The sequence below is a fragment of the Euphorbia lathyris genome, chromosome 1 (genome assembly GCF_963576675.1).
Source record: "Euphorbia lathyris chromosome 1, ddEupLath1.1, whole genome shotgun sequence".
NCBI classification, from domain to species: Eukaryota; Viridiplantae; Streptophyta; class Magnoliopsida; order Malpighiales; family Euphorbiaceae; genus Euphorbia; species Euphorbia lathyris.
Window position 1 is genome coordinate 92041939 of NC_088910.1, and position 72089 is coordinate 92114027.

The 72089-nt window shown below is 36.3% G+C and overlaps 2 protein-coding genes, 1 long non-coding RNA gene and 1 other non-coding gene across 7 annotated transcripts; 3 read left to right on the forward strand and 1 right to left on the reverse strand.

The window, feature by feature from the left end:
• Positions 1-14577: 14577 nt before the first annotated feature.
• LOC136211422 (uncharacterized) lies at positions 14578-22287 on the reverse strand. 2 transcript variants are annotated; one of them, XR_010678635.1, is made up of 3 exons: positions 22064-22287; positions 21578-21768; positions 14578-14840 (listed from the first exon to the last, which is right to left on the reverse strand). It is a non-coding gene; the product is annotated as an uncharacterized lncRNA (long non-coding RNA). The 2 variants fall into 2 exon arrangements; XR_010678629.1 differs by lacking the exon at positions 14578-14840 and adding an exon at positions 19572-20550.
• Positions 22288-34784: 12497 nt separating this feature from the next.
• Positions 34785-38321, forward strand: LOC136206742 (pentatricopeptide repeat-containing protein At4g20770). 2 transcript variants are annotated; one of them, XM_065997893.1, is made up of 3 exons: positions 34785-35049; positions 35142-35184; positions 35261-38321. In XM_065997893.1, the coding sequence occupies exon 3, from the start codon at positions 35267-35269 to the stop codon at positions 37646-37648; it is 2382 nt and encodes a 793-aa protein (XP_065853965.1). In that variant the 5' UTR covers positions 34785-35049; positions 35142-35184; positions 35261-35266; the 3' UTR covers positions 37649-38321. The 2 variants fall into 2 exon arrangements, with proteins under 2 accessions (XP_065853965.1, XP_065853972.1); XM_065997900.1 differs by lacking the exon at positions 35142-35184.
• Positions 38322-49084: 10763 nt separating this feature from the next.
• Positions 49085-53741, forward strand: LOC136206753 (vacuolar-sorting receptor 6-like). Of its 2 annotated transcripts, none has more exons than XM_065997910.1 (13): positions 49085-49597; positions 50531-51223; positions 51309-51397; positions 51480-51549; positions 51984-52067; positions 52150-52226; positions 52319-52400; positions 52481-52563; positions 52657-52723; positions 52809-52937; positions 53039-53142; positions 53232-53349; positions 53435-53741. In XM_065997910.1, the coding sequence occupies exons 1-12, from the start codon at positions 49303-49305 to the stop codon at positions 53346-53348; spliced, it is 1890 nt and encodes a 629-aa protein (XP_065853982.1). In that variant the 5' UTR covers positions 49085-49302; the 3' UTR covers position 53349; positions 53435-53741. The 2 variants fall into 2 exon arrangements, with proteins under 2 accessions (XP_065853982.1, XP_065853989.1); XM_065997917.1 differs by having other exon boundaries at positions 53461-53741.
• A 14477-nt stretch (positions 53742-68218) lies between these two features.
• On the forward strand, positions 68219-68325 carry LOC136215880 (small nucleolar RNA R71). Its single transcript, XR_010682883.1, has one exon. It is a non-coding gene; the product is annotated as a small nucleolar RNA R71 (small nucleolar RNA).
• The last annotated feature ends 3764 nt before the right edge of the window (positions 68326-72089 follow it).

Sequence of the window (72089 nt, forward strand, 5' to 3'; positions counted from 1 at the left end):
TTTGTTTTTGTTAGTGCAAAACAAACGGTAAGTGCGGGGTTGCACGGCCCTCCGCGTTATTAAAATGACGCCTATTCCAAGGGCGTCGCAAAAGAAAAGAAAAACAAAAACAAAAATAAAGATTGAATTTAAAGTAAAAATAGGACCCTTGAAGGTCAGGTCCTACGCGAGGCGTGCCCAGGGGGGTGCCCCGCGTAGGAGGTGCATTTTTAACCATTTGTGGCCAGAGACTCAAATACGCGAGGCGTACGACTAGGGGCGCCCTGCGTGTTTGAGTTTCTGAGATTTTTATGTAAAAAGAATGACGAGCACGCGGGGCGTAAAAGGGAGTACGCTTCGCATGATTGGCCAAAATGGTGCCAGAGACTCAACTGCGCGGGGCGTCCTGGTGTGTACGCCCCGCATAAGAAACTTGGATCAAAATGGGATTTGTTTTTGTGATTTTTAATTGAAGAAGAAAGGAAAGGAAACAAACGGATATGATACATATATACAAAGGTGTTTGAGGGACGCAAACCGAGGCTACGTTTAGAGTCGGAGTAGCTCGACTTTCTCCGGATGTGTGCATGCTTACGGTGTTTGGAGGAATGTGGCTTCGCCGTGTTGTGGAAGAGTGCCTCCGCAGTATATTTTCAGACGGTGGCCGTTCACCCGGTGGGTTGCGTTGTCGGAACCTTGGATGTCTACCGCTCCGGACGAGTGGGCCTCAATAACGATGTACGGTCCCGACCACCGACTTTTTAATTTTCCTGGGAACAGGCGGAGGCGATAATTATATAGGAGGACTTGGTCTCCTTTGTTGAATTCCCTGATTTGCACGTGCTTGTCCTGCCATTTCTTCGTACGTTTCTTGTAAATCTTGGCATTTTTGTACGAACCGAGACGAAGTTCATCAAGGATATTGAGTTGGAGGAGACGTTGGTCCCCCGTGGCCTGCACATCAAAATTTAAAAATTTCAGAGCCCAATAGGCCTTGTGTTCCAATTCCACCGGTAAATGACACGATTTCCCGAAGACTAAACGATAAGGAGACATCCCGATAGGCGTTTTAAACGCCGTGCGGTAGGCCCAAAGAGCGTCATCGAGCTTTAGGCTCCAGTCTTTCCTAGAGGAACTAACCGTTTTTTTCTAAGATACGTTTTAGTTCGCGGTTAGAAACCTCGACTTACCCACTAGTTTGCGGATGGTAGGGTGTGGAGACTCGGTGTGCAACCCCGTATTTTTGTAAGAGTTGGTCGAATTGGCGATTGCAAAAGTGGGAACCCCCGTCACTAATGATAGCTCGAGGGGTTCCAAACCGAGTAAAAATGTTTTTCTTTATAAATTTCCCTACCACCTTAGAGTCGTTTGAGGGTAAGGCAACGACCTCCACCCATTTGGAGACATAGTCAACCGCCACAAGAATGTAGGAGTTGTTATGCGACTTAGGGAAAGGCCCCATAAAGTCTATCCCCCAAACATCAAAAAGTTCGCAAACTAGGATCCCTTGTTGGAGCATTTCATGTTTACGGGAGATGTTCCCGCTCCGTTGACAAGCGTCACATGATTTGACGAAGTTTTGGGAATCCTTGGACAAGGTAGGCCAATAAAAACCACATTGTAGAACCTTTGCCATGGTCCGACTAGGGCCAAAGTGCCCCCCCCCCGGCTCTTGGGTGTGACACATATGCAATACATGATTTACCTCTTCTTCCGGTATGCACTTACGAATGATATTATTAGCACAAGATTTAAACAAGTAAGGTTCTTCCCAACAATAGTTCTTAGCGTCGTGAAAGAACTTCCTACGCTGCTCGTAAGTAAGGTGCGGGGGAAGAATATTACCGGCTTTGAAGTTCGCCATATCGGCGTACCAAGGTAAAGGTGTTACCGCATAGAGAGTTTCGTCGGGAAAGGTCTCCTTGATCTCCACAACTTCCGGAGATGCGGCTTGCTCGCTTTGTAATCGGGAAAGATGGTCGGCTACGACATTCTCCACTCCTTTTTATCCCTAATTTCTATGTCAAATTCTTGTAGGAGTAGAATCCACCGTATCAATCATGGTTTGGCATCCTGCTTAGTCATTAGGTACTTGAGAGCTGCGTGGTCAGTGTATACGATAATTTTGGATAACACGAGATATGATCTAAATTTATCGAAAGCAAAAACTACAGCAAGCATCTCTTTTTCCGTAATGGAATAGTTTTGTTGGGCTTCATTGAGCGTTTTGCTCGCATAAAAAATGGGGCGGAAAATTTTATCCACCCGTTGGCCCAAACAAGCACCTACAGCCAAATCACTCGCATCACACATAAGTTCAAAGGGGAGACTCCAATCGGGTTTCACCATGATGGGTGCATTAATTAGTTTTTCCTTTAGCGTGTTAAATGCAAGCAAACATTCGAAGGAAAAACTAAATTCCGCATCCTTTAAGAAGAGTTGGGTCAAGGGGGTTGCTATTTTAGAAAAATCTTTAATGAATCGCCTATAAAACCCCGCATGACCTAAGAAACTCCGAATCCCTTTAACATTGATTGGAGGAGGCAATTTCTCAATCACCTCAATCTTGGCCGGATCGACTGCGATTCCCTCCCCGGACACTTTGTGTCCTAAAACAATACAATCTTGAACCATAAATTGACACTTTTCCCAACTAAGAGCTAGGTTAGTGTCCTCGCAATGTTGAAGGACTTTATCAAGATTGCTCAAACAAATTTCGAAGGACGACCCAAAAATAGAAAAATCGTCCATGAAGACTTCCATGAAATCCTCAATCATCTCAGAGAATATAGCCGTCATGCACCGTTGAAAGGTGGCGGGAGCGTTACAAAGCCTAAACGGCATCCGCCTATATGCAAATGTCCCATATGGAAAAGTAAATGTCGTCTTTTCTTGATCCGAAGGATCAACGGGGATTTGCATATAGCCGGATAGGCCATCGAGGGTACAAAAGAATTTATGTCCCGCCATTCTTTCCAACATTTGGTCAATGAACAGTAAGAGAAAATGATCTTTTCGAGTGGCTTTATTAAGTTTCCTATAATCAATGCATACTCGCCACCCCGTTATCTTTCGTGTGGGAATTAATTCCCCTTGATCATTTTCCATCACCGTAGTGCCCCCCTTTTTGGGAACACATTGGACCGGACTAACCCACGGACTATCGGAGATAGGAAAGATTATACCTGCGTCGAGGAGTTTGATTACCTCGGCCTTCACTACCTCTTTCATGTTGGGGTTAAGTCATCGTTGCGGCTGCACGGAGGGTTTGACTTTGTCCTCCATAAAGATGCGGTGTGTGCAAATGGTGGGGCTAATTCCTTTAATGTTGTGAATGGTCCAACCAAATGCGCCCTTGTGTTTTTGTAACACCGCAACCAATGCTTCCTCTATTTCTACTATCAAAAGTGAAGATATAACAACATGTAAGATTTTAGGAGGTTGCAAAAACACATATTTTAAATTAGGAGGCAAGGGTTTAAGTTCCAAAGTCGGAGGCTCTTCGAGAGATGACTTTGATTTTGCTTTGCTATCCCGGTCCAAACCCTCGAACCGGCTCCTTGCCAGCAGACATTGTTCAATCTCGGAGGAGTACTCAAATGGCTTGTTCAATGGCTCCTCATCCAAATGCTCATTACCATCTATTTCTGAAGAGGTTCCCGTTGAAGACCTATCACAAAAATCCTTAACAAAAAGATCAATAGAGTCTACGGAATTTAAAAAGTTGCAATCCTCCATGGTGTGAGACGGGAATTTCATGGAGTTATACACGTTAAATTCTACCTCTTCATCTTGCAACTGTAGGATGAGCTTACCTTCGTGGACGTCAATGAGAGTCCTACCCGTTGCAAGAAATGGTCGTCCTAGGAGGATTGGTACCGAATCGTCTTCCGCCATGTCGAGCACCACAAAATCGACGGGAAAATGAACTTGTCCACTTTCACTAAGACATCCTCCATAACTCCCTTTGGCCGGGCAATGGATCTATCGGCCAATTGAAGCGTTATATTGGTAGGCTTTGGCTCTCCCAAGCCAAGCTTCCTAAACACAGACAAAGGCATTAGATTGATACTAGCACCTAAATCACATAAAGCTTTGCTAAACTCAACATTTCCAATTGTGCATGGGATAGAAAAACTTCCTAAATCCTTGAGTTTAGGTGGGAGTTTATTTGTTATAATCGCGGAGCATTCCTCCGTAAGCGCTATCGTTTCATTATATTCTAACTTCCTCTTTTTGGCGAGGATTTCCTTAAGAAACTTTGCATAGGTGGGCATTTGTTCTAATGCCTCCGCAAGCGGAATGTTAATGTGAAGTTTCTTAAAGATTTCCAAAAACTTGCCATATTGATGATCCAATTTTTCCTTTTTCAGTCGTTGTGGAAAAGGGAGCTTCGGTACATAAGCCCCAATTGGATCACACACATTCTTATTCTTATCCGAGGAAGTCGTGGGTTTCGGATCCGAACCGGGGTTGCTTACCACTTCCGGTTCATCACTTACCGTTGGAGCGGTTGTAGTCGCCTTTGGAACCGGTGGTTCCAAACCCTTACCACTACGGAGAGTTATTGCTTGTGCGGTCTCCCGGTTCTTTGGTCTCGGGTTTTGTTTGGTGTTAATCGGGAGAAACACATGTTGTTCCTCTTGTCGTTGGCGACTTAATTGGGCCACTTGATGTCCCAAATCCCTGCAAAAAGCTTCATTGTCAGCAAGACGGGAAGATATTTCTCGTAGGAGATTAATTACCATAGAGTCTTGCGCGTTGCTAGGAGGTTTAAAACTTTGTCCTCCTTGGTCATTGGGGGATTGGCCCAAACCTTGCTCCCTGAACACATTATGGAATCTGGATGGGGGCTTCAACACCTTTTGATTGTTGCCATAAGACAAACTCGGGTGTTGGTGTTGAGGCCTCCATCCCCTGTTATTATTATCACGGTGGTGATAAGTATTCGAGTTATGATAGGAGTTGTAATTAGAATTATACCTCGTTTTTCCCCTACATAACTTACGCTCTCGCCATCACCGGCGAAAGGGCTTCCGGCTTGACAATCCTTACCATGGTGGTCACCATCGCAATGTGAGCACAATAGGGCTTGTGCTGTATTCTGGAGGCTCAATTGCGCCATTAAGGCGTCTAGCTTTTTACTCATCTCGCTCATGGAGATCTTAGGAGCCTCATCTCCTACGGCAAAAGTTTGATGTCGCGAGGGCCTGACAAGCCGATCTTCTTGCCATTGGACACTTTTCCTAGCTAATTCGTGGATGATCTCGTAGGCCTCGCTTGCCGATTTTCGAAACAAATCCCCACCTGCGGCAGAATCAACAGTTGCACGATTAGTGGGAGTTAAACCATGGTAGAAGGTACTTACCAAATCATGCTTAGAAATGTCATGGTGGGGGCAATTTCGGAGCAACTTCCGGAACCTAGCCCAAGCTGAATGGAGGGCCTCGTATTCAAATTGCCTAAAGGACGTGATATCGTTTCTCAATTTAACCGTTTTGGAAGGCGGGAAGTAGTACGAAAGGAACTCCTTCTCGAGCTCCTCCCACGATGTGATCGATCCCGCCTCCAACGAGTGCAACCACTCCAATGCTTGTTCTGTCAAAGAGAAAGGGAATAACTTTAGTTGGATGGCCTCAACCGGAACACCATTTTGCCGAGAAGTTTCGGCACACATAAGAAATTTATCAAGGTGTTCGTTAGGGTTTTCATGGGGTTCCCCTCCGAATTGACCAAGTTGTTGGATTAGTTGAATCATGCTAGTCTTTATTTCGTATGTGTCGACCGGAATGGTGGGGGCAATGATTCCGTTGTGGTTTTGAGGTCGGTGCGGAGCAAAGATTGTTGGAAATTAGGCTAAGGTATAGCAGCGGAAATATAAAATTTTTAGCCTACTTCCTTTTAACCATAGGATCCGTTAATCGTTATTTCATATAAAGAGGGATAAGAAGAAATACCTTATGATGAACAATCTACCGTTGTTAATGAAGTGCCCACAACTCTTCTCCGAGTTCCCAAGCACAAAGTAAAACACAGTGAGATTAAGTTAGAATCAACCGTATGAGATGCAAACAAATTAGATTGCCTCTAATTAATCAACACAAGATCAAAGAGAAAAGAAGATGAATGTAATTAATCAAACGATGAAAGCCGTATTAATTCTCGTCCACGAACTAGGGGAGTCAAATTCTCTTTCTCTCTCTAGATGTAGGTTTCGAAAATCATATAGAGGGGAGGGTAAGAGCTTAGTCGAAATTCATGTAGTAAGGGGGTATATATAATCTCTTGTATCTAAACCCTAGTTAGATAGGAATAGGTTACTTAATAGGAATTCAATTCGGAATAGAATTCCTAATTATTATCTCACTATATATCTAATATATCTAGGATAATAATAAATAACCTTATTGGATAATAATAGGAGTATATTAATCTAATTAAAACTCCTAACTTAATTATCTCTTAATTAATTTAATTCATATTCCTAATCAAATTAGGATTAATGGAATTAAAATAATTCCTTACCAATTACATATAAATTCCGGCCCCCCCTTAAATAAATGGGCCTTACTGGGCTCATTTGGGCTTCCATCAATTAACAACATCCATCTCTCTTTTGGTTCCAAGTCTTATGTGTGATCCATTAGGTTCTTACTACTTCTGGCCGTATGCAACTATTAAATTAATTTCTTCAAGAATTATATTTAATCTTTGCATAACGGAATGATGTACTAAGTATGTTATTGGCAAGTCTGTAATCATTCCCCCAGAGTCCGTTAAGAAGACAGGTTGATTCCGTCGTTAACCTTTCTGTATTAGTTACAGTATAATTCGATCCTTTATCAACTACATCCTTGAACTGAATCTTATGACTATGGATGATGTCAAGTCACATATAGCGAGACGTTCGTTTTACTTGTACAGGCCGAGTCAACTCAAATAGATAGGTTAAGTGAAATCCGCATTTCAAGTCTTAAGCTATCGCCTTGCAAGGATTTAGAGTCGAGTCTTCCACAAGTGATCCATGGACGTATCTCCCATTAATCGGGAGTGATAAATGCTCAATCCAATGTATAACTACCCTGACATTACCTCCTGTGACACCCAACCTTTGCAGTTCACACCCCAGAGTCATCTCTGTTAAGGATCGTGGGACCGCAGGATCAAAGTCTCACATTCAGTAATTCAGGATGACCAATTAACATTCCTTTGAGTCTGAGGATTAGTTATACCTATTAATACCAATGAGATGAACAGGTGACAAGGATGAATCTACCCATCCTGTTATCTCAAATCGGATCCCCAATCCTAATGAACAACGTTTCATCGGATCTGTGTAACTGTCCAGATATCTATATATATGAAGCTTGTGAGATCAGCTTTCTGTCGGACAGAAGACATTGTTACATACAAGTCTCAACAGTGATATATCAATCCTAAACATATCACTTCACTTGGGGTGGTTTTAAGTTTATTAGTTTATTATAAAGTTTTGTCTCACTTCATGCTTGTATGAACACTTTATAATCACTTTAAACAAACTTACAGATTTCCTTTTATTAGACTTTATTTAGTGCTTAAAAGGGATTGCCTTTATATAGTTATAAAACATATATCTCATTAAAACAAATGATATAAAGAACAATTCATTTACATTAAGTTTGTATCCTAGAACAATTGTCTATAGGACACCAAACCCCAACATACTCCCACTTGGACTAAAGCCAATTGTTTCTAAAACTTATCCCAGTAGAAGTTAGATGACGATCATGTACTTTCTGGGTTAAAGGCTTTGTCAACGGATCTGCAACGTTGTCCTCTGTAGGTACTCTTTCTATTCTCACATCTCCTCTAGCCACAATCTCTCTAATGATGTGGTATCACTTTAGGTAGTGCTTGGATGCATTATGAGACCGTGGTTCCTTTGCTTGCGCAATGGCTCCAATGTTATCACAGTACAGAGTAATGGGATTGACAATGTCAGGCACCACACCTAGTTCTGTAATGAACTTTCTAATCCAAACTGCTTCCTTTGCTGCTTCCGCAGCAGCGATGTACTCTAACTCAGTCGTAGAGAAAGCTACGCTTCCCTGCTTGGAACTCTTCCAACTGACCGCGCCCCCATTCAAGATAAATAGGTATCCTGATTGGGATTTAAAATCATTCTCATCTGTGAGATGACTTGCATCTGAGAATCCTTCTATTTTCAGATCACCTTCTCCGTACACTAGGAACATATCTTTAGTTCTTCTCAAGTACTTAAGAATGTTCTTGACAGCAATCCAATGCTCGTCTCCCGGATTACCTTGGTAACGACTCGTTACTGATAACGTGAACGCTACGTCCGGTCTAGTGCATAGCATAGCATACATAATCGAACCGATTGCGCTGGCGTACGGGACTACAGCCATGCGTCTTTTATCATCATCGGTTTTAGAACATTGATGATTGTTTAACTTTACTCCATGTAGCATGGGTAAATTACCTCGTTTCGATTCAAGCATGCTAAATCGATTTAGCACCTTTTCAATGTATATAGCCTGTGAAAGACCAAGCAGTCTACGTGATCTATCTCTGTAGATCTTTATACCAAGTATATAGGCTGCTTCACCAAGGTCTTTCATTGAGAAGTTACCAGATAACCATACTTTCACTGACTGTAGTAGAGCAATGTCATTTCCCATTAATAATATATCGTCCACATATAGTATGAGAAATGCTATAGAGCTCCCACTTGCTTTCTTGTAAATGCAAGCTTCTTCGCAATTTTGTTCGAAACCAAATTGTTTTATGGTTTCGTCAAAACGCTTATTCCAGCTTCTAGACGCTTGCTTGAGTCCATAAATGGATCTCTGAAGTTTGCAAACTTTATTTGCATCCTTCGATATGAAACCTTCAGGCTGCATCATATATACATCCTCAAGTAGGTTTCCGTTCAGGAAAGCTGTTTTCACATCCATTTGCCAAATCTCATAATCAAAATGAGCGGCAATCGCAAGCATGATTCTGATTGATTTGGACATAGCCACATGAGAGAAAGTTTCGTCATAATCAATTCCTTGCTTCTGACGATATCCTTTCGCTACTAACCTAGCTTTGTAAGTGCTAACCTTTCCATCCATGTCTGTCTTCTTTTTGAAGATCCACCTGCACCCAATGGGAATTATCCCTTCGGGTGGATCAACCAAAGTCCACACTTGGTTAGTATACATGGAATCCATTTCAGAATCCATGGCCTCAAGCCATGCTATAGAATCTGGACTAGTAAGAGCCTCTTCGTAGTTTTCGGGTTCGTCGTCTAACACGGGAACCTCGTTATCATCTCCCCTAGAAAACCATATCTAACTGGGAGTTCACGAACTCTTTGTGATCTACGAATAGGTGGCACTGGAGTCTCATCTAATGGGACTCCTTCGGGTACCTCAACCGCCTCTGTCGTTTCAGTTGGTGTCTCTTCTTCTTGAACTTCGTCAAGTTCAATCATGCTTCCCTTTTGTGTTTCTTCGAGAAACTCTTTCTCTAAGAAGGTTGCATGCTTGGATACGATTACTTTCTGATCATCTGGATGATAGAAGTAATATCCCATAGTTTCCTTAGGGTATCCAATGAAGAAACATTTATCAGATTTAGAATCTAGTTTGTCGGACGCAATGCATTTGACAAACGCTGAACAACCCCATACTCTCATGAATGAGAACACGGGTTTCCTACCAACGAACAATTCATATGGTGTGGAACTAGCGGATTTAGTTGGTACTCGATTTAGGGTGAAGAGGGCAGTTTCTAAGGCATAGCCCCAGAACGTCTTTGGAAGTAAGGCCATGCTCATCATGGATCGTACCATATCTAGTAGGGTACGGTTTCTCCTCTCGGATACACCATTGTGTTGTGGTGTATAGGGAGGTGTCCATTGTGAGCATATCCCACATTCAGTTAGATAATTCAGGAAATCATCTGAAAGATATTCGCCACCTCGATCAGATCGAAGCGTTTTTATTTTCCTTTCTAATTGATTTTCCACTTCATTCTTGAAGCATTTGAATTTCTCAAAAGCTTCTGATTTGTGCTTGATCAAGTAGACGTAACCATATCGGGTATGGTCATCTATGAAGCTTATGAAGTATCTGAATCCTCCTCTTGCTTGGACTGACATAGGACCACATACATCTGAATGAATAAGTCCTAGAGTGTCTGATACACGCTCACCTTTATTGCTAAAGGGTGTCTTTGTCATTTTACCTTTTAAACATGATTCGCATGTTTCCAATGATTCATGATCGATTGGATCTATAAGCCCATCTGAATGTAGCTTTATCATGCGTCTCTTGTTTATATGGCCTAAACGACAATGCCACAAATAAGTTGAATTATCTATCTTATGTCTTTTGGTATCAATTGCAAAAACAGGAGTTTTGTCATCCAACACATAAATCCCATTTTGTGATATTCCTGAAAAATAAAAGATCGAATCTTTATAAAAATTGCAACTATTGTTCTTTATTGAAATATGAAAACCGTCGTCAACAAGACGGCTAATAGAAATAATGTTACGAGACATTTCAGGAACGTATAAACAATTCCTTAATTCTATTACAAGCCCAGAGGGCAAAGATAAAACATAATCTCCAATTGCGATGGCGGCAACTCTTGCTCCATTTCCCACTCGCAAGTTTATGCTTCCTTTCTTTAGTTCCTTAGTCTGTTTTAGCTCCTGCATATTTGTACAAATATGAGATCCACATCCGGTATCTAGTACCCAAAATTCAGACAGTGAAACTGTATTTATTTCAATATAAAACATACCAGATGTTGAAGCACCGCCGTTTCCCTTCTTGAGGGAGGCTAGGTACTCCTTGCAGTTCCTCTTCCAATGCCCGTCTTTACCACAAAAGTGGCACTCTCCTTTGGGCTTCTTCACTTCCTTTCCCTTTGCTTTGTTGGGCACGACTTTCTTACCTTTCTTGGGATATTTAGGATTGGGATAATTCCCTTTCCTCTTCTTTGATCCCTCAATGACAAGAGCCGGTATGGCTTTGTCTTTCTTTATATTGGGCTCAACCGACTTGAGCATATTTGCAAGCTCTTCAAGAGAGGTTTGCAAGTCATTCATCTGATAGTTCATAATGAACTGTGAATAACTTTCTGGGAGGGATTGAAGAATTAAGTCTACACTTAATTCGTTATCCATCGCAAATCCAATACTAGAAAGTTTGGTAATGTAGCCAATCATCTTGACACATGTGTCATGACAGATGTGCCCTCTTGCATCCTACTATGATACAGCAACTTGGATATCTCGTAGCGTTCGCACCTGGTTTGTTTCCCAAACAATTCCTTTAGGTGTACGATGATGGAATAGGCATCCATTTCCTCATGTTGCCTTTGTAATTCCGGTGTCATCGATGCAAGTATGATGCATCCGGCATGATCATCATCAGCCTTATGCTTCTGGTAAGCATCAATTTCCTCAATGGGAGCATCATCAGCAGGGATAGGGGGTATCGATGTATCAAGTACATACCCTATCTTATCGAACTTCAAAACAATTTTGAGGTTACGAAACCAGTCGGTGAAGTTTGAACCATTCAACTTGTTATCGGTAAGAATGTTTTGCAGATTGGTTTTAGTCATGATTTTTAAGAGTGTACGTTTAATTAAACCTGAGAGTGAGAAAGAGTAAACGTATGTCATTCATTTGCTTAAAGTATATCAATCTAAAATTATAGGACTTTTAGTTTATTTTAGATTGTTCCCACTATTTTGCCAAATTAATAGCCCTCCATATTAATTCGAAGAATTTCACAAATCCTTTAGTGAGCTAGGATCCTAACTCCTGAGATTTCGCCTTGAGTTTACTCAACAAGTTAGTCTCATTCATTAGGTAGATTCATATGATCAATCACATCTCTAATGTGATTCCTAGGTTATTGGGTTACTAACCACATTAGTAACTAATATGCTATTCATATTAATCCCAACCATCTTGCCCATTAGTTTATGACAACATGAGTTTACTCATCCAATTATCATAATCTAATTTAAGTATTACCCCATATTCATGAAAGAACGATTTTCGATAATTCAGGTGTTACCATAAGACCCCGAGCTTGAGTTTACTCAACAACCTAAAGGCCCCCAGTACTGCCGGCTGAATTATAATATTAGGGAGGGGCAACCGATTTTAATAACTTGGTTATTTACTTAACTTTTTAATGAGGGATTTTATTTTAGGTCTCATAATCTAACTTAGTATTGATTTGCTTTAGCATACATCAGACACATACATTCACATACATTGGCGTTATGGACATATCATCTAAATTATTCCGTCGAGCCAGAGACGGAATAAAAGGGCAAACCTAAGGAAATACTAACTATTACATATTTCTCTTTAGGTCCTCCGTCTTCTCCATGGCGCCTTGAAATTACATATTAATTTCTATACTACTAAAGAAAACTTCAACTGAATTGAAGGGAATTAGATGAGAGGAGAAATTACAATAGATAGTAGATAGGCAGGACTCGCAGGCCCTATTTCAAAAATACCAAAAGACTAAAGAGATGGTCCAAATATGTCCATAACTCCAAACATGCATAGACTCAATTAAATAAATTCAATTGGTTGATTACATAACTATCTTATGTAATATTTATGTTAATCACATTAACTTATCAAATTAACTTTCATCCAATTTTACTTCTAATAGTTTCGTATCCTTTTATATTAAACTTTTAGGTTAATATAACTATACAAAACTTTAATTATGCATGTTCCAATTATTTAGATTTTAATTCATTTAACATTTTGATTTACAAATTGGTAAAACAAACTTTTAAACAAATTTTCATTCGATAATCAAAAACAGAAAAACTATCAATTTCTGAAATATATATATATTCAAATATAAAACGATTTTAAACCATTTAAAATCAAGTGGATATCGGGCTGGGCCCGAGAGTGGGCCGCTGCCGATTGGCATCGGCCCTTAGGGCGCGCGGGACGCCGCTGCGTTGCGACAGCGGCGCCCCAGCGCCGCACGCAGCTGCTGTCGCGAGGCAGCAGCCGCGCGCGACAGCGGCCAGTCGCGCCGCGAGGCGCGACTCGGCCCGCTGTCGCGTTATATATATATATTTTTATATATATATATATATATATATATATCAGATTTTAAAACGATTTTAAAAACGATTTTCAGAAATAGGAAAAACTACAATAGGTTTCCGTTTTATCTTTAGATTTAATAAAACTGATTTTATTAACCTAACTATAAAACTAATAGATTCTGTTGTAATGATTATCAATCGAAATAATTAGGAACATATGTATAATCAATTTTAATTAACAATTAATTAAAACTTATTTATCCTTAGGATTAATTAATCAAAACTTATTTATCAATTAACCTAACCATAATAATAAATAACCTTATTGGATAATAATAGGAGTATATTAATCTAATTAAAACTCCTAACTTAATTATCTCTTAATTAATTTAATTCATATTCCTAATCAAATTAGGATTAATGGAGTTAAAATAATTCCTTACCAATTACATATAAATTTCGGCCCCCCCTTAAATAAATGGGCCTTACTGGGCTCATTTGGGCTCCCATCAATTAACAACATCTATCTCTCTTTTGGTTCCAAGTCTTATGTGTGATCCATTAGGTTCTTACTACTTCTGGCCGTATGCAACTATTAAATTAATTTCTTTAAGAATTATATTTAATCTTTGCATAACGGAATGATGCACTGAGTATGTTATTGGCAAGTCTGTAATCATTCCCCCAGAGTCCGTTAAGAAGACAGGTTGATTCCATCGTTAACCTTTATGTATTAGTTACAGTATAATTCGATCCTTTATCAACTACATCCTTGAACTGAATCTTATGACTATGGATGATGTCAATTCACATATAGCGAGACGTTCGTTTTACTTGTACAGGCAGAGTCAACTCAAATAGATAGGTTAAGTGAAATCCGCATTTCAAGTCTTAAGCTATCACCTTGCAAGGATTTAGAGTCGAGTCTTCCACAAGTGATCCATGGACGTATCTCCCATTAATCGGGAGTGATAAATGCTCAATCCAATGTATAACTACCCTGACATTACCTCCTGTGACACCCAACCTTTGCAGTTCACACCCCAGAGTCATCTCTGTTAAGGATCGTGGGACCGCAGGATCAAAGTCTCACATTCAGTAATTCAGGATGACCAATTAACATTCCTTTGAGTCTGAGGATTAGTTATACCTATTAATACCAATGAGATGAACAGGTGACAAGGATGAATCTACCCATCCTGTTATCTCAAATCGGATCCCCAATCCTAATGAACAACGTTTCATCGGATCTGTGTAACTGTCCAGATATCTATATATATGAAGCTTGTGAGATCAGCTTTCTGTCGGACAGAAGACATTGTTACATACAAGTCTCAACAGTGATATATCAATCCTAAACATATCACTTCACTTGGGGTGGTTTTAAGTTTATTAGTTTATTATAAAGTTTTGTCTCACTTCATGCTTGTATGAACACTTTATAATCACTTTAAACAAACTTACGGATTTCCTTTTATTAGACTTTATTTAGTGCTTAAAAGGGATTGCCTTTATATAGTTATAAAACATATATCTCATTAAAACAAATGATATAAAGAACAATTCATTTACATTAAGTTTGTATCCTAGAACAATTGTCTATAGGACACCAAACCCCAACAAGGATCTCCATCATCGAGCGCATGTCATTGCCTCCACCATTGCGGTTGTTATTCACGGGTTCCTCTGGCGGCCTTTGGTTGACCTCGGGCTGGTTAGCTTCACTATTGAGGTTTGCCATTTTCTCTCTCCGAATCCTACAAAGAGTACGTTCAATTTCGAGATCAATAGGAACGAGAGTATCACTACGAGATCGGGTATGCATAAAATAAATAAATGAAATAATTATAAACAAGAAAGAATATTGTTAGTACAAAGTATATATATAAAAAGTGTATATAGACAATTTATACAAAAATAATGCTTAGACTAACAACAAAATGTTTTTGTCTAATATTGCACGAAATTATAAATCCCCGGTAACGGCGCCAAAAACTTGATGGGCGCACGGACTAGATAGAGCTCTTCTACGACAAAATGTATATTACGATAAGTGCGTTACGACTATGGATGTGATCTTTCTAAATGCTCTAACTCTACTAGACGCCACTACTTAGGGGCAAGTGTACCCCGTCGTATCAAGTAATAATCCGGTTAAGACCGGGTATCGAATCCACGGGATTTATAACTACAAGTATTAGACGACTCGGTTTTATACGTTATCTAAGCGATGAATACTTTGAGTTGATGCGGGGAACAACTACAAACTACTCCTAACTATGGGTGAGACAAGTTTATATAGCAAAACTCTACGGAATGATATGGACGGCGATAAGTTATAAATATGATAAATAATGGCTCTCAATATATAAACGGTTAATGTTTTACTCTTGCAATGACGACTACGTGTAGTGTGACCGATCCGTAAAACGTGGTTCCTAGTCAAGGCGTGTATAATTCTTGGGACCAAAAATTAGGGCCCTTAAGTTCCGTGGTTTGTCAATCCCTACGGTTTCTGGAGCGTCAATTCCGGTAAGGCAACACCTATATGAATCCCTAAAGATAGCCCGAATGGCATCGGAAATCACGTTCTCCTACACAATAATCAATTACGAGTATCAAAACAAGTAGCAAACATCAACACAAATATAGAGAAAGAGATTATGAATCATGAATTATAAATATGGAGAATGTAAATATGAAATACAACCAAGCCTAGTACATAGGAAGAGTACAAGCTAATTAGCAAGTGAAAAGGGAAGAATCCACCCTCGGAACTAGCTAACCAGACTCAAGGCTGTGTCTTAGGACTTGGAGGTGGAGCTTTCGAGCTTGGTGGACGGAGATGGAACGGAACTTTGATGGAATGCTGGGATCAACAAACAAGCTCTCAAGGTGGAAGAGAATTGCTTATATAAACTACAATCTCACACTATCTAACAAGAAATGTACTAAGAATCAAAAAGTCTAGGATACAAGATTACAAGAGTAAGAGCTCAAGAGGTGTCTAAATGAGTGCTAGTCACTCTTATCTATACACATCAAGCTAGGGTAAAGTTGTAATTTCATAAGATACAAGCATGGAGGAACATGATTTTATGCAGATTTCCCATGACACGCCTCGCGTATGGTGGAGTACGCCCCGCGTAATTGCCCATTCCGTCAGAAATCTCCTACATGTGGACCAAATCTAGATCTTATTGTCTCAATCACGCCGCACGTAGACTGGGGTGCGCCTCGCGTGTTTGAGTCTTTGAGATTTTATTGCTTGAATTGGGCCTTTTACGCACCGCGTAGCTGAAGCACGCCTCGCGTAAATAAGTTTCTGAGCTTTTTGGATTGAAGAACTTCCTTACACTCCCCGCGTGTAAGGTGGTACGTCTCGCGTAGGGTAGTTGACTCAGGGAGACCATGCAATCTGACTTTCAGGATTAGGCTTATCATTTCTGACACATGTTCCACGCCCCGCGTGGTGGTTGATACGCTCCGCGTATTGGTGACTAGATTCCACGTGGTGCCTGTGGATTGCACAATTATTTCTGACCAAATGTTCCACGCCCCGCGTGGTGGTTGATACGCCCCATGTATGTCGGTGGAATTTCACTCCTTGCTCGTACCTGAAATATAATTCTCGAGAGCCGAGTTAGCTTGATGTTTTTATTTTCTAAATTAATCAAAAATAAGAAAAATTAACCGAAAGTACGGAATTTATTTTTATTTCGTTATTTTATTAAAACACTCTATTTTTGCATTTAAACTTATTTATTTCATCTAAAACTAAACCGTAAATCACGCTAAAAGATAGGGATGAAACGCCCCTATCAAACATCCTTACTTTTGCTTAGAAATGAGATGATAAACGCCCTGAGTGATTTATATGTGCTAACTAAAAAGTGCAATAAGAAAGTAAAGGCACTCAGCAGGCGGTGTGATGAGATTGAAGAGGTCAAGCTGAGTGACCTCCGATATCTTCTCCAAGACAACTCAACTTTGCATAGCAACATGGAAATTATGCACAAGTTTGTCTCGGAGGTCCAATCAGATTCAAAGAAACTGAAAAAGGATGTCACTACCTTACAGAGCCAAATAAGAGGCTCAAATAAAAATAAACCTCATGCGGAGTACTCAAGTACTAGTCAGCATAAACAGTTCACACAGTGTGACTGTTGCGGGAAAAAAGGACACACAAGAGAAGTGTGTTGGTACAATAAGCGGACTGTCCAATGTGACTTATATGGAAAGAAAGGACATACCACAAAGGTATGTTGGCATGCTCAACACAATAATGCTGACCACCCTCAAAGGGTAATTCATTGTGACTTTTGTGGTAAAAGTGGCCACACTATCAAAGTATGCCGTCACAAATTAAAATACGACTTTGCACCTGTTTATGCTAACAAACGAGGACCCAAAAAGAATTGGGTACCTAAAGATGAATAGTCTAAAATGCAGGTGAGCTTGAGATGCGTGGAGAAATCAAAACTGTGGTATATAGACAGCGCATGCTCGAGGCACATGACCGGTGATGAAACTCAGTTCATCACACTAGAGCTTAAACCAGGTGGAAGTGTAAGCTTTGGAGACAATAAGAAGGGTAAGATAGTCGGCTCATGTACTATCGGAGGTAACCCAACTATTGAGTCAATCTCCTTAGTTAAAGGTCTCAAATACAATCTGCTGAGTGTAGCTCAGCTTTGCAAGAGCGATAGAAAGGTTATATTTGATGATACTAAGTGTCAAATACTCGAGGGAAAAACAAACGAATTGATTTTAACTACCCCTCGTGTAGACAATGTATACATGCTGAGTTTAGAAAAATAGTTTTCTAAAAATATATGCTTAGTGTCTAAAGAGGATAACTTCTGGCTATGGCATAGAAGACTTGGTCATGTAAGCATGGATCTTCTTACCAAATTAGCTAGAAAGCAACTAGTTGAGGGATTACCCAAACTTAAATTTGAAAAAGATCAATTGTGTAACGCTTGTCAGCAAGGCAAACAAACTAAGAAGTCATTTCAAAGTAAAAATATTGTCTCAACCAAGAGACCATTGGAATTACTACACTTGGATCTTTTCGGACCTATCCAGCCACTCAGCTTGGGAGGTAAGAAATTTTCCTTGGTCATTGTAGACGATTTCTCTCGGTACACTTGGATCATCTTACTGAGTAGCAAGGATGAAACATTTGAGATGTTCACCACATTGATCAAAAAGCTTGAAAATGAAAAAGACCTAAGAGTAGATCATATTAGAAGTGACAATGGTGGAGAATTCAAAAACCAACAGTTTGATGAATTTTGTGAAACCAGTGGTATTGACCACAATTTCTATGCTCCTAGAACACCTCAACAAAATGGGGTTGTTGAAAGGAAGAACAGAACAATTGTCGAAATAGCTAGGACAATGCTGAGTGAAAATAGACTTCCAAAGTATTTCTAGGGTGAAGCTGTCCACACAACATGCTACATTCTAAATAGGTCTTTAGTTAGACCTATTCTTAAGAAAACCCCATATGAACTTTGAAAAGGAAGAAAGCCCAACATTGGCTACTTTCGTGCCTTTGGGTGTAAATGTTTTATACTCAACACAAAAGATAATCTTGCAAAATTTGATGCCAAATCTGACGAAGCGATCTTTTTAGGGTACTCAACTAACAGCAAAGCATATAGGGTATATAATAAACGAACTCAGGTCGTAGAAGAATCTGTCCATGTTGAGTTCGATGAAGCTGACCCTGCAGGAAAGTCAACTCAGCTCACTGAAGATGAACCAAGCTCAACTTCCGCTGATCAAAATGGAGCCTCTGAGTCATCAATACAAGGGCTGACCAAAGGTAAGCAAGAGATTGAAATAACCTTTGCTGACTAATCTATTCCTGCAGAGATTGTAGAAACACCTGTTCCAAACAACTCAACATTACCCAAAGAAATAAAAATTCCAAGAGGACATTCGGAGAAGTCCATTCTTGATGCTGCTGACAACAAGCTGATGATGAGAGATCAGCTTAGGAAGTATCTCAGCAATGTTGCCTTCGTCTCAGTGCATGAGCCAAAGAATTTTGCCGATGCTGAGCACGATGAATATTGGATCAACGCTATGCAAGAAGAGCTTGATCAATTCACAAGAAATGAGGTATGGGATTTAGTACCTAAACCTAGGAATCAAAAGACCATAGGAACTAAGTGGGTCTTTAGAAATAAACTAGATGAGCAAGGCAATGTAGTCAGAAATAAAGCCCGACTTGTAGCCCAAGGCTATAGTGAGCAAGAGGGCATTGACTACGGTGAAACCTTTGCACCCGTTGCTAGGTTAGAAGCCATAGGAATACTGTGTGCCTATGCTAGTTTTATGAACTTTAAATTATATCAAATGGATATTAAGAGTGCATTTCTTAATGGCTTTATAAACGAAGAGGTATATGTTAGTCAGCCTCCAGGGTTTGAAGATCCAAAATTTTCAAACCACGTTTATAAACTCAAAAAGGCCCTATACGGCCTAAAGCAAGCTCCAAGAGATTGGTATGAGAGGTTGGCCAACTTCCTGCTGACCAGGAATTATGTCAGAGGCAAAGGTGACACAACCTTGTTCATTAAGAAAAAGGGTAAAAATACCCTACTTGCACAAATTTACGTAGATGACATAATTTTTGGTGCTACTGACGATTCTATGTGCAAAGAGTTTAGCAAACAGATGCAAACTGAGTTCGAACTGTCTATGATGGGCGAACTCAACTTCTTCCTTGGACTTCAAATCAAGCAAAGTAAGAATGGAATCTTCATAAGTCAGTCTAAGTACGCCAAAGAAATGTTAAAGAAGTTTGATATGGAAGAATGTAAACCCATATCAACCCCAATGGGTACTGACACGGTCCTTTGTGCTGACGAAAAGGGTAAGTCTGTAGACAGTAGGTTATATCGAGGTATGATAGGCTCTCTACTTTATCTTACTGCCAGTAGACCTGATATTCAGTACTCAGTATGTTATTGCGCAAGATATCAAGCTGACCCCAGGGAATCTCACTTAATAGCTGTAAAAAGAATTTTCAGATATTTGCAGAGCCCAGTTAATGCAGGTTTATGGTATCCAAATACAAGTGACTTCACACTGATTGGATATACTGATGCTGACTATGGACGAGATAAGCTAGAACGAAAAAACACTTCAGGAGGATGTCAATTCCTAGGAAGCTGTCTGGTTTTGTGGTTTAGTAAAAAGCAGTCATCAGTAGCCTTGTCTACAACTGAAGCTGAGTATGTTGCTGCTGGAAGCTGTGTGGCCCAAGTCCTATGGATTAAGCAACAGCTTGAGGATTATGGCGTCAAAACAGAAACAATAGAACAAAACCGATACTTTCTTCAAGTTACGTAACCTATGAGAAGAATGCACTTCATTAACATCCACATAAGTAACTCCATTGAATTCCCCCATTTCAATCGAACCTAGCTTATGTGCAGAGTTCCTCCATTTCTGCAATCAGTATTAAATTCCAAGAATTCAATAGCATATCAAGGTCAAAATTTGGGTTGAGAGATTAATGAAATAAAAAGGTAAAATTAAAACAAATTATCAAATGGGTATCCTCGAATCAGAAAAATACAACAGAATATGTGAACATATTATTATGATTTAGTGAAGAAATGGAGGAATTTGAGTGCTTTGTATATTAGCGAGGGTGAGTCAGAAAGTATGACAATTTTCCAATAAGAATATGGTTCGGATTTTCCGATAAGATGTTGAATAGGTCCTTTCATTTCCATACTCAAAATCTCTTTACTGTTTCCATGGAAGAATCTGGAAGAAAAAAGAGAAATGGAAAATCTCTTTACTGTTTCCATGGAAGACTGTAGAAAAAAAGAGAAATGGATTGAAGAACGTATGAGAGAGAGAGAGAGGGGTAGAGAGGGAGGATGGTGAAAGATTGAGGTGTAATTAATTGATTATATAAGAAAATAAATAAAAATTAAATTATTCATTTAGAACTTTACCGTTTATGCCACATCACAAATCTGTTAGTTTAGGGTATAATTGTAGGTTTGGGAAAAATTTAGGGATAGTTTTATTGATTTATTTGATATAAGGACATATCTGTTTTTCCGTAATAATACATGGACAAATATGTGTATTAACCCATTTAAGAATGACAACGATTCAAATAAAATATAAAAAGAAAGATAACAATTTAATAATATGCCTTAGATTCTTCTAGAATCTGATAACCTTGCCTCAGCTCTTTAACAAATACAAACAATATATGAATTAATAATCAATCCAATTGAATAAAAGCAAAACAGTAAAAAAAAAACCAAATTCAATAAACTATCAAATTCAATAAAAGCAAAGCAGCAAAATAAAATAAAATTCAATGAAAATCAAAACAACTAAAAAAATCAAGTTCAATAAATCAAAATATAAGCAGCAAAAGAAATTGCAAAACAGCAAAATAAAAAAATCAAATTCAAAGCAAAAGCACCAAACTAATAATAATTACATATACCTATAAAATGAATAACGTGATATTTTTCCAATTTCTTCCAATGTTGCTCTCAAGATTGCTTCATTTTCTACCATTGTTATCCATATTTAATGCTCCACATCTAGGTGGGAGAAAAACGGTGTCGTCTTTTGCTTAATGGAGGTTTTGCTCGCACCTGATCTTCCTTTCTCAATTGATACTTTATATATCTGCTGTAGAAAGACAAGAGTTTAAGGGATGTATTAATTTCAACCTTTTCCCTTTCCATTTCTTTGAATTTTTGCCCAATTGTTAAAAAAATCTTCTTTCTATTTTTACATATTGAAAATTTAAGCATAAAAGCTCCAGAGGCCTTCCTATTGTGGGTTTTGAGCTTCAAGTTGATAGATATAACATTGCTTTTCCATATTCTCTCCACAAAGCTTGAGCTTTTGGGGAATTGACGTTAAAGGTTGATTTATCTTGTAAAAACGTAAACAGCAAAAATAATAAAAGCACCAAACTTACAGAGACAAAAGGAGGCAGCAGCAAACTGAAGGCTAAATCAGAAGGCAATGACGAAAGAAATAGGAAGAAATAGGAAGGGTAAACTGCTAAATCGGAAGGCAAGGACGGAAGGCTAAACTGCTAAAATTGGAAGAAATCCCATGAATCACAATTCACGATTAGAAGATGAAGATATTGGGAGGAAAGCACGCGGCGTCTGTCTATCGCACTCCTCCTCAACAACGCATAAGGTGTAATTAGGTTAATATGTTTGATAAACTTTTTTTTTAATATATATACTAAATCAAAAATATTTTTTTTTTGGGCCCTTTAGATTTATAGGCCCTGGGCCTGCACCCCAAAAATCAAAGCCCAGGGTCGGTCTATGAAACCAGCACTAATGCTTGCCCTTACATCCTTATTGGAAAAATAAATTCATAGGTGCTCTCTTCTATGAGGATATCGTAAAGAATCGTGCAACGGAAGAGATAGAATAATCAAATATATATATAAAAAAAAGTAGAAATAGCTAAAATAGGAACTCTGGGTTACATGAAAAAATTCATTCAAGAACAATTACTAAGAGCATGTACAATGGTTGAATTACTTTACTATATCTGATACAAATTGTTGTATTAAGTCATTGTGGACTGTTGTCTCAAATAAGGGAGAAAGAGATGTGTATCATAATTGTGATACATTTGTGAGGTTTTTTTTTTGTAAATGTGCAAGGTGTGGTCCACGCTTAAATCAGCGGCTGAGATCGCGCCTCAGCTGGCGCGTGTGCTACATGCGCGCTTGAGGCGCGTCCATCCGCAAAAGTGGACTTTGTCACATTTATTTATTTATTTTATTTTTTTAAAAAAATTCGAAACAGCAGAGATGGGTCACATGGAGATATTTAAAATATCAATGTGATATATCCGTTGGTTTTGTTATTTAGTAAACAATATAATTAAATATATATATGACCCAACGGATATAATAAACGGTAACATTTAACAATCATGTTTTTTTGAAAAATTTCATTATAAATACCTATTCATTTTATTTTTTCATATCACCCAAATCTTTTACACAACAAATAAACTCACCTAAATCCTTTAGAAGTATGGAGAAACGTCAAGGCAAGAAAAAATCATCGGAGAAAAATCGTTATTCTGATTCGCAACACCCTAATCCTTTCCAAATGCCAAACCGAAATACTTCGAATATGCAAATATCTCCCATGAGGAGATCTCCGCAACCCGGATTTCCTCAAAATTACGGTAATTTTATGCCAAACCCTCAAAACTTCTACCATCCTGATGTTCATTACGCCAATATGACCCAATATAACGATAGTCAACCGATGAACCATCACCTCTAAAATTCGGGTTATACTGATCCGTATCTTTCATTCAACAGTTCAAGAAGTTCATTTTCCGGATCACAGTCGCCAAATCTTGACTCGCCAAATCGGGATTATGTCGATCTTGACGATGAAGACGACGACGACGAAGAAGAATAGATTGACGAATCACTTCTCGATGAACATGTTGCCGAGCCAACAAAAGAAGCGAAAACAGTATAAATGGACACATGAACTAGAAGACTTATTATGTAAATATTTTTTATCAATTTCTACAGACAATGTTGTTGGTTCGGCTCAAAAGGAAAGAACGTTCTGGACTCGAATAAGCACTATGTTCAACGAAAGTACGCCCAGAAATTCGAAAGCACTCACAGGCGGTAAGGGTAAGAATAAATTTTTACGAATCAGTAGAGAAACCAATAGATTTGTTGGTTCATTTATGAAAGTGCAGAATTTGCAATTAAGTGGAATATGGGATAATGAACGTGTTGAACATGCTCGGTCTCTATACCGAGCGAAGTGGAACATGACATTCACCTATATCCATTGTTGGCGGGTTTTATGCAATGAACCTAAATGGCGGAACTATATTCTGTCGAATGGGGGAACCGTTGGAGGTGAAGAGGTTGCCGAAACAGAAGAGAAACATGAACGACCACCGGAAATTAAGGCGGCGAAGGCGGCGGCTAAAGACAAAGGCAAACAAAAGGCAACATCGTCCACCATCAGTGATGATTTAGCTCCTGTTGAAAAAATGCATCAAGAAAAAATGCTAGCGACGAAGGAAGTGTCACGACAAAATGACGTTGTTGCGATGCAACGAGATTTTGATTTTATCAAATCGGGTTCAGACGGAATGAATGAAGAGCAGAAAAAAAGATATGATATTATGTGCTCTTACATCATGAAGAAATACCCAGATGTATTCCCTTAATCGTGTTAGTTTGCATTGTATTTTTTTAACTGTATTTTTTTAACTATATTTTTTTACATTGTATTATTAGTTTTTAATGGTAGCATCTCTTTTAATTTCCTCGTTTTTAAATCATGTATTTTATTCCGTTTCGTATTCTCGTGTTTTATTTCAATAAAAAATTATCGTTTGTGATATTTTTTATTTTTACAATTAATTATTTTTTTTTAATTAATTATTTCGGTTCAAAATAATTATAGATATAATTGATATTTATTTTTTTAACCAATTTATAGATTAATGGAATTATTTAGATTGAATGATGAAATAATTTGATTAATTGTTTGGTGGAGAGAAATAATAATTCATTTGGAATGTGTAAAAGTTTTATGACAAGTGAGTCCTACGTAAAAAGCGATACAAATTGGTTTAATAGAGAGATAGTTGAGTGTATTAGATTTTTTTGAAAAAAGTGGATTTTTTAGATATAATACAAAAAACTTGTATCACCCATTGTGGGTGCTCTTGTGCAATGGTTGAATTACTTTACTATATCTGATACAAATTGTTGTATTAAGCCATTGTGGGCTGTTGTCTCAAATAAGGGAGAAAGAGATGTGTATCACAATTGTGAGGTTTTTTTTGTAAATGTGCAAGGTGTGGTCCACGCTTAAATCAGCGGCTGAGATCGCGCCTCAGCTGGCGCGTGTGCTACACGCGCGCTTGAGGCGCGTCCAGCTACAAAAGTGGACTTTGTGACATTTATTTATTTATTTTTTTTTTTTTAAAATTCGAAACAGCAGAGATGGGTCACATGGAGATATTTAAAATATCAATGTGATATATCCGTTGGTTTTGTTATTTAGTAAAAAATATAATTAAATATACATATGACCCAACGGATATAATAAACGGTAACATTTAACAACCATGTTTTTTTTGAAAAATTTCATTATAAATACCTATTCATTTTATTTTTTCATATCACCCAAATCTTTTACACAACAAATAAACTCACCTAAATCCTTTAGAAGTATGGAGAAACGTCAAGGCAAGAAAAAATCCTCGGAGAAAAATAGTTATTCTGATTCGCAACACCCTAATCCTTTCCAAATGCCAAACCGAAAAACTTCGAATATGCAAATATCTCCTATGAGGAGATCTCCGCAACCCAGATTTCCTCAAAATTACGGAAATTTTATGCCAAACCCTCAAAACTTCTACCATCCCGATGTTCATTACGCCAATATGACCCAATATAACGATAGTCAACCGAGGAACCATCACCTCTAAAATTCGGGTTATACTGATCCGTATCTTTCATTCAACAGTTCAAGAAGTTCATTTTCCGGATCACAGTCGCCAAATCTTGACTCGCCAAATCGGGATTCTGTCGATCTTGACGATGAAGACGACGACGACGAAGAAGAAGAGATTGACGAATCACTTCTCGATGAACCTGTTGCCGAGCCAACAAAGAAGCGAAAACAGTATAAATGGACACATAAACTAGAAGACTTATTATGTAAATGTTTTTTTATCAATTTCTACAGACAATGTTATTGGTTCGGCTCAAAAGGAAAGAACGTTCTGGACTCGAATAAGCACTATGTTCAACGAAAGTAGGCCCAGAAATTCGGAAGCACTCACAGTCGGTAAGGGTAAGAATAAATTTTTACGAATCACTAGAGAAACCAATAGATTTGTTGGTTCATTTATGAAAGTGCAGAATTTGCAATTAAGTGGAAAAGGGGATAATGAACGCGTTGAACATGCTTGGTCTCTATACCGAGCGAAGTGGAACACGGCATTCACCTATATCCATTGTTTGCGGGTTTTATGCAATGAACCTAAATGGCAGAACTATATTCTGTCGAATGGGGGAACCGTTGGAGGTGAAGAGGTTGCCGAAACAGAAGAGAAACATGAACGACCACCGGCAATTAAGGCGGAGAAGGCGGCGACTAAAGATAAAGGCAAACAAAAGGCAACATCGTCCACCATCAGTGATGATTTAGCTCGTGTTGAAAAACATGCATCAAGAAAAAATGCTAGCGGCGAAGGAAGTGTCACGACAAAATGACGTTGTTGCGATGCAACGAGATTTTGATTTTATCAAATCGGGTTCAGACGGAATGAATGAAGAGCAGAAAAAAAGATATGATATTATGTGCTCTTATATCATGAAGAAATACCCAGATGTATTCCCTTAATCGTGTTAGTTTGCATTGTATTTTTTTAACTGTATTTTTTTAACTGTATTTTTTTAACTATATTTTTTTACATTGTATTATTAGTTTTTAATGGTAGCATCTCTTTTAATTTCCTCGTTTTTAAATCTTGTATTTTATTCCGTTTCGTATTCTCGTGTTTTATTTCAATAAAAAATTATCGTTTGTGATATTTTTTATTTTTACAATTAATTATATTTTTTAATTAATTATTTCGGTTCAAAATAATTATATATATAATTGATATTTATTTTTTTAACCAATTTATAGATTAATGGAATTATTTAGATTGAATGATGAAATAATTTTATTAATTTTTTTGGTGGAAAGAAATAATAATTTATTTGGAATGTGTAAGAGTTTTATGACAAGTGGGTCCTACGTAAAAAGCGATACAAATTGGTTTAATGGAGAGGTAGTTGAGTATATTAGATTTTTTTGAAAAAAGTGGGTTTTTTTGAATATAATACAAAAAACTTGTATCACCCATTGTGGGTGCTCTTGTGCAATGGTTGAATTACTTTGCTATATCTAATACAAATTGTTGTATTAAGCCATTGTAGGCTGTTGTCTCAAATAAGGGAGAAAGAGAGGTGTATCACAATTGTGATACACTTGTGGGGTTTTTTTTTTTGTAAATATGCAAGGTGTTGTCCACGCTTAAATCAGCGGCTGAGATCGCGCCTCAGCTGGCGCGTGTGCTACACGCGCGCTTGAGGCGCATCCAGCCGCAAAAGTGGATTTTGTGACATTTATTTATTTTTATTTATTTTTTTTAAATTCGAAATAGCAGAGATGGGTCACACGATGATATTTAAAATATCAAGGTGATATATCCGTTGGTTTTGTTATTTAGTAAAAAATATAATTAAATATACATATGACCCAACGGATATAATAAACGGTAACATTTAACAACCTTATTTTTTTTGAAAAATTTCATTATAAATACCTATTCATTTTATTTTTTCATATCACCCAAATCTTTTACACAACAAATAAACTCACCTAAATCCTTTAGAAGTATGGAAAAACGTCAAGGCAAGAAAAAATCCTCGGAGAAAAATAGTTATTCTGATTCGCAACACCCTAATCCTTTCCAAATGCCAAACCGAAATACTTCGATTATACAAATATCTCCCATTAGGAGATCTCCGCAACCCGGATTTCCTCAAAATTACGGTAATTTTATGCCAAACCCTCAAAACTTCTACCATCCCGATGTTCATTACGCCAATATGACCCAATATAACGATAGTCAACCGAGGAACCATCACCTCCAAAATTCGGGTTATACTGATCCGTATCTTTCATTGAACAGTTCAAGAAGTTCATTTTCCGGATCACAGTCGCCAAATCTTGACTCGCCAAATCGGGATTCTGTCGATCTTGACGATGAAGCCGACGACGACGAAGAAGAAGAGATTGACGAATCACTTCTCGATGAACCTGTTGCCGAGCCAACAAAGAAGCGAAAACAGTATAAATGGACACATGAACTAGAAGACTTATTATGTAAATATTTTTTTATCAATTTCTACAGACAATGTTGTTGGTTCGGCTCAAAAGGAAAGAACGTTCTGGACTCGAATAAGCACTATGTTCAACGAAAGTAGGTCCAGAAATTCAGAAGCACTCACAGTCGGTAAGGGTAAGAATAAATTTTTACGAATCAGTAGAGAAACCAATAGATTTGTCGGTTCATTTATGAAAGTGCAGAATTTGCAATTAAGTGGAAAAGGGGATAATGAACGCGTTGAACATGCTCGGTCTCTATACCGAGCGAAGTGGAACACGACATTCACCTATATCCATTATTGGCGGGTTTTATGCAATGAACCTAAATGGCGGAACTATATTCTGTCGAATGGGGGAACCGTTGGAGGTGAAGAGGTTGCCGAAACAAAAGAGAAACATGAACGACCATCGGGAATTAAGGCGGCGAAGGCGGCGACTAAAGACAAAGGCAAACAAAAGGCAACATCGTCCGCCATCAGTGATGATTTAGCTCGTGTTGAAAAAATGCATCAAGAAAAAATGCTAGCGGCGAAGGATGTGTCACGACAAAATGACGTTGTTGCGATGCAACGAGATTTTGATTTTATCAAATCGGGTTCAGACGGAATGAATGAAGAGCAGAAAAAAAGATATGATATTATGTGCTCTTACATCATGAAGAAATACCCAGATGTATTCCCTTAATCGTGTTAGTTTGCATTGTATTTTTTTAACTGTATTTTTTTAACTGTATTTTTTTAACTATATTTTTTTACATTGTATTATTAGTTTATAATGGTAGCATCTCTTTTAATTTCCTCGTTTTTAAATCTTGTATTTTATTCCGTTTCGTATTCTCGTGTTTTATTTCAATAAAAAATTATCGTTTATGATATATTTTATTTTTACAATTAATTATATTTTTTAATTAATTATTTCGGTTCAAAATAATTATAGATATAATTGATATTTATTTTTTTAACCAATTTATAGATTAATGGAATTATTTAGATTGAATGATGAAATAATTTGATTAATTGTTTGGTGGAAAGAAATAATAATTTATTTGGAATGTGTAAGAGTTTTATGACAAGTGGGTCCTACATAAAAAGCGATACAAATTGGTTTAATGGAGAGGTAGTTGAGTGTATTAGATTTTTTTGAAAAAAGTGGATTTTTTTGGATATAATACAAAAAACTTGTATCACCCATTGTGGGTGCTCTTGTGCAATGGTTGAATTACTTTGCTATATCTAATACAAATTGTTGTATGAAGCCATTGTGGGCTGTTGTCTCAAATAAGGGAGAAAGAGAGGTGTATCACAATTGTGATATACTTGTGGGTTTTTTTTTATAAATGTACAAGGTGTGGTCCACGTTTAAATCAGCGACTGAGATCGCGCCTCAGCTGGCGCGTGTGCTACACGCGCGCTTGAGGCGCGTCCAGCCGCAAAAGTGGACTTTGTGACATTTATTTATTTATTTATTTATTTTTTTTAAAAAATTCGAAACAGCGGAGATGGGTCACATGGAGATATTTAAAATATCAATGTGATATATCTGTTGGTTTTGTTATTTAGTAAAAAATATAATTATATATATATATGACCCAACGGATATAATAAACGGTAACATTTAACAATCATGTTTTTTTAAAAAAATTTCATTATAAATACCTATTCATTTTATTTTTTCATATCACCCAAATATTTTACACAACAAATAAACTCACCTAAATCCTTTAGAAGTATGGAGAAACCTCAAGGCAATAAAAAATCCTCGGAGAAAAATCGTTATTCTGATTCGCAACACCCTAATCCTTTCCAAATGCCAAACCGAAATACTTTGAATATGCAAATATCTCCCATTAGGAGATCTCCGCAACCCGGATTTCCTCAAAATTACGGTAATTTTATGCCAAACCCTCAAAACTTCAACCATCCCGATGTTCATTACGCCAATATGACCCAATATAACGATAGTCAACCGAGGAACCATCACCTCCAAAATTCGGGTTATACTGATCCGTATCTTTCATTCAACAGTTCAAGAAGTTCATTTTCCGGATCACAGTCGTTAAATCTTGACTCGCCAAATCGGGATTCTGTGAATCTTGACGATGAAGACGACGACGACGAAGAAGAAGAGATTGACGAATCACTTCTCGATGAACCTGTTGCCGAGCCAACAAAGAAGCGAAAACAGTATAAATGGACACATGAACTAGAAGACTTATTATGTAAATGTTTTTTATCAATTTCTACAGACAATGTTGTTGGTTCGGCTCAAAAGGAAAGATCGTTCTGGACTCGAATAAGCACTATGTTCAACGAAAGTAGGCCTAGAAATTCGGAAGCACTCACAGGCGGTAAGATAAGAATAAATTTTTACGAATCAGTAGAGAAACCAATAGATTTGTTGGTTCATTTATGAAAGTGCAGAATTTGCAATTAAGTGGAAAAGGGGATAATGAACGCGTTGAACATGCTCGGTCTCTATACCGAGCGAAGTGGAACACGGCATTCACATATATCCATTGTTGGTGGGTTTTATGCAATGAACCTAAATGGCGGAACTATATTCTGTCGAATGGGGGAGTCATTGGAGGTGAAGAGGTTGCCGAAACAGAAGAGAAACATGAACGACCATCGGGAATTAAGGCGGCGAAGGCGGCGGCTAAAGACAAAGGCAAACAAAAGGCAACATCGTCCACCATCAGTGATGATTTAGCTCGTGTTGAAAAAATGCATCAAGAAAAAATGCTAGCGGCAAAGGAAGTGTCACAACAAAATGACGTTGTTGCGATGCAACGAGATTTTGATTTTATCAAATCGGGTTCAGACGGAATAAATGAAGAGCAGAATAAAAGATATGATATTATGTGCTCTTACATCATTAAGAAATACCCAGATGTATTCCCTTAATCGTGTTAGTTTGCATTGTATTTTTTTAACTGTATTTTTTAACTGTATTTTTTTAACTGTATTTTTTTAACTATAATTTTTTACATTGTTTTATTAGTTTTTAATGGTAGTATCTCTTTTAATTTCCTCGTTTTTAAATCTTGTATTTTATTCCGTTTCGTATTCTCGTGTTTTATTTCAATAAAAAATTATCGTTTGTGATATTTTTTATTTTTACAATTAATTATATTTTTTAATTAACTATTTCGGGTCAAAATAATTATAGATATAATTGATATTTATTTTTTTAACCAATTTATATATTAATGGAATTATTTAGATTGAATGATGAAATAATTTGATTAATTGTTAGGTGGAAAGAAATAATAATTTATTTGGAATGTGTAAGAGTTTTATGACAAGTGAGTCCTACGTAAAAAGCGATACAAATTGGTTTAATGGAGAGATAGTTGAGTGTATTAGATTTTTTTGAACAAAGTGGATTTTTTAGATATAATACAAAAAACTTGTATCACCCATTATGGGTGCTCTTGTGCAATGGTTGAATTACTTTACTATATCTGATACAAATTGTTGTATTAAGTCATTGTGGGCTGTTGTCTCAAATAAGGGAGAAAGAGAGGTGTATCACAATTGTGATACACTTGTGGGTTTTTTTTTGTAAATGTGCAAGGTGTGGTCCACGCTTAAATCAGCGGCTGAGATCGCGCCTTAGCTGGCGCGTGTGCTACACGCGCGCTTGAGGCGCGTCCAGCCGCAAAAGTGGACTTTGTGACATTTATTTATTTATTTTATTTTTTTAAAAAAAATCGAAACAGCAGAGATGGGTCACATGGAGATATTTAAAATATCAATGTGATATATCTGTTGGTTTTGTTATTTAGTAAAAAATATAATTAAATATAGATATGACCCAACAGATATAATAAACGGTAACATTTAACAACCATGTTTTTTTTGAAAAATTTCATTATAAATACCTATTCATTTTATTTTTTCATATCACCCAAATCTTTTACACAATAAATAAACTCACCTAAATCCTTTAGAAGTATGGAGAAACGTCAAGGCAAGAAAAAATCCTCGGAGAAAAATCGTTATTCTGATTCGCAACACCCTAATCCTTTCCAAATGCCAAACCGAAATACTTCGAATATGCAAATATCTCTCATGAGGAGATCTCCGCAACCCGGATTTCCTCAAAATTACGGTAATTTTATGCCAAACCCTCAAAACTTCTACCATCCCGATGTTCATTACGCCAATATGACCCAATATAATGATAGTCAACCGACGAACCATCACCTCCAAAATTCGGGTTATACTGATCCGTATCTTTCGTTCAACAGTTCAAGAAGTTCATTTTCTGGATCACAGTCGCCAAATCTTGACTCGCCAAATCGGGATTCTGTCGATCTTGACGATGAAGACGACGACGACGAAGAAGAAGAGATTGACGAATCACTTCTCGGTGAACCTGTTGCCGAGCCAACAAAGAAGCGAAAACAATATAAATGGACACATGAACTAGAAGACTTATTATGTAAATGTTTTTTTTATCAATTTCTACAGACAATGTTGTTGGTTTGGCTCAAAAGGAAAGAACGTTTTGGACTCGAATAAGCACTATGTTCAACGAAAGTAGGCCCAGAAATTCGGAAGCACTCACAGACGGTAAGGGTAAGAATAAATTTTTACGAATCAATAGAGAAACCAATAGATTTGTTGGTTCATTTATGAAAGTGCAGAATTTGCAATTAAGTGGAAAATGGGATAATGAACGTGTTGAACATGCTCGGTCTCTATACCGAGCGAAGTGGAACACGACATTCACCTATATCCATTGTTGACGGGTTTTATGCAATGAACCGAAATGTCGGAACTATATTCTGTCGAATGGGGGAACCGTTGGAGGTGAAGAGGTTACCGAAACAGAAGAGAAACATGAACGACCACCGGGAATTGAGGCGGCGAAGGCGGCGGCTAAAGACAAAGGCAAACAAAAGGCAACATCGTCCGCCATCAGTGATGATTTAGCTCGTGTTGAAAAAATGCATCAAGAAAAAATGCTAGCGGCGAAGGAAGTGTCACGGCAAAATGACGTTGTTGCGATGCAACGGGATTTTGATTTTATCAAATCGGGTTCATACGGAATGAATGAAGAGCAGAAAAAAAGATATGATATTATGTGCTCTTACATCATGAAGAAATACCCAGATGTATTCCCTTAATCGTGTTAGTTTGCATTATATTTTTTAACTGTATTTTTTTACATTGTATTATTAGTTTTTAATGGTAGCATCTCTTTTAATTTCCTCGTTTTTTAAATCTTGTATTTTATTCCGTTTCGTATTCTCGTGTTTTATTTCAATAAAAAATTATCGTTTGTGATATTTTTTAATTAACTATTTCGATTCAAAATAATTATAGATATAATTGATATTTATTTTTTTTAACCAATTAATAGATTAATGGAATTATTTAGATTGAATGATGAAATAATTTGATTAATTGTTTGGTGGAAAAAAAATAATAATTTATTTGGAATGTGTAAGAGTTTTATGACAAATGAGTCCTACGTAAAAAATGATACAAATTGGTTTAATAGAGAGGTAGTTGAGTGTATTAGATTTTTTTTTTTTTTTTTTTTTTTTTTGAAAAAAGTGGGTTTTTTTTTTTTTGAATATAAAAAAAAAAAAAAAAAAAACTTGTATCCCGGTGCTCTAAAATGTCAGCAAAACAACATTATTAAAATAGGAACTCAACTTGACTACTGCTCTGAGTGACAAAACAGATGAAACCAATCACACTCGCTCTAACAGAAAATCCAAGTACGGAATTTCAGAATATGAAGTCGGATCAAGCAAGCAAGAAGAAAGAGGGAAAAGCAAGGGCAAAAATAAAAAATTGGATGGGCCTATGGACCCCGTAAAGAAAAGTCAGTCATTTTAACAGAATTAAAAGCATTCAGCTAAATTATTATGCAAAAAATACCAATTGGTAGTTATAATATATAATATGAACTAATTTGTTGATTTGAAAAGAATTCTCAATGTTTGTTTAGTATAAGGTGCAAATTCAGCTTTATATCTATTGGTAAAACATTTGATATTAAAATAACTAGGTGCTTTCTCCTCGGTTAGTTAATATAGCTGCTCACACGATGGTAAGACATGCTGGTTCTTTAGCTAACGATTTTTTTTCTGAACCGAGTTGGATCAGTGATGCTATTGTATACGACATGAATTTTGAAGTTTAATAAAGTTTCTATCTGTTTCAAAAAAAAAAAAAACAAAAAGAAAAAGAAAAAAGAACTAGGTGCTTTAATAATTTCTTCTTGTTACTCCACTAATTCAACCCAAAATTGTAAAATTTTACCAGTTTTTAGGGGCTATATTTACACTTTAGCCATTGTTTGAGAGGAGGTTAATGGGAGTAAGTGGGAGTAATGGAATGTTAAGTATTGAGTTAACCTTGTTTGGGAGTTATTTTTTGAGAGTAAATGAAGGTTAATGGGGTTAAATGTTTAACCCCTCTAACCTCCAAACTCTAACCTCCAAATTGGGGGTTAATGGGAGTAACGTAAACTTTTTTAAAATTTCTTGTCTCTGCAGAGTAAATTTAACCTTCATTCCCCTCCATATTTAAACTCCCAAACAAGATTAAACATTTATCTTCATTTACATCCTATAAACTCCCAAATAAGGTTAATTGTTAACTTTCCGTTCCATCACTTCCCTTCCCTTTCCATTATCTCCTTTAACTATCCCCTTCATTAACCTCCAAACTTCCAAACAAAGGGTTAAAGTAGTACTATACAAATTAAACTTTAGTGACTACTATATCGATGAATCACCGTGAATTGACTGACCCGCCGCCTGAGCCGGTAATGGTGCCTCCTTGAAGACACTTGTTTTGTTCATGTTCTACATGGGGCGGAGGATTTATTTCAATAGCTTCTCCTCTGTTAGCAACCATGGGATGGGATGGGATGGGATGGAATAATATATGAAATGAAGTTCACCTCTGCACAAACTACCACCTAAGGCTAAGCTTTTCTACTAGAGCAATAAACTCTCCCTTAACTGGTATTTATGCTTTCTGCGATCTCTTACTCACTCCTACTTTTGCTACAAATTTGTTAATTTTCCTGTTATATGATCTGCTTCATTCATGTCAGAGGAACCTAATACTGGCCACAGTTCAGCCAATTATCAATTTCTGTGAGTAACATTAATGAATTTACAAATTTGAATACAATTAAAATTCTAATTGTTCGTCTAATTGTAATTGGATCAGGATCTCATGGAAACAAGAACTTCCCTCTATGTGGCTAATCTCTTGCAGTCTTGCATTAACAACAAGTCTCATCTATTTGGAAAGACACTACATGCCTATATTTTCCGCATTGGCCTCTCCACAGACACCTTCCTCTCAAACCGCCTCATTGAGCTCTACTTCAAATGCAAAAACAGTGAGTATGCTCACACTTTATTTCATATAATTCCCCAAAAGAACATCTATTCTTGGAATGCAATGTTAACTCAGTATTGCAAAGCGGGAAATGTTGGGGGTGCACATAAACTGTTTGCCCAAATGCCTGAGAGAAATATTGTGTCATGGAACAATTTGATTAGCGCATTAGTCCATGGTGGGTTAGAGCGACAAGCCTTGGATGTTTATGATGAAATGATTCAGGAAGGTCTTGTGCCTACCCATTTCACATTGGCTAGTGTTTTGAGTGCATCTGCCACATTGTTGGATGTGGAATGTGGAAGGAGATGTCATAGTCTTTCTGTTAAAATTGGACTTGACAAGAATTTGTATGTCAGTAACGCTTTGCTGAGCGTGTATGCTAAGTGCAGGCTTGTGAGAGATGCAATTCGACTTTTTGAAGACATGGATGAACCTAATGAAGTTACCTTTACTGCTATGATGAACGGGTTTACGCAGGCAGATAGGATTGTGGAGGCTTTGGAAGCATTTAGATTGATGTGCAGGAAAGCGATTCGTATTGATAGTGTCTCATTGTCTAGTGTTTTGGGTGTTTGCAGCAGAGGAGGATGCGGAGAATCTGCTTTGTATGAACTGAATAATGGCACGTTCTGTAGTACACTTGGGAAACTCATCCACGGACTTGCCGTCAAACTTGGGTTCGAAAAGAATCTCCATTTATCTAATTCATTACTAGATATGTATGCAAAAAATGATGACATGGATAGTGCTGAGGGGGTTTTTGCTAATTTACCTGAAATTAGTGTTGTCTCCTTCAATGTCATGATAGCCGGCTATGGTCAGAAATGCAGAAGTGAAAAAGCTATAGAATATCTGCAAAGGATGGAGTCTTGTGGATTTGAACCAGATGAGGTCACATATATCAACATGCTTGCCGCATGTGTCAAGTCTGGAGATATGGAAATTGGACGTCAAATGTTTGACTCCATGGCATGTCCAAGTGTAAGTTCATGGAATGCTATACTATCTGGTTATTTCCAGATTGTTAATCACAAGGAGGCAATAAAACTATTCAGAGAAATGCAGTTCCGAAATGTAAAACCTGACCGAACTACTTCAGCCGTTATACTAAGTTTGTGCGCAAGGACGGAGCTTTTGGAGGCTGGAAAACAGGTGCATGCTGCCTCACAAAAAGCTGCCTTTCATAATGATATATATGTTGCTAGTGGGCTCATTGGTATGTATTCCAAGTGTGGGAAGATGGATACAGCAGAATGCATATTCAAGAAAATGCCGGAATCAGATATTGTCTGTTGGAATTCGATGATTTCAGGTTTTTCCTTTAATTCTATGGACAAAAAGGCTTTGAGTTACTATCAGCAGTTGCGGCAAAATGGCTTGTCGCCTACGCAGTTCTCTTATACTACCATATTAAGCTGTTGTGCGAAATTGTGTTCGTTGTTTCAAGGGAGACAGGCTCATGGACAGATTGTAAAAGAAGGATTTGTGAATGATGTCTATGTGGGATCTGCTCTTATTGACATGTATTGTAAATGTGGTGAAGTGAATTTCGCCCAGCAATTCTTTGATTTAATGCCTATTAAAAATACGGTTACATGGAATGAGATGATTCACGGGTATGCTCAAAACGGGCATGGATGTGAGGCTGTTAATCTGTACGGAAAAATGATTGATGCAGGCGAGAAACCTGATGAGATAACCTTTGTTGCTGTTTTGACTGCATGTAGTCATTCGGGATTAGTTGATGAGAGTGTCGAAATATTTGACTCAATGGCACGAGACCATGGGATGGAGCCAGTTTTGGATCATTATACATGTATTATTGATGCTTTGGCTCGAGCTGGCCGATTCGATGAAGCAGAAGTGTTGGTTGAGAAGATGCCATACAAGGATGATCCAATTGTATGGGAGGTTTTGCTTAGTTCTTGCAGACTCCATTCCAATGTGAGGTTAGCGAAAAAGGCAGCGGAGGAACTAATCCGATTAGACCCCCAAAACTCGTCTCCTTATGTACTTCTAGCAAATACCTATACATCTTTAGGAAGATGGGATGATGTAAGTGGTGTTAGAGAGCTGATGACTGATAAGAAAGTTGTTAAAGATCCAGGTTATAGTCGGATTGAACATAAGAGAGGGATCGAGTCGTTCAAACTGGAGGATATTCCTGTGATAACAGAGGATTTGTTTGGTATTAAGGTTGAAAACATGTAGGGATCTAAGCCTTTTTAAGGCGATTGTCTTCATGGTAAAAGGCATAGCAGCATACAGAATCAGTGGAAGATGATTAATTCTGATTGAAGATAAACACTTGAACCATCTCCATAGCAATTACATCAAAACTCCTAGGGTTCTGAGTAGTTTCAAAGAGTTGCTTCCTCTTCAAAACTTGACAAGAATATCTTGGAACATATAGCTTAAACCTTGAATACAATGTTCCCATTTTCCATTGAGTGAAACATCTGTCAGAGACAACATTCTATTCTTGCTAATTTGATCAATCATTGTTGAGACATACGGTTGAGACATTACGCATGTCGTATGTGCGGCTGCATCCTTTGCGAGACTACTCTTCATAGATTTGTGCTTATATAAAGGAGATAGCAAGATGAAGTCTTTTGACATGCTTTGCAAGATAAAAGCTGGCTTGAATTTCAAGACCTAAACTGATTTCTTTTTGGAGAAAAAGAAACAGTGAATTTGGCTCAGCCGCATGATATTTATGAGTATTTGTAAGTATGTCAGTAGATTTTGATCATCTAAAAAAATTTGTATAATTGTATTTTAGTTACATATACAGTTGTATCTGTTTTTGAACTCTTGTTGTAAGTTTGATAATTTTTAAGAATGTCAGTTGGAATTTTAACAAATTGATAAATGACATGAATGAGTAGATGTGCCACAGCTGAATTAAGTTGGAGGATCAATTTGACAAATTGCTTAAACAAAAATTAGTTTCATTTTATTTCTTGCTACTCAAACTCATCCAACTTTATACAAGGACTTGTTCATTCTTTAAACTAATGATTTTGTAATCATCAGAATCTTAATTTCATTTGCAGAACCTTCGCATAGCTGTTGCTATTGCTTGTATAATAAGAAATTATTGGAGCTAATAAAAGTAAACATAAATAAATAAAACTAAGTATACCAGCAAAAATTATCATCATAACAATTTCTTTTTTTGGTCTGCTCAATGCACATTCTATCAGAAAATTCTCAAATCATGGTCTGAGACAATGAAATAGGGTAGATCATATGATCTCACAACATGAAGTAAAAGCTCAACATTTTGGAGAATGATAGAAAGTAGTCTGCCCCTCATCTGCAGAGAAAACACTCAAAGCCAATTATATTAGATCCAATGTTTCAAACTTTATTACCATAAAAATTCAATATAGAGAGGTAAATTACTTGTCTTGTCTTGTCGAAAATTTAAGCTTAGTGTTGCTGCATTTTTCGCATTTCTTATTTATCAGTCAAAGTAGAAGAGATCAATATTGTAGAATACTCCTTCATTAGTCTGGGTTGAGGGTCAGCTCCTTGTCATGGGGGAGAGTTGGGCATAAGCAAACTCATCTCCGGGTATTGGCAAAGCTATCCCAAGCATTGGGATAGGACATTGGCTAGGCTTAAAGGAGGATTGGGGGCGAGTGGTGAATGAGACGTATTAACGTCCACTAGCCGTGGATTCCAACTTAGTGTAAGAAACACTATGGGGGGATAGGGGTCGGATCTCCGCCAACCCTGAGCCAGTTGTCAGTATTGGTTTAAATGACCCATCTAGTCCACTAGGAACTAGGAGAGTCGGGCATCTGGCCTTCGTGAAGAGAGGTGGGTGTCTCTATAGGGTGGAACCTCTACGGACACTTTGGGCTCCGAAGTTAGCCCATAATACGGGTCCTTTATAAATCGAGGTTTAACCAACTATATGCCAATTCCAAGAAATGTGATTTTATTATAGAAAGCTTGATCTTCCTTCGATATATGGTTAGTGGGGATGAAATTCAGGTTGATCAATAGAGGGTTCGGGCCATCCGGGATTGGCAGACTCCTAAGAATATGGAAGATATATGAAGCTTCCACGGGTTAGCAACGTTTTTACCAAAGATTCATCCGGAATTTCAGCGCTATAGTGGCACCCTTAACCGACTGTTTGAAGAAAGGGAGAGGGGTTCAAGTGGGAAGAAGCGCAAGAGGGCAATTTTGCATTGATCAAGGAGAAGTTCAGTACGGATTCGGTACTAGCTTTTTCCGACTTTGAGAAGATCTTTGAAGTGGAATGTGATGCAAGTGGAGTTGGTATCGATGGAGTTCTCATGCAAAGAAAAGAGACCGGTGACTTATTTTAATGAGAAGCTTTGCGAGTCGAGGCAAAAGTGGACCACATACGACAAAGAGTTTTATAATGTTGTTAGAGCCTTGAAAACGTGGGAGAACTACTTAGTCGGGAAGGAGTTCATCCTTTATACCGACCACTAAGCTTTGGAGTATTTGGAGAGCCAAAGACAACTTCGGAGCTCGATGCATGCTAGGTGGTCTCCCTTGTGGATAAGTTCCCTTATAAGCTTATTCACAAAGTCGGACAGCAAAACAAGGTGTCGGATGCTCTAAGCCAAAGAGTTACACTTCTCAAGATTTTGGCTCTTGAAGTTGATTATTTTAAGCATGCGAGGGGGGATTATAAGGAAGATCCAAATTTTGGAGTCATTTGGAAGAATTTCAAGAACCAACTCGGGGAAGGAGACTACCACATACTTGATGAGTACTTTATGAGCGACAATCAACTATGTTTACCATGTACTTCCATTCAGGAAAAAGTAATGCGGGATCTATATGGGGGAAACCTTGGAGCGCACTTCGAAAGGGACAAGACCTTTAAAACGGTGAGCTCCGGGTATTTTTGGCCGAGAATGATGAGAGATGTATCATATATAGTGGACCGCTGTTTTACTTGTCAACCCGCTAATGGACATGATACTAATCCGGGATTGCATATGCCTCTACCCGTGCCGGAAACCATTTGGAAAGACTTGTCGATGGACTTCATGTTGGGATTACCAAGGACACAAAGAGGGATGTACTCTATCTTTTTCGTGGTTGATCGGTTTTCTAAAATGACACACTTCATTCCGTGTCGAAAGACTAACGATGCTTCGACAATTGCCAAACTCTTCTTCCGGGAGATTGCATGGGATTCTGAAGAGCATTGTCTTATATCGGGATACTTAGTTTCTAAGTCACTTCTGACGGACTTTCTGGGCTCTCTTTGATATGACTTTAAAATTTAGTACAACCGTTCACTCCTAACTGATGGGTAAGCCGAGGTGGTCAACCGGACCTTAGGAAACCTTTTGAAAAGCAAGTGCAATGACAAACCGAGAATGTGGGACTTGGTTTTAGCACAAGTCGAATTCGACTACAATGGGGATGTTCACTCGGGAATGGGAAGTCGCCTTTTGAAATGGTATACGAAGACCCCAAACCACACTATTGACATTGTAGATCTTCTGAAAGGGATAAGAGGAACATAGTTGCTCACAAGCTTGTCAATAAATACCAACAAATGCACTAAGAAATGAAGGAAACGCTTAAGGAGCGGAACAACAAGCTAAGGTTTTTTCATGTGCACCGAAAGGACCTTCAGTTTGAGGTCGGGGATGAGGTGATGGCGTATTTGAGCAAGGAACGACTTGCAAGCGTGCCAAGTAGCAAACTTTGTTTAAGGAAGTATGGTCCTTACAAAGTCATCAAGAGGGTCAATGCCAATGCATATCACCTTGATCTTCCCGATTGGCTCGATAAGATAGGGTAAATTACATACGTGGTGTACAACCTTTATCCGTAATCACACTTTGGTGTACAACCAAAATTTTGTCACACTAAACTGTACAACCTTTTAGTGACCTCCCACTAAAGTGTACAACAGGTAAAAATGACCGGTCAATGCTCAGTCAACGCGTCACCTCAGCTTTGACCGGTCAAAAAGTAAAAAAAATCAACTACTTAATATAAAATTACTTCTATACCCATATCTCTCCATATCTTCATCTTCTTCCTTCTATTTCTTTCTCTCTCTAACCTCTCTCTTTGAATTTCTTTATCTCTCTAACCTCTCTCACTAAAATCAATACCATCAAATCTTTGTAGGAAACTTCAAATTTCTTTCTCTTTCTAACCTCTCTCTTCAAATTTCTCTCTCTAACCTCTCTCCATAATGGCAGGTTCAGAACTGAACCAGTTATACACCAAAGAAATTTATCAAATTAATAAGATACTTGAGAAATTTAATAAGATACAAGGTTCAAATTACATATTTTACCAACTTAAAAAGGGAAGAAACTTAACAGTCGACTGAAATAACACTAAAAATTATAAGTAAATAAATAAAATAATAACACGAATTTGGCAGCTTGTTTTCTTCTTTCTCCTCCCTCCCTCCCTCTCTGAGTAGAAGCAGCAGCAGTTATATATATGGAAGGAAGCAACCCTTTTTACATTTACGAGGACCGCCCCCAAACTTCCTTTCTCTTCACTTTTTCGTCCCCTCCATCTCCTTCAATCTATTCAATTTACTCCTTTCTCTTCCAGTTCCATCTCTCTCCGTCTTTTCTTCACTGCCTGAGCCTGATCTCTTCTTCGCCTGTAAGTTTATCTCTGATCTCCTTCACTTCACTTTCTGAATTTCTGCGCAAATCATTCTTTCTTCGTTTTCTAAATCAGCAATGTCATTGATTTGATTTGAATTTGAATTGAATTTATCTCATTTCGATCTGAGAATTTGAGATTCGATTGATGAATTTCTTAAAAAAAAGGAGATGAAGCTTTTCATTGATCTTACACTCTGTAAAGGTTTCATCTGGCCTCTTCTCGATCTGTCTATATATTTTATTAAAAAATATATATATTGTTTTTAATTTCATAATTTTGCTTCTATCAGAAGCTGTTTGGGTGTTTCAATTTCCCCCTCGAGTTTATTCATTTTCTAATGTACTTTGAATACTGATCAATTTGATATTTTTTTTACAATTTCACATTAATAAAATAAGTAATTTAAATAAATATAATTTCACTCTCTGCAACTGGTTCATTTCTTCTTCTTTCTTTAAATACCAAGTTTGTTTCCATTATAAGACTTTTTATAATACTTGAATTTAAAGAGAGAGAAAGAAATAGAAGGAAGAAGACGGAAGATATGGAGAGATAGGGGTATAGAAGTAATTTTATATTAAGTAGTTGAATTTTTTTGACTTTTTGACCGGTCAAAGCTGAGGTGGCGCGTTGACTGAACATTGACCGGTCATTTTTACCTGCTGTACACTTTAGTGGGAGGTCACTAAAAGGTTGTACAGTTTAGTGTGATAAAATTTTGGTTGTACACCAAAGTGTGATTACGGGTAAAGGTTGTACACCACGTATGTAATTTACCCCGATAAGATATCATCGTCCTTCAACATACGTGATCTAAGCCCGTATAAGCCGGATGCACATCTCGAGTTTACTAAAGACGGATTGGAGTCCAACTCTCTTGAAGAAGGGGAGAATGATGAAGGCATTTCATTAAACACATTAAGCCAAGCATGAGGAACAACTCACACCTCGTGTCACCTTAGCCATACGCTATGTGAGCCAACTAGTGAAAGGAGGAACTCACAGACGAGGAACCACGCGGCATGTCAGACTAGCACACATCATGTGGCTGGATTGCTGGAGCTCATGGAACTTTTAGCATAATTCACATGGCGTGTCATGTCATCCACAATGACGTGTGAGACATATAAATGGCAACATGGGAAGATTGGCTGAAGGCTCGCATAACTCGTCCGAAGAAATAGCCACACGTCGTGTGACCCTACTTAGCGACCAAGGAAGACAGCCCTACCACAGTTCTGGCACAATCCTGCTCCAACGTATTTACTGTTTTGCTACTGGGTATTTACTATTCTGTCATTTAGGCTTATTTGCTGTTTTGTCCTTAGTTTATTTCCTCCCATTTTACCCCTATGCTGTAGGTTAATCTTATAACCCTAGTAAAGACTTTTGTGTTTTTGGCTAGCTAGTTCTGGGAGATATTTAAGCTCCAATCTTTGTAAAGATGAACAACTAATTATCAATCAAACTCAAAATTTCCTCTTTGGAAGTAAGATTTCTAACCTTTGAGATTATTTCCTACTAGTTCAAGCTAGCAAAGAGATTATTCTTTTGTTGGTTTAAGATCAAACCCATCATTATCGTGATGAATTCGTATCAATGTAAGACTTGGTCAAATTATGTCATATCATCATATTTAATAGTTAATCATTTTTAGTAAGTCGTAAGTGCCACACTGTCTAGTTATCCTGAGTTTGGGTACTTTTTGAAATAAGATAAAATCCAGGTACATATAATGCACTTTAACATAAGTTTAAGCAACAATTGGATATTAAATTTGTTAGAGAAATAGTAAAGTTTGATGGAGGAGTATTTAGAGTTTTCGGGATTTTGGTGAAAGGTTGGAGATGATAGAACTATTGATGTTTGAACCGATCCATTGCTTCTAGATAATCTTGATAGAAGGGTACACAGGCTTGCAATTCAAGGGTTGGAAAACTTAAAATTTTGTGAGAACACTAATTTTAATTATTTGGCTTATGTTTTGCTGTGATGAGCTTCATTTTACTTGCAGAGCTTACTTCTTGACTCATTAATTGTATTATTACTAAAAAAAAAAGGAAAATAGTAACGTTTATGTTGGGTTGAAGTTGATAAAGTAATTAGAAAAAGATGCTTAAAAAAAAAACTAAATGGAAAAGATTGACTTTATTTTCTTAATCATTCTGTAACATTCACCATAAAAATACTAAAATGAATTTAAATGATAATAATAAAAATAAAAGGTTTGATTAGTAAATCGATTGTGATGTTTGACTTGTTATATATCAAGTCCATTACTTGTTTGATAAAGCAGCAATTGTTTTCATAAAATAAAAAATAAAAATAGGGTAATTTACACCCATGGTCACTGAACTATACTCATTTTAACATTAAAGGTCACTGAACTTCAATTTTTTCCGATATGACTATTAAACTTTACACTTTGTTACACCGGTGGCTACTGTAACCGTTGATCAGCGTTTTTTTACCTTTGACTCTCATTTTGACCTGTTCTCTCTCATTCCCTACCACTAAAACCTAAAATATCAATTTTACGCTTGTCTGCCATCTCCATTTTACCATTCTCCCTCTCACTCTTCCTTTCTCTCTCTAAAACCTATTGGAATTTTATGATTATAGGGTAAATTTCAAATAAAACCTCATGTGGTTTCACTGATTTTCAGATAAAAAACTGTGGTTTACTTTTTGTCAAAACGAGGATTGCGGTTTCACACTTTTAATAAAAACAATGACATTTTGCATTAATGCTATTAAAACCATCGTTAACGATCTGAAAATGAAATTTTTTAAGAATTAAAGTTGCTTAATATCATATTTGCTATGAAACTACATTTTCGATTTTCGAAAATCATCTTTTTTGGAACTTTCTCTTTTTAAACATTAACTTTCTCTCTCTTTATCAAACATCATCTAAATAATCTCAAAATAAAAAAGTTGAAGAATTAAAGTTGATCAGAATATTAGTAGTTCTTAAAATATGTCATTTTTTTTAAAATCATCAATGATGATTTTAATAGTATCAATCGAAAAAGTCCTTATTTTGCTAAAGTTGAAAACATCGGTCCTTACTTTAAAAAAAAGTAGATCACAGCCCTTTATCTGAAAATTAATAAAACCATATGAGTTTTATTTGAAATTTACCCGTATAATTATTATTATTATTATTATTATTATTATTTTGACTTGGTAAAATTAGTTTCTGAATAGAAATTTTTTACCATATGCCATGGACAATTAATTAAATCCCACATGGTTCTGTTTTGAACTTTTGTATTTGGTTCTTTGTAACTTTTTTTTTCTTTTCTTCTTTAATAATATTGGTTTGAGTTTACTGTGATTTTCAGAGGTCCCAGCATAGCTAGAATGTCTGTTTTTTGCACTCTCTCGCTAACCGACATTCAATAAAAAAAAACTACATTAATTAGTAACTTAGTAAAATTAACAAGTCAATTTTTTAACTCACCTATTAACTAATAACCCGTCATTTCCCTGCCATTTTCTTCTCATTTTCCCCAACTCTTTGTGTCGTATGTTCTCCTCCACTGGCAACCTTGCTGATGCTCCGTTCAATCTCCTTAGTCTGTCACCACCATTTCTCCATCGTTCCTCCGCCGGCCACCACCACTTATCCGTTGCTTAGACACTTTTTTTTTTTTTTTGTTTTTTTTTTATCTTTAAATGAAATCAATCTCATATACCCATAATCTGAATATCAACTATATTGTTATAAGTCAAAAATTTAATTGAAAATTTGACTAGCCGAACCAGTTAATGTGTCAGCCTCCTGGTTTTTACATATTAGACAAACATGGATTTGTACCAATTTTGAAGGTTTCTGTTTCCAAAACATGGAAACTCTTCAAATTCATAAAATTTCCTATGACGCATGAAAATTAATTTAAAATATGATATTCATAACTTCCAGTGATTGAAAACTTAAATCATAACAATTTTGAAGATTTATGTTTCTGGGTGTACATGACAGTGATTTGATTATAAAGAGAAAAAAAAAATATCCAAGAAATGGAGCATTAGTGGTAGCCGGCGGAGTAACCGGGAACAAAGGGATCAATGATGGTGGCCATTGGAGAATGGAAATTATAATATTTAGGAACTAATTTTACCTAAGTCAAAATAATAATAATAATTAAAATTAGGGAAAATTACAAAATTGGCTCTAATAGGAGACATATTTATATATTTAATCCATTTACTCAACATACTACATATCTAAACTATTTTTATGTGACTTTTTCAAAATACCCTTAACCTTTCATCTTCTCCCTTCCCTTTTCTCTTCCTTGGCGCACAGTTTCTCTTCCCCAGAAGATTCCCAGACCTTTGATATTTCTCTCTTCCTTTATATTGTGAAATCTGCACAATTTCTCTTCATCACCATGTCTTTCTCTTCCTCATCTCTTCATCTCTTGATTCTTCATCTTCCTATTGCTAGAAAATGAAGCCATGGTTCTTCTTTTTCCTGTTTTTGCTCGTCTCTTGGTTTCTTTCTTCTTGTGCGGATCGAAGAAATCGTTATTCTACATTATTTTCATCGTTTTTCCAGTTTATCATATGGTTATTGACGATTTTAATGGTGAAAGACGGGGAAAATGTAAGTATATACTGTTTTCTCTTCGTTTTTTCCAGAAAATCATTTCGTGTAATCTGATTTCGCGAAGGTCTGCAAGGAGAAAGAGCCTGAAACGGAAAATTTTACTTCGCGAAAATGGATTACTCGAAGTCTGCGAAGAGAGAAGTTCATGATTTTTACATTCGCAGACTTCACGTAATCTGTTTTCGCGAAGTAAAATCGTCAAATTTCTCCTCACAGACTTCGCGAAATCCTCTTTTCGCGAAGTAAAAGCGTCATTTTTCTTGCACATTTATCTTCGCAGACTTCGCGAAATCCTTTTTCGCGAAGCCAAATCGTCATTTTTTCGTCCTAACACGATTAAATTTTTCTGAAAGTGGTTGAATACATAACATCCCTTTTAGGAAGACGGTGTACTGGGATGTAGAGGAGATGACTTTCCTTCAAATATAGGGAGAAATTCCTATCAAGATTGGTCACGTTGACTTTGAAATGATTTGTTAGGATTTTATTGTGGCAATCTTGTTGTAAATTTTGATAATATTATGATTTTAATGTTGTTATTGTTGCAATCTTGTTGTAAATTTTGATAATGTTATGATTTTAATGTTAGAATCCCTTGTTATTATCCCTTTTTTTGTTATATACCACTTTGCAGATTTCGCAATATGCGAAGTCTGCGAAGATAAAAATGCTTAAAAACACGTCTTTTATCTTTGCAGACTTCGCATATTGCGAAATCTGCGAAGTCAGATGAGAGGGAGAAAGAAGAAAGACTAAAAAAAAAATTCTAAGTGTTATATATATATATATATATATATATATATATATATATATATATATATTAAGGGTCTTTTGGAAAAGTTACACAAAAATAATCTAAATATGTAGTAGGTTGAGCAATGGGTTAGATATGTAAATGAGTCTTCCATTAGACCCAATTTTGTAATTTTCCCTTAAAATTATAATCACAAAATTCCAACAGGTTTTAAAGAGAGAAAGGAATAGTGAGAGAGAGAAAGGAATAGTGAGAGAGAGAATGGTTTTAGAGAGAAAGATCAAATGGAGATGGAAGAAAATGGTAAAATAGGTATTTTAGGTTCTAGAAGTAGGAAATGAGAGAGAACATGTCAAAATGAGAGTTAAAGATAAAAAAATGCTGGTCAACGGTCACAGTGACCATTGACGTAATATAATGTAAAGTTTAATGGCTATACCAAGCAAAATTGAAGTTCATTGGCTAAAATATTAAAATGATTATAGCTGATTCACAATAGGTGTAATTTACCTAATAAAAATAAAGCAGGAAATGTTCCTTGCCTTGTCAGGCACATTTAAGAAAATTATTAAATTAAGTCCAATGAGTTTCTTAAAAATAACGTATTTAATCTAATATTATAAATGAGATTGATATTGATTTTGAGTTTTGAGTCAAAATATGATCATTATTATTATTATAGGGTGGGTAACATAGAAGAAATCAATGAAGTAATTAAAAATTCTTAAAAAATGGTTTATCCTAGAAAATGAATAAATTAGTACTAATGCATCTATTGCTCATTTTATTCCCCTTGATTTTTTTTTAAAGTTTGAAATGTATTTTTCTCTAATTATATTTAATAATAAAAAATGAAAGACATATAGGATTGTAATAGAGTAGAGCCAAATTTTAACTTGTTAAGCTCGCATCGTAAAAAAAATTAATGAGCTTGAACTTAATATTCTGTTCACGAGCTTATTAACAGACTTGTTCAGGAGCTTTGGTTGCGAGCAGTTCATTAATTCAGTTCATGAACTTCACTCGCGAACAACTCATTAATTATATTCATTCGATATTTGAAATTTGTTTAATACAAAATTACGTAGTTTTGAAATTTATAAGATTAAAAGTTACACAAAACTACATTGTTTTACATTTTCCATTTTATAGAAATATTATTATTATTATTAAAATAATCGAATCAAGCACACTCACGAGATGTTTATGAACATTTTATCGAGCTTGTTCATAAATCTATAATTGAATCTGCTCGTGTTATTTGAAACTAAATTTCTTGATCCATTTACAAATCGAGCCTAACATGATCGAGTTTTCATCGAATCGAACACCGAACCGTTCATGAGTGGCTTGGCTTATTTACAACTCTAAAGGCAGATTTATAAAAAAATATCAAATAATTTTTTTTTTAGAGAGTTAAAATTTGAGGGTTATTGAATGTAATTTTATATATATATATATATAAAACAATAGTGGGTTAATAAATGTAACCGGACAAAAAAATATAAGGTTATTAAATTAAATTGACAAAAATTGGGAATTATTAGAAATATTTGAAAATTAAGAACATTTAGGCAAATACAGTTATTAAGCAAATAAATAAGGATGAAAAATCCAATAGAAATGAAGCATGGATTGGTAGCTCCGCTGAATCAATCAACCACCTTCTTCTTCTTCTTCTTATTTTTCTTCCGCCCTCCCCCTGTTTACGTCAGAGTTGGTTGTTTTGATGCATACATACGCATAGACCAAACTTAAAGTAAACCCCTCGTCAACCTCTCTCTTTCTCTCTCTTCTTTCTTTCTTGAACCACAACTTGGATCATTTCTCTTCATTAATTCTGTGATGGCTCTGTTAAAACAAGTGGTATGTTGTTTTGTGGTAGTAGCTTTAGGTTGGAGCTTTGTTAGTGCTCGGTTTGTGGTAGAAAAAAGTAGTGTAAGTGTGCTTTCTCCTTTGAATTTGAGAGCTAAACATGACAGTGCAATTGGAAACTTTGGAACGCCTGATTATGGTGGTTTCATGGTCGGTTCTGCTATGTATCCAGATAAAGGAGCTCTTGGTTGTCAGCCTTTTGATGGTGATAAACCTTTCAAGTCCAAGACTCCCCGTCCTACCATTCTACTTCTTGACCGCGGAGGTTCTTTCTTTCTCTCTTTCTTTCTTTATTCAATTCATCTTTCTAATCTTAATTAGTTTTTCAATTGCTTTTTGTGTATCATCATGTTATCCTATCCACCTTAGCTTTTAGAATATTCCGGGATTAATAAATCTAAGGAATTCTGCTCTGTTTCCACTTAATCACCTCTGCAACTCTTAGGCTTAGCATTTGTTTTTAGGACTTTAAATGAGTTTTTAGCTGCTCACTAGTTGCTCAATAGTGTTCGGCTCAATTTTAAACGAGGTTGAACACGGTTTTGATGTTCAATTCGTAAAGGACCCGAGTTTAAGCATGGTTTTGATGTTCGATTCGTAAATGAGCACATCAAAACTGGGCTCGAAACCTCTCAAGTATGCTCAGTTATAGGTTCGTGAACAATCTTGATTATAATGTTTATGAATATACTCGTGAGCAAGTTCAGTTCGGTTTAACAATAGTATTTCTAGTTGTGTAAAACTTTAATTTCATGAGTTTTAAAACCATGTAAACGAGATTGAAACTCTGCCTTTGATTTCAATTTTTCATTCATCAATTTTCACGAATTTTGCGAGTGTGCTTGTTTATGAACATAATCAATGAGTTGTTTGCGAACAAAGTTAATGAATATAATTAACAAGCTACTCGCGAGCAAAACCCGTGAACAAATGAACGAATTGTTGGCGAGCAGCTCACAATCTGATAATTTTCTTAATAAACCAAGCTCGAACAAGATGTTGAGCTCCAATTGACCTGGAGCTTGTCCATGTTTTTTCGAGCCATGTGGCTAGACCCGATTACAACCCTATTTGTGTTGTGTTCTATTGACTTTTACTTCAACTCAATGAATTTATTGTCCTGATTTTCTACTCTAGTCTACTCTTAATGAATAATGACTATTATCATCAAACTAATCAACTTGGAAATATACATCAGAATGCTATTTTTCATTGAAAGCATGGAATGCACAGAAGGGTGGAGCAGCAGCAGTATTAGTGATTGACAGCATGGATGAGCCACTAATAACAATGGACTCTCCTGAAGCAAGCGGCAACTCAGACGAGTATGTAGAGAACATTGAAATCCCATCAGCATTAATAGAGAGAAGCTTTGGAGAGAGTTTGAAGGAAGCTTTGAAGAGTGGAGAAGATGTTGTGATCAAGTTAGACTGGAGAGAATCAGTTCCTCATCCTGACAACAGAGTTGAGTATCAACTCTGGACGAACAGCAATGACGAATGTGGGACTAGATGCGACGAGCAGATGGAATTTGTCAAGAGTTTCAAAGGTCATGCTCAGATACTAGAGAAAAAGGGCTATACATTGTTCACTCCACACTACATTACTTGGTATTGTCCAAAGGAATTTCTTCTTAGCAACCAATGCAAGTCACAGTGTATAAACAACGGGAGATACTGCGCACCTGACCCCGAACAGGACTTTGGAGAGGGGTATGAAGGGAAAGATGTGGTGATTGAGAATTTGAGACAACTTTGTGTTCATAGAGTTGCGAATGAAAGCGGTAGATCTTGGGTTTGGTGGGATTATGTTACAGATTTCCATATCAGATGTTCAATGCAGAAGAAGCGGTATAGCAAAGAATGTGCTAAAGATGTTCTCGGATCACTCGGTTAGTTAGTTAGTTCTCTTAATTTGCAGAATTAATACGGATTCAATTAACGTTTTCTTATAATCCTGTTTATGTTTCACCACAGATCTTCCCATTGAAAAGATTGAAAAGTGTATGGGCAATCCTGATGATGATGTAGATAATCAAGTGTTGAAAACTGAGCAAGAACTTCAGGTAATAGTTTAAGAAATACTACCTTTTTTACTGATGTTTCACACACATGGACTAATGTTTTGGTTTGTGGAACTTTATTCAGGTTGGACAAGGATCTCGAGGCGATATTACCATTTTGCCAACATTGATTATTAATGATGTTCAATATCGAGGTTCGTTTAATTTATCCGAATTGCATGCTTTAGCACCTATACAACATAACCTCTGCTCAAAACTGCATAATCCTACAAGTTAGTTACACTGCAGCTAAATCAGTTTCACATACTTTCATTCTCCATCATAAATTCTTGCCATTTCGTATTATCCTATCAATCAGATCCGCGTAGGCGTACGTAACGAGCAAGCATATATAACAGACTAGTTGATTAGAATGGGATAAGAAGCATTTCTATATTTATGTGCTCTTCAAAACATTTTGGTTTGGTTTTGGTACATTTTATAGATATTTTGTGCGTGTAGGACATGTTTTTCTTGTTGCCTATTCTACTAAATATCTCTGATTGACTATCTCATCCTTCCCTCAATAAGTTATTTAGAATATTATTTCATTCTATTGACCTTTGAGCTTTCTTTTCTTGTTGTGAAGGAAAATTGGAGAGAAGTGTTGTGCTGAAGGCCATATGTGCTGGATTCAAGGAGACCACTGATCCTCCAATCTGTTTAACTTCAGGTTGCCTTCCTTCAGAGGATACAATAGAGACGTTTATCCTTGTATGTTTTTGACTCTTATAATTACTTTTTTCGGTTCATAGGTCTCGAGACCAACGAGTGCCTTGAAAGGAATGGGGGTTGCTGGGAGGACAAACATTCTAATGTAACTGCCTGCAAGGTATACATACATACAGATACAGTAAGAAAAGGCATTCAACAAAATGAAAGATTGCTTTTGCTAATTTACTGCTTTAATTTTTCATTTTTAAGGACACATTTAGGGGGAGAGTATGCGAATGTCCGGTTGTGAATGGCATACAATACAAGGGAGATGGTTACTCATCTTGTGAAGGTACATCTTTGAAATCAGGCATAACAAAGTACATTATGCATAACCTATTAACCTTGTCTTTCTGTTTTTTTTTTCCACAGCTTTTGGACCTGCAAGATGTTCCATTAGCAATGGAGGATGCTGGTCAGAAGAAAAAGACGGATTATCTTTCTCTGCCTGTTCAGTTCAGTCATTTTATTCTGTTTGGTTTGGTTTACAGTCTTAGTTGTTGTAGTTCAGTTCAGTGCAATGAATATATAGTGTTTCTCATTTGTAGGAGTCCCAGGTATCTGGCTGTGAATGCCCGAAAGGCTTTAAAGGGGACGGGCGAGACAAGTGTGAAGGTACTTAATTTCTTCCTTCCTTTCTTGCTTCCACAAGTGTGTAATAGTTAAACAGATATAATCAATAAAATTTGTTGTGACATAGATATCAACGAATGCGCGGAACGGACAGCTTGTCAATGTGATGGATGCTCCTGTAAGAACAGTTGGGGAGGATATGAATGCAAGTGCAAAGGAGATCTCCTTTATATAAAGGAACAAGATGTTTGTATTGGTAACAAATTATTGTGTAGCTTTCATTTTGTTTACTTGTGACAATTAAAGACTCCTACTCCCCTTTTCATTCATTCATTCGTTCATTCATACATTCAACAGAAAGAAATGGGTCGAAATTCGGATGGTTTCTAACCTTGGTGCTCGTAGCAGCCGTGGCAGCAGCTGGTCTTGCTGGCTATTTATTCTACAAATACCGGCTTCGGGTAAAATCAGTCATACACACTTAAGTTTGTTTACACTAAACATTAGTTTCACTGTTAAACATTTCATGTTCTGTTTGTATGTATTGCAGACTTACATGGACTCAGAGATAATGTCTATAATGTCACAGTACATGCCACTTGACAACCATCACCAGACTGAAATTCCGACGGAAGCTCAGCCTCTGCGGTCCGGAACATCTGTATAAGGTAGCAAATCATTTTCCTCTTTATATATGACTGCTATATTTTCACTCTACTTACAACCAAGTCTAAATCACTCATTGGCTTGCAGTAATATGAGTTGTATGCTTGAATCAGGAAGAAAGAAAGAAGAGATAAATTATATATGATTACATCATCTGCAAAATTTTCAGATCATAAAGAGATATATATATGTCATACACAAAGAACTTATTGTTGATATACACATTATACTTGGTGTAGCTGGAATTTTCTCCTTACTTCTGTAAATAAAATTAGTTGACATGTAAATTTATCTACAAGGGTATGAATGATGTTACGATGATGACTATTATTTACATTGCAGAAAATGGAAGGAATAAAAAAGCTCAAACTACGGCTGTATTTTGTCTTGCTCAGTCTTACAGTGTCCTTGTTTCTTATTTCTAGAATCAAATTGGTTTCCTTTTTATCCGATTTTCAAAATTTACAATTATTTCACAAAAATACATACCAGAAGAAAAGTTATAATCAGGTACAAATCCAGCGGGGTTCAAGGGTTGCCAGCAGTGGCGGAGCCAGGACTCTCAGCTTGGAGGGGCTAAATTTAGCCGGTCCGAGATTTTTTTTTTCCCATGGAACATATTAAATTTTTTTTGTTTTGGTGTGTTGAAGACTAATACATTAAAATTATCTAGCCTCAAGGAGTAGAAATTTTAATTTTTTTTATAATTTCAAAACTAATTTTAAAAAAATTCTTTTATTTTTAATTTTAAATTTCTTATATTTTTTATAGATTAAAATTTAGTCCAACAATTAAGTTTTTTTTAGTCTAAAAGTTTTTAAAAAATAAGTTAAAAATGTAAAGAAAATAAATAAAAACAATATTTGTTACACGTTGTTATCATGTTTTTTTTTTATTAAAGGCTGGTTATCGAGAAGGAGCTACACGTTATTATCATGTATAAAAATAAAAAGCAATGGAAATTGAACCACTAATTTGAAATTAATAAAAACATAGGCCAATGTTGTAAAAAACGCTAGGCGCTAGTCGGACGGACACAATCTTCGAGGATTAGTCGGGAATTAATCGGATTTATATTTTTTATTTATTAATCAAAAAATTATTATGTAAATTCAATTAAAATATATTATACTATTGAAAAACAATATTATAAAATTATTTAATATAGAAAAATATGTATCTTCGGAACATATATCTTTAAAAATATGCAAATGTCAACATTTTAACAACAATATCATTAAAACAACTCAAAAGTAAATTATAATAAAAAATAAATAAATTCATAATATAAAATCATTTTCTTCATCGTCAATTAGGCGGCGCCTACGCGGTCTAGGCGGAGCCCAAGCGGCTAAAAAACTCATAGGAACAAAAAAAAAACGCCTAGAGAGACTAATTAAAGAAAATCGGGACGAATTCTCGATTTTGAATGCCTAGGCGAGGCGGCCTTCGTTTTGAACAGTGGGCCAAATAAATGGGGGTTCATTGTTGATTTTAAAAGATAGGGGATCTAATTGACTTTAGCCTAGAGATAGGGTATCCAATAAATCTATCCAAAAGAAAAAAAAATCAAATAAATTGTGGCCATGAATTATGTAAGAAGTGGGCTTGTTAAGGCCTTCTGGCCAGACCTATGAACATAAGTTGTCCACTTAATTTTTGTTTTGAAATTAGGGTCAAATACTTAAGTATAAAATAAGGGGTCAATTACATGAATATCATAATTAAATACAAAATTACAATTAAATTATATCACCAAACTTAATTCTTATTATGTCATTATTTTCTATATATTATGATTTTACATAGTAATTTAAAAATTCTAGACTCCAATTCATAAACTATAAACCGTAAACAATATATTATAGACTTCTAATTTATAAATTCTAATATTTAAATATATTAAAAGTACTGATTTTAACTAGTTTGACATAATCCAAAATTATGACTTGACATAGTTATAAATAGTTTTTAAAATATGAATTTCTGTGTAATTTTCCCTAAAATAAGTTATATCACCAAATTTAAATCTTAATATGTCATTATTTTCCATATATTATGATTTTACACTATAATTTAAAAAATTTAGACTCAAATTCATAAATCATAAACCCTAAAAAATATATTATAGACTTCTAATTTATAAATTCTAATCCGTAAAATATATTAAAAGTACTGATTTTACTAGTTTGACATAATCCAAAATTATGACTTGACATAGTTGTAAATAGTTTTTAAAAGATGAATTTCTGTGTAATTTTCCCTTGAAATTAACCTAACCAAAATGAAACGTAGCTTTGCTTAGTAGAATTGAATTTTTTTTTTTTCAGAAGATGGGCGCCCCATCTTCTTCACACAACAAGGTTAGTTAGGGAGGCACTCCCAGCCATGGCAGTCTGAGGGGCAGAACCAGTCGGACAACCCCTCTCTGGAGTTCTCTGTCAGGCCGGAGGGTCGGCCGATCCCTCTGGTTCCGCCCCTGGTTGTCAGAAAACGCTAAAAATTCTGTGAACATTGTGTATTCTCAAGTCAATTTCCCTTCGGAGAAGAGAATTTCAATTCTACTTTTTTCATCTCATATATGAGTTTTAATTTGTTTTTATGTGAAAATACCAAAAATATCAATTTAACACACATAAATCACAAGAGAAAATAACTTCTGGATCCGTTATAATTATATATTGTCATATATTTGTACAATGACTAAAAATTAGTTTCTAAAGATGTAAAAAAAACAAATAGTTTCTAAAAATATACCCGACCATGTTTTATTTGGGCCGGAAAAGCGCAATGGACAGTTGTTGAGCGATTTCCGCAAGTGCACGGTATACGCTTGTAGTAATAAAAGATATCGATCCCACAGGGAACGTTTTTTTAACAAAACTTATTTACAATCGGTTAAATTTACTTTTTAAGGTTTATAATATTGGAAAATCGTTTAATCGGTTTTGGTTTAGAAATTGCTAGAATAAGAGTTAGATTAGAGTATGAAGATGTTAGAAAATATCTGATTTAAGAATGAATTTGCAAAACAGGAACGTTTTAGTACTTTAGAAAAGTAAACAAGTATATTTGTTTGCATTAAGCAAAGAAAACAACTTTAAACTTTGTACGAATTATAAAGATGAAATAAATGACGGAACCTCTAATTAATAGGTTTTGAACGCGACAAAACCCTTATCCGGGATAATTGCCCTTAACCAAATTAAAACTCTACCGAGATAATAATTTGCCTAAGTGTTCAACAAAGTTTCCTTGTAAAGATTTTGAATTAAACTACGTTTTAATGAAAACACCAGCAGTCACTTTAGTGGATTGGTTACCATAAGTGCTGCATAAAAATCTATCGAATAGAACGAACTTTATTAGATGAAATATAAATTGATACAAGTTTACAGAGAACATGGAGCATTGAATTCTTCGACGGCGTGCAAGTGAACGGGTTGTCAATCCTTTCCTTGGGTTTCGTTAGAGTTTGTCAGGCTCAGGGGCGAATCCTCTACTCAATCTTCTCGTTGAATCTTCGTAGTAGAGACTGGGTCGGTCCACTACCAAAATGTAAACTAAACTGGAACAATGTCTAAACGCTACTGAATTTGTTATTATTTTGTAAACAATGTGTGTACATCATATTGCTTTTGATCAGAATTGAAATCTAACTTCTGAATCACTTGATTCGGAATTTCTGCATAAATTCTACACTAATCTCTTTCTTCTACACGTATAACACACTATATTTCAACTCTCCATCAACTCTTTATTTATAGATGTTGAAGAGTCTTGATTGAAGTGTCGTGTCCGTTGTGAAGGATCGTGTCCGCTGCGAAAGGACGTCTTTATCCACCCGAACGATCGCGTTTCGTCGAAAACGAAAGTGTGTAACTAGGCCTCTAAAATCTCCTGCTCGTACCGAGAATGGGGGAGCATCAATTGTACTTCAGACGAAGGGAATGAGAGGCTGAGGGACGCGTGTCGCGACCGTGAATAGTGGGGGCCGCGATCGCGGCACTGAGCATTTTTCACTTCTTCGCTCTCGTTCGTGTCCTCGACTTGGCGTTATTAATTTTCGTCGTCTTCGACTCCTTTTGTAGGGATTTTCTTCTATTTTTGAGCTCTTTTTACTCCTATTTGGATTTTACCAAATATTTATGTACCTTGCACGAAAGAAACATATTCGAGAGTAAAAGCTTTCTAAATGGTTATAAATATCATAAATTCGTAGCAATATTGATGTAATTATTGATGATATTTTAGGTATATTTTGGGTTTAACAAATCTCCACACTTAATCTTTTGCTAGTCCCGAGCAAAATTTCTCTGAATTTATTCTCTAACTAATCTCTTTATGAAAATAAAACATATATCTCTGTATTACCTTTTAAATTAGTTAAGCCGAAAAGACTAACTTCGCATGGCAAATTTATACTCAAAATATCAAACTAACTTAGTATAATATACGATATATCACTCGTCTTGTATTTCCAATTTGGAATTGAAGCATTCGGGACAATGTAAGCACGCATGTTATTGAGTCTTTCGTCTCAAGGTATTTCAAAGCACAAAATTTCCTTTGCCAAACCTAAACTAATATATGAGATATATTATTTTAAATAAGTACTTGGGTTAATTATTGCTTAGTTACGCCCGAGATAATGGTGGTCTTGATCGTAACTTTATACGTATTTTATTGCTTTGTGTTTGCTTAAGAGGTACCGACCATGCCATGGGTGGACGCAATCGTTACTTTAAACTTATACACGCTTATTATTATTATTTTTTAAACGTTCATTCCATACCTCGATTGTGATAAGGGTGGTCGCAACCGTGGCCAAAAGTAAACGGTACTTAATTTTCTTCCCTTTCATACCTCGATTGTGATAAGGTTGGTCTCAATCGTGGCCAAAAGTTAAGAATTCAACTAATTGATTGATTAATATGAATTATAAAATTGTAACTTGGGAAAAAGAAAAATAGCACATTCATCCTATATTGACTTAAAATTCAACATGTATTATGGCTAAAGTTTCCTTAAAAACTTCAATTGGTGTTAATGTAAGACGAAATCAAACCGATCTAAAATTGTTAGTTCAATTTAATGCCTATAAACCTAATTGAAAACTTAAAATAAGATTTATTGTATCATGAATTTCATGATATAAAAATAGAGATTGAATAAAGAATTTTTTATTTAAAATACATTCACTCGAGACAATTTTTACTTAAAATCGTATCGGAGATTCGTGAAAAATTTTAAAAAATATTACCCGTATAGAAATATAATTTCTAACGATAATGATAACCTAAAAATAATCATATTAACTTATGATTAATTTTTAAAAATATATTAAAATGTGAAGTTAATAAAAATAGCGTTTTAAACAAGTTTATGTTGCAAAATACGTTGCATTTGTTATAAATGATTCGTTGCATTTGTTATTTGTGCTAGAAAAATGAAAATGATGTACATCTCCTCCCACACTTAAATTGGACCATGTCCTCATTGGTGCAAAAGCGAGATATCAAGAATATATCTGATTTAAGAATGAATTTGCAAAACAGGAACGTTTTAGTACTTTAGAAAAGTAAACAAGTATATTTGTTTGCATTAAGCAAAGAAAACAACTTTAAACTTTGTACGAATTATAAAGATGAAATAAATGACGGAACCTCTAATTAATAGGCTTTGAACGCGACAAAACCCTTATCCGGGATAATTGCCCTTAACCAAATTAAAACTCTACCGAGATAATAATTTGTCTAAGTGTTCAACAAAGTTTCCTTGTAAAGATTTTGAATTAAACTACGTTTTAATGAAAACAACAACAGTCACTTTAGTGGATTGGTTACCATAAGTGCTGCATAAAAATCTATCGAATAGAACGGACTTTATTAGATGAAATATAAATTGATACAAGTTTACAGAGAACATGGAGCATTAAATTCTTCGACGGCGTGCAAGTGAACGGGTTGTCAATATGCACGGTATACGCTTGTATACGAAATAAAGATAGGAATGGTGCAAATGAAACATTCAACATAAAATTAAAAATTGAAAATTGTACCAAACATATGAAAATGAAAATAGTACCAAATGATAACAAGATAATAAAATTAAAGAAAACAACCAAAGCTTGAGGTGGGGAATCGGGAGGTGTAGGTGACGTCTCCACATTGCGGCGTCGGAAAAAGGAAAGCATCCGATGCCGAGTCGATCGATGTTCATGCCTCAAAAGATTGAGGTTGTCATTCATCACCATATTGTTGTCAACCAAATCATCAATTCTTAAATTCATTTGACGATTGCTGGAATTGATTTGGTTCAAAATCCTCCGCAAATCTACCGGATCATCCGCCGCTTGAGGTGCTTGGGGTTGTGCTTGAGCCGGTGGTTCATCCTCCTCGCCCTCCGCCTCTCCGCCGCCTTCGGTACCTATAAATTGAGAACTTGAAGCGCCACCACCCATAGTGCCACGAAGATGGGCAATTCGGGTAGCATATGAAATAAAGACGGGAGGTCCTTGTGGAAGCAATAAATGAGCTCGCTCAAGAGCCGAGATGTCCAAAAGCGGAACATACCCATGGTAGGTGGACAGACATGTCATAATCAGCCAACTCACCCCGTGCTCCCAACACAATAGCGGTGATAAAAATTACAAAGAGGGATTTGAATGGTAGTAGCCCTCGAAGCACGGAACAAATTATCAAATAAAATACCAATGCTATCAATCCTCAAGCCTTTAAGCAAACTATCCAAAACATACAAATCCCGAACCTGAACCTTAGAACTCTCAACACGACCAAACAAGGAGAAACTCAAATACTTATGAAAGAAGAACACACAATTGTCCTTAATCAACTTGCTTGAAATGTTTTTCGAATTAAAATAGTCTTGGTCCGAAAGAGTTTGCCAAACCGCATCATTATCAAAATCCTTAGGCTTATCATAAAAATCAGAAGTAGGGAAACCAAACATATTGCCCATTGCTTCATAGTCAATGGTGTAAGGGATACCATTATTCCTAAAAGAAATTGAAGTTTTCTTCTTGTTCATGGTCAAAGTGACCAAAAATTCCACTACATATTCATTAATACGTGGGAAACGCATATTAACGAATTCTTACCAACCCAAAGCTTCAATAAAGGCATCAATTCAAGTAGAGAAATTTAATGCTCTTACCGAATGGAAGTCTAAGAAGTGCATATCCACAAATTGGCGTTCGGCTTGAGAAAAATGTTTGAAACGAGCGGCTTCTTCCTCCGAATAGATGTCAAAATAAGCTCCGCATTGAACCCGAAGGCGATTAGCTTCCGTAACAGCGGGCTTGTTACCAACACGCTTAGTTCTAACCATGGTGATGGTGTTTTGTGTTTTTAGGGTGTGAGAAGAAGAAGAAGAAGAATTTGAGAGAAAAAGTAAAGCTTGAAGATGAGGTTGGGGTTTTGAATTGGAAGTGATTGAAAGAGAAAAGAGGATAGAAATTGGAGTGAATAAATTGGGAAGAGTAAAAGTAGATTTTTAGGGAAGAGTTTAGAGTAAGGGATTGGGTAAAAATAGAGGTGATGTGAGGTTTGTGTAAGAGGTAGGTTTATATAGGGTTGTATAGGTAGGTGAATAGGTAGAATAGGAATAGAAAAAATTTGGTGGCAAAATCGGATTGAAAAGGGCAATTTATACGCGTGTCGCGACCGCGAATGGCAAAGCCGCGGCCGCGGCACGCGATGTTCAGGCAATTTTCGCCCTGAAATTCTGCCAAAGTTGCTGCTCATACCGAGAATTAATAAATTCTCAGTAGAGAATTAGTAAAAATGGCCTATTTTGGTGCCTTTTGACATGGTTTGTGCAATTTTGTTGAGGAAATGGTTCCTGAACTTAATATTTAGTGTTCTTGCACTTAAAACTTAAATAAATGTCATTAATTCCAAAGAAAACCAAAGGTTGAAACTTAATAAATTGAATTAAAGTATAATAAATTGATTATTAAAGCTATTAAGAGGCTTAACCCCTCATTTGATATCCTTGAGTTCAGCCACATTTTCCGGGAGCAGAACCGTGTTGCAGATCACTTGGCGGCGGCAGGCCATGAGGGAGTGTTAGGTGTTTCTACCCTTACCGTTCCCCCTATCGCTCTTTCTCCTCTTCTTTTAGAGGATAGGATTGGGGTTAGCTTTCCTAGGCTAATCCCGGTGTAGTTGCTTGTTTTGCTTTGCTTTCCTTTCCTTTTCTACCCAAAAAAAAAAAATGAAACTTAAATGTTCATTTATGCATAAAAGTTAAGAGAACCATATTAAATGCATAATAAGTGCATGGTAAAACATATTTAATACATGAATTGAATTGATTAAATGAAAACCTAATGCATTAAAAAGAAATTGAGTTATAAATAAAATGTAGATATACGTGTGGAAAAATAGAAAACCATATTAGTTCAAGTGAATCCTTTTTATCTTAATTTGAGTAAGAAAAATTAGAAATTACTCATATGAAATATGCTAAGTATAGATAATGGATCAAATGGATAAAAATTAAGAATTGAATGAAATAAGATATTTATTATTTTAACATATGTACAAGTAATGAAAACAAACTAATAATTAATACAAAACAAAATATATACAAAAAATAAAATGAAAAACATAAACTATTCTACATAGTTATCCCTATCTAACGGGATATTTCTGGCCTTAATACGATCAATTTGAAACTGCACGAAAGTTTCACGTTCCGGTGCAGACAAAAATTGAGGCCCTGCTCGAAAGACACGTTTCACAAGTCCTTCGTGCTCGAGAAATTCATAGTCAATTGTCGGGAAGAATTCATCATCACTCCAGGGGATATCAATAGTACCCTTTGAACCGAGAATTATTCCATAGATTATATTGCCGAACCCAATCTTCTTATCTTTGGATCGAGAAGCGGCAACAAGACCTTCCATCAGAATTTTGGAAGTATCCACTGCATTTCCCTGGAATATATCTCCAAGAACATACAAATCTGTGTCACGGACCACACTACTGAATATGCGCCCGAATAAACTGTGACACAGAAATTTGTGTAAATACAGCATGGAGTTAGAGCGAAAAGAGTGATTATAGGCGAGTTTTGAATTGAATCGCCAAAATCCAGTGAGCATTCTCCAAATGTCCGAGGATGTCATGTCTCGTCCAGGATGACGTTTGATTGTATCCCTCGGGGGAAAACCAAACCAAGCATGCAACTCAGGATAGCCGAAAGTGAAGATTTCGCCTTCTCGACGAAAACTGAGACGTACTCGTCGTTTATTAGTAAAACGCACGGTACAGAAGAACTCGAGTATCCAATCGCCTATTATTGGAAATCGCATTTGGGCGAATTTTGTCCACCCTAGGCGCTCCATATAGCGGCTCATGTCATCAGAAATGCCTAATTAGCTATTAAGAAATTCATCCATATACAACATTCCGGTGAAGAATTTGTAACGGTGATTCCAATAACGCCTACCTTCATCGTGACTGAAGATAGGAAAAGGCGCCCCATATCGCTTGGATAAGTCTGGGCATTTGTTGATTGAGGCAGTATTGTGCCTAGATGGTTTGTTCTTGGTAGGCATGGTGCAAAGTTTGTGTTACTTTAGTAAAGAACGGTGTTTGCGAAGAAAATCAGAGTTCTGACAAAGATGAAAAGAATTGTAACAGAACTTGAATCATCTATGATTAATTTATAAGAGTTTAAATGAAAAGAGGTATCGTTTTATTATGAAAAGGTATAAATTGCACCTTTCGGAAATGAAGAAACTTAATGTTTCGTTTGCCAAGAGGTTCGTCGAAAGGGTTAGAGTGTTGCAGACCTGATAGTGCAGGAAACACACGTGTCGCGACCGCGAATGGCAAAGCCGCGGTCGCGACACGCTGATTTCCTTGCGGAAATCAGGCGTCTAAGCTACCTCCCGATTCAAGGTAGAGAATTTAAAATTCTCGGTATGAACAGAGAAATCCTAACCTATTTGGACTGTTCTAAAAAAGAGGATTCTCGGCAGGGAATTCTAAATTCGCGGCAGAGAATTGCCTGAAACTTCAAATTCATCTTAATTTCCTAAAAATTAAATCTAAAATCATGAAATAGAAATATTTTATGCATTTAAATCATAACATAAAGTCATCTAATCATAAAAATGGCATTTTGGAAAAAATAAAATAAAATAAAATATAACAAAATAAAATAAAATAAATGAACAAAAATATAAAAACAATAAAACAAAATAAACTGTGTAAGAAAAACTGAGTTACGAACTCAATTCCTAGTTGGGAAATATTTTCGTAATAGATTTTACATCGATTACCATTAACTTTGAATCGAACTCCGGTAGGACCTTCCAGTTCTAAAGAACCATAATCGAATGTTTTGACGACTAAATATGGTCCTATCCATCTGGACTTAAGTTTTCCTGGAAATAAACGAAGTCGTGAATTAAATAACAACACTTTATCCCCAACATTAAAGTGTTTAACTTTAATTTTGGCATCGTGCCATTTTTTCACTTTTTCTTTATAAATCTTTGCATTTTCGTAAGATAGATGACGTGACTCATCTAACTCATTCAAATTGAGCAAACGTTTCTTACCTGCTTGTCGTAAATCAAAGTTTAGTTCTCTAATAGCCCAATAGGCTTTGTGTTCTAATTCGACTGGCAAATGACATGTCTTCCCATACACTAAGCGGTACGGAGTCATTCCTATTGGTGTTTTAAATGCAGTACGGTATGCCCATAGCGCATTATTGAGTTTAGAAGACCAATCTTTTCTAGAAGATGAAACTGTTTTTTCGAGAATCCATTTGAGTTCTCTGTTTGATATCTCCGCCTGACCATTTGACTGAGGATGGTACGACGTTGATACGCGGTGGCGTACTCCATATTTTTTCATAAGCGTTTCAAAACTCTTGTTTATAAAATGAGTACCGCCATCACTAACGATAACTCTTGGACAACCAAATCTACAAAATATATCGTCAAAAAAATTAACGACAACTTTAGAATCGTTCGTCGGGGTTGCAATTGCTTCAACCCACTTCGAAACATAATCGACGACAACTAATATGTAAGTTTTACCATTGGAAGGGGGAAAAGGTCCCATGAAATATATTCTCCACATATCGAAGACTTCAACTTCTAATATGATTGTGAGGGGCATCTCATCTTTCCTTCCTAGATTTCCTGTTCTTTGGCACTTATCACAACGAGTAATAAATGAACGGACGTCCTTAAACATCGTAGGCCAAAAGAAACCGCTTTCAAATATTCTAGCAACTGTCTTGTTAACTCCATTATGTCCTCCATAAGAACTAGAATGGCATTCCGACATTATGGATTCGTATTCATTTTCACCAACGCATCTCCTAATTATCCCGTCACCACAAGTCTTGAACAAAAAGGGATCTTCCCAAAAATATTGTTTAATATCGAAGAAAAATTTCTTCTTTTGTTGGAAATCTAATCCTTCCGGAACAATATTGGCTGCAAGATAATTAGCAATATCTGCATACCATGGTGACATGGCACTTTTTATTTGATAGAAGTGTTCATCAGGGAAATCATCTCGTATACCGGTAGTTTCACCTATAGGACCGTTTTCATCTTCAAGTCTCGATAGATGATCGGCGACAAGGTTTTCAACTCCCTTTTTGTCTTTTATTTCTATATCAAATTCTTGCAACAATAAAACCCATCTAATTAGACGTGGTTTTGCATCATTCTTAGCAAATAAATATCTTAATGCTGCATGATCAGTATAAATAATAACTTTTGAACCTAATAAATATGACCTAAACTTGTCACATGCAAAAACTACGGCTAACATTTCTTTCTCAGTTGTGGTGTAGTTTAATTGTGCACCAGACAGTGTGTGACTTGCATAGTAAATGACATGAAGTTTTTTATCTTTCCTTTGACCTAAAACACATCCGACAGCTAAATCACTTGCATCACACATAATTTCAAATGGTAGATCCCAATCGGGTTTAGCAATAACAGGTGCACTGACTAAAGCTGTTTTTAATGTTTCGAACGCTTTAACGCATTCTTCATTAAAATCAAAGGTTGAATCTTTCATGAGTAAATTAGTAAGTGGTTTGGAAATTACAGAAATTTTTTTAATAAATCTTCTGTAAAAACCAGCATGTCCTAAGAATGATCTTACTCCCTTAACAGTAGTTGGAGGGGGTAATTTCTATATTACTGAGGTTTTTGCTCTATCTACTTCTAATCATTTTTCAGATATTTTGTGACCTAAAACAATTCCTTCGTCAACCATGAAATGACATTTTTCCCAGTTTAATACCAAATTTGTTTCTTCACACCTAGACAAAACTTTATCCAAATTTTCTAGGCACGAATCAAAAGAATCTCCATAAACTGAAAAATCGTCCATAAAAACTTCCATGATATCTTCAATGAAATCATTAAAAATTGCAGTCATACAACGTTGAAATGTTGCAGGTGCGTTACATAGACCAAAGGGCATTCTTCTATATGCAAATGTTCCGTAAGGACATGTGAAGGTTGTTTTATCTTGGTCATCCGGGTAAATGTATATTTGAAAGAATCCGGAATAACCATCAAGAAAACAGTAGAAAGCATGACCAGCTATCATTTCGATCATTTGATCAATGAAAGGAAGAGAAAAATGATCTTTCCTAGTTGCTTTATTTAAATTTCTATAATCTATACAAACCCTCCAACCAGTGGTGGTTCGCGTAGGTATTAATTCACCTTCTTCATTCCTTACAACTGTTATGCCTCTTTTTTAGGTACACAATGGATTGGACTAACCCATTCACTATCCGAGATAGGGTAGATGATTCCATTGTCCAGAAGTTTAGTAATTTTTTACTACTTCTTTCATGTTCGGATTTAGGCGTCTTTGCCTATCCGCTTTAGGTGGCTTATCTTCTTCTAAATGAATTCTATGCATTACAATACTTGGATTAATACATTTTAAGTCTGAAATTTGCCAACCCATACTTCCTATCCTATTTCTAACAACTTCTTTCAATTTCTCTTCTTGGACTTGTGTTAATTTGTTAGAGATAATAATAGGTAGAGAATCGCCTTCGTCTAAGAAAGCGTACCTCAAATGACTTGGTAATTCTTTAAGTTCTAATTTAGGTGGAACTACAATTGAAGGCGGAACTGGTCCATCTTCTCGAATCAAAGGTTCTGGGTCCTTATCTTCTAGTTCCTCACTCATTATAGGTTCTATTATTTCTTCTTTTTGAACAATGTCATTTACACATTCTTCAATTAAATCAAGTTTAATACAAGCGAAATCCTCCATAGGATATTTCATCGCTTGGTTCATATCAAACTCAATCTTATCATCTCCTATTCGTAAAACTACTTTCCCTTCCGACACATCAACTAGAGCACGTCCCGTGTTCATGAACGGTCTACCAAAGATTAGCGGACAATTTACATCATAAGCAAAATCTAAAATAACGAAATCGGTAGGAAAAATAAATTTGTCAACTTTAACTAAAACATCCTCAATTATACCGTATGGTCTTTTAGTGGTTTGATCCGCTAATTGTAAAACCATATTGGTATGTTTGATGTCTTCTTCTAAGCCTAACTTATTAAAAATAGATAATGGCGTCAAGTTAATGCTTGCTCCTAAATCACAAAGACAACTTGGGAATTCTATATCGCCCAATTTACATGGAATGGTAAAACATCCGGGATCTTTGAGTTTTGTGGGCAAATTGCTTGACACAATCGAACTGCAATCTTCAGTTAGCGAAATGGATGAAATTCCTTCCCAACTGATTTTCTTTGAAATTAAATCTTTGAGGAATTTACCATAATTGGGAATTTGCGTAATTGCATCCATAAACGTCAAATTAATATGCAAATTTTTAAGTTTGTCTAAAAATGTTAAAAGTTGTTTATCATAGTCCTTGTTGCGGACTTTGTGTGGAAAAGGTGGTTTGGGTACAAAAGTTTTTGTACTAGAGTCAATTGGTGCATCTTTTTGTTTTAATGTATCCTCTTTGGGCTTTGATAAATCAGTTCTAGGTAAAGTCGAATTTCCGGGCATTTCCGGGCCTAAGTAGTTTTTCCCTGAACGAAGAGTGATAGCCTTAACATGCTCTTTTGGATTTTCTTCCGTATGGCTTGGAAGACTTCCCTCTTTGCGGGATGGAATTGATTTAGCGAGTTGTCCAATTTGAATCTCCAAATTATGGATGCTAGATGATTGGTTTTTAATAAGCTGATCGAATTTATTCTCGATCCGTTTAAAACCATCGTCGTGATTACTTATTTTTTCGCTCATAGCATCAATGAATTTGTCGATTTTAGAAGATAAAGTGCTAATCGAATCTCTTGATTGATTTTGATAATTGGTAGTACGATTTTGATTAGTATTAGCATTATTATTATCTCTCCAGTTAAAGTTAGGATGATTTCTCCATCCCGGATTATATGTATTGGAATAAGGGTTATTATTTTGGTTTTGCCCTTGGACAAAATTTACCTGTTCAATTTCACTCATACCTTCGTAATCCACATCTGTTTGGATTGGCTTACCATTAGAATCACACGGTGCCATAAACCTATCAATTTTGTGCGATAAGGCAGAAAATTGGGCTTGCAACATCGCTACTGGATCAAGGTTCACTATACCTTTAACTGATGATGTTGTTGAGGATGATGGTTTCGCTGATGGTAGGTGTCCACGTTCCGCGAGCCACATACTGCTGTTGATTGCCATCTCCTCCAAAATTTCTCTTGCTTGGGCAGATGTTTTCTTCATGAATAACCCTCCAGACATAGCGTCCAACGAACCTCTAGTTGGAGGATTTAGTCCATTATAAAATGTTTGCATTAAAAGTTCAGCGGGCAATTGGTGGTGTGGGCATAAACGTTGAAATTCTTTAAAACGTTCCCAAGCCTCATAAAGAGTTTCACTATCATTTTGAGAAAAAGAGGTTAACTCTTTAATGACTCTTGCGGTTTTTGCTAAAGGAAATTTTTTTGATAAAAATGCTTGGGCTAATTGCTCCCAAGTCTCAAATGTTGCGGCTGGCATAGAAGTTAACCACTCTTTGGCTCGATCCTTCAAAGTAAAAGGAAAAAGGCGAAGGTTGATTGCTTCTGTAGTCACATTTGGTATTTTAAAAGTGTCGCAAATTTCTAAGAAATTTGTCAAATGGGTATTAGGATTTTCGTTTGGTAACCCGTAAAACGTTACATTATTTTGCAACATATTAAGCAATGCAGGCTTAATTTCAAATTGGTTTGCATTAATTTGGGGTCTAACTATACTGTTTGTTACACCGGCCACTCCTGGCCTAGCATAATCCATAAGTGTGGCCATAACTTCTGGCTCGGTAATTTTAGTTTTTATTGGGGTTTTGTTTTTCTTTTTCTTTTCTTTCTTGTTCTTTTTAAGAGTTCTTTCAATTTCTGGGTCAATAGGATCTGGTGACGTGCCTGAACTTCGAGAACTGCGCATGAACTTGAAATTTCGCACGAACCGAAACTACCTACAAAACAGAATTTGAAAAATAAATATGTTAGTAATTGAAAATAAATAAAATATAAAAGTTTGAATAAGTATAAATAAACCTAGATTCGTAATAAAACACAAAAAATTTAAAATTTTGTCAAAATTTTTGGCATTCCCCGGCAACGGCGCTAAAAACTTGTTGAGCGATTTCCGCAAGTGCACGGTATACGCTTGTAGTAATAAAAGATATCGATCCCACAGGGAACGTTTTTTTAACAAAACTTATTTACAATCGGTTAAATTTACTTTTTAAGGTTTATAATATTGGAAAATCGTTTAATCGGTTTTGGTTTAGAAATTGCTAGAATAAGAGTTAGATTAGAGTATGAAGATGTTAGAAAATATCTGATTTAAGAATGAATTTGCAAAACAGGAACGTTTTAGTACTTTAGAAAAGTAAACAAGTATATTTGTTTGCATTAAGCAAAGAAAACAACTTTAAACTTTGTACGAATTATAAAGATGAAATAAATGACGGAACCTCTAATTAATAGGTTTTGAACGCGACAAAACCCTTATCCGGGATAATTGCCCTTAACCAAATTAAAACTCTACCGAGATAATAATTTGCCTAAGTGTTCAACAAAGTTTCCTTGTAAAGATTTTGAATTAAACTACGTTTTAATGAAAACACCAGCAGTCACTTTAGTGGATTGGTTACCATAAGTGCTGCATAAAAATCTATCGAATAGAACAGACTTTATTAGATGAAATATAAATTGATACAAGTTTACAGAGAACATGGAGCATTGAATTGTTCGACGGCGTGCAAGTGAACGGGTTGTCAATATGCACGGTATACGCTTGTATACGAAATAAAGATAGGAATGGTGCAAATGAAACATTCAACATAAAATTAAAAATTGAAAATTGTACCAAACATATGAAAATGAAAATAGTACCAAATGATAACAAGATAATAAAATTAAAGAAAACAACCTAAGCTTGAGGTGGGGAATCGGGAGGTGTAGGTGACGTCTCCACATTGCGGCGTCGGAAAAAGGAAAGCATCCGATGCCGAGTCGATCGATGTTCACGCCTCAAAAGATTGAGGTTGTCATTCATCACCATATTGTTGTCAACCAAATCATCAATTCTTAAATTCATTTGACGATTGTTGGAATTGATTTGGTTCAAAATCCTCCGCAAATCTACCGGATCATCCGCCGCTTGAGGTGCTTGGGGTTGTGCTTGAGCCGGTGGTTCATCCTCCTCGCCCTCCGCCTCTCCGCCGCCTACAAATTGAGAACTTGAAGCGCCACCACCCATAGTGCCACGAAGATGGGCAATTCGGGTAGCATATGAAATAAAGACGGGAGGTCCTTGTGGAAGCAATAAATGAGCTCGCTCAAGAGCCGAGATGTCCAAAAGCGGAACATACCCACGGTAGGTGGACATGTCATAATCGGCCAACTCACCCCGTGCTCCCAACACAATAGCGGTGATAAAATTACAAAGAGGGATTTGAATGGTAGTAGCCCTCGAAGCACGGAACAAATTATCAAATAAAATACCAATGCTATCAATCCTCAAGCCTTTAAGCAAACTATCCAAAACATACAAATCCCGAACCTGAACCTTAGAACTCTCAACACGACCAAACAAGGAGAAACTCAAATACTTATGAAAGAAGAACACACAATTGTCCTTAATCAACTTGCTTGAAGTGTTTTTCGAATTAAAATAGTCTTGGTCCGAAAGAGTTTGCCAAACCGCATCATTATCAAAATCCTTAGGCTTATCATAAAAATCAGAAGTAGGGAAACCAAACATATTGCCCATTGCTTTATAGTCAATGGTGTAAGGGATACCATTATTCCTAAAAGAAATTGAAGTTTTCTTCTTGTTCATGGTCAAAGTGACCAAAAATTCCACTACATATTCATTAATACGCGGGAAACGCATATTAACGAATTCTTACCAACCCAAAGCTTCAATAAAGGCATCAATTCGAGTAGAGAAATTTAATGCTCTTACCGAATGGAAGTCTAAGAAGTGCATATCCACAAATTGGCGTTCGGCTTGAGAAAAATGTTTGAAACGAGCGGCTTCTTCCTCCGAATAGATGTCAAAATAAGCTCCGCATTGAACCCGAAGGCGATTAGCTTCCGTAACAGCGGGCTTGTTACCAACACGCTTAGTTCTAACCATGGTGATGGTGTTTTGTGTTTTTAGGGTGTGAGAAGAAGAAGAAGAAGAATTTGAGAGAAAAAGTAAAGCTTGAAGATGAGGTTGGGGTTTTGAATTGGAAGTGATTGAAAGAGAAAAGAGGATAGAAATTGGAGTGAATAAATTGGGAAGAGTAAAAGTAGATTTTTGGGGAAGAGTTTAGAGTAAGGGATTGGGTAAAAATAGAGGTGATGTGAGGTTTGTGTAAGAGGTAGGTTTATATAGGGTTGTATAGGTAGGTGAATAGGTAGAATAGGAATAGGAATAGGAAAAATTTGGTGGCAAAATCGGATTGAAAAGGGCAATTTATACGCGTGTCGCGACCGCGAATGGCAAAGCCGCGGCCGCGGCACGCGATGTTCAGGCAATTTTCGCCCTGAAATTCTGCCAAAGTTGGTGCTCATACCGAGAATTAATAAATTCTCAGTAGAGAATTAGTAAAAATGGCCTATTTTGGTGCCTTTTGACATGGTTTGTGCAATTTTGTTGAGGAAATGGTTCCTGAACTTAATATTTAGTGTTTCTGCACTTAAAACTTAAATAAATGTCATTAATTCCAAAGAAAACCAAAGGTTGAAACTTAATAAATTGAATTAAAGTATAATAAATTGATTATTAAAGCTATTAAGAGGCTTAGCCCCTCATTTGATATCCTTGAGTTCAGCCACATTTTTCGGGAGCAGAACCGTGTTGCAGATCACTTGGCGGCGGCAGGCCATGAGGGAGTGTTAGGTGTTTCTACCCTTACCGTTCCCCCTATCGCTCTTTCTCCTCTTCTTTTAGAGGATAGGATTGGGGTTAGCTTTCCTAGGCTAATCCCGGTGTAGTTGCTTGTTTTGCTTTGCTTTCCTTTCCTTTTCTACCCAAAAAAAAAATGAAACTTAAATGTTCATTTATGCATATAAGTTAAGAGAACCATATTAAATGCATAATAAGTGCATGGTAAAACATATTTAATACATGAATTGAATTGATTAAATGAAAGCCTAATGCATTAAAAAGAAATTGAGTTATAAATAAAATGTAGATATACA

Bases quoted from the DNA above. Each gene is read 5' to 3' on its own strand.
- LOC136206742 (XM_065997893.1), top strand. From the start codon at position 35,267: ATGGAAACAAGAACTTCCCTCTATGTGGCTAATCTCTTGCAGTCTTGC.
- LOC136206753 (XM_065997910.1), top strand. From the start codon at position 49,303: ATGGCTCTGTTAAAACAAGTGGTATGTTGTTTTGTGGTAGTAGCTTTA. The intron at 52,401-52,480 runs GTACATCTTTGA...TTTTTTCCACAG, and splicing joins TGGTTACTCATCTTGTGAAG to CTTTTGGACCTGCAAGATGT. The intron at 52,724-52,808 runs GTACTTAATTTC...GTTGTGACATAG, and splicing joins CGGGCGAGACAAGTGTGAAG to ATATCAACGAATGCGCGGAA.